Source organism: Neoarius graeffei, chromosome 8 (assembly GCF_027579695.1).
Source record: "Neoarius graeffei isolate fNeoGra1 chromosome 8, fNeoGra1.pri, whole genome shotgun sequence".
Lineage (NCBI taxonomy): Eukaryota > Metazoa > Chordata > Actinopteri > Siluriformes > Ariidae > Neoarius > Neoarius graeffei.
The window spans coordinates 36,532,025-36,604,113 of NC_083576.1; the positions used below are offsets into that span (position 1 = coordinate 36,532,025).

At 40.8% G+C, this 72,089-nt stretch overlaps 1 long non-coding RNA gene across 1 annotated transcript; it reads left to right on the forward strand.

Annotated features, from left to right (window-relative positions):
- Positions 1-21,525: 21,525 nt before the first annotated feature.
- LOC132890104 (uncharacterized) lies at positions 21,526-26,294 on the forward strand. Its single transcript, XR_009655156.1, has 2 exons — positions 21,526-21,777; positions 24,738-26,294. It is a non-coding gene; the product is annotated as an uncharacterized LOC132890104 (long non-coding RNA).
- The last annotated feature ends 45,795 nt before the right edge of the window (positions 26,295-72,089 follow it).

The following is a 72,089-nucleotide window of genomic DNA, read 5'->3' on the forward strand; positions in this document are numbered from 1 at the left end:
CACTAACCAATATAATAGCTGTATTGCTAATGTTAAACACGCCTGCATAATGTGCACTACTGCAACACATACAACACATTTGTCCCGTACTTACACTTTGTTGAATTAATTCAATATCATAGTCGCCACTGAAGTCCACTCTATCCTTGTTTACCGTCAATCGATCGGTCACTCGTCAAACAGTCCGCCAAAATCCAAGTAGGAAATCAAATCAAGTCAAATCAAGTTTATTTGTATTGCGCTTTTAACAATAAACATTGTCGCAAAGCAGCTTTACAGAATTTGAACGACTTAAAACATGAGCTAATTTTATCCCTAATCTATCCCCAATGAGCAAGCCTGTGGTGACGGTGGCAAGGAAAAACTCCCTCAGACGACATGAGGAAGAAACCTCGAGAGGAACCAGACTTAAAAGGGAACCCATCCTCATTTGGGCAACAACAGACAGCCTGATTATAATATTAACAGTTTTAACAGGTATAACCCTCAACTGTCCTCATGGGGCCATCCTTCACAGGAGCGGTGCGATAAAACTCCGACCAGACACAGGGCACCAGGATGGATCAAGCAGGTCCAAGGGGCAGAAGAGGCCAGCATCTCAATCCCAGGATCAACATGTAACTCAGAGGGACAGATTGGGGGGGGGAGGGGAAGAGAGAGAGAAAGAAAACACAGGTTGTTAGGTATGCCCTAAAAATGACAAGTATTAAATCTGTGTGGTAGGCTCGCAGAGACGAGAGTCTTTACATCAGGCATAACACACAACAATGGCATGTTAATATGGTAAAAAATATCATGACCTGCTCTGGCTGGATGCTTGATTGGGTGATGGGAGCACACTCCTCAGCAATGATGAGATGCAGATGGGACCCTTAGGGCTGGCCAAGACAATTCAGTTACATTTCACTGGGTCTGGGACATGCGACAGAATGTCTGACGGCCGATTCCCTGCAGGCTACGATAGCCAGTCGAGGTCTCCACCCTCTCCACCAAAAGATTTCCTGTTGACTCCATGTAACTCAGAGGGACAGATTTGGGGTGGGGGGGAGGGAAAGAAAACACAGGTTGTTAGGTATGCCCAATGTCACCTGAATAAGTAGGAGCAGTATACATATTGCACCGAGTACAAGCAGGGACTCCGGCAACTAACTATGACAGCATAACTAAAAGGAGAAAGCCAGAAGGTAACACAGGCATGAGGGAGCCCCGGGACATAAAGCAGCCAGCCACTACACCGTCAACAAACTCGAGTGAGCAAGCGAGTGGGGACTGACAGCATCCATACATCCCAGTTTACCAAAACACTCTATGTCTGAGGACCCTCCAGATCTACTCCTTTACCTCATAAACACCATTAACAAAAGGCTTGACTAAACAGATATGTTTTCAGCCTAGACTTAAATGCTGAGACTGTGTCTGATTCCCGAACATTACTTGGAAGGCTGTTCCATAACTGTGGGGCTTTGTAAGAAAAGGCTCTGCCCCCTGATGTAGCCTTCACTATATGAGGTACCAGCAGATAGCCTGCACCTTTTGATCCAAGTAGGCGTGGCGGGTCATAGAGGAGCAGAAGTTCACTCAGGTACTGTGGTGCGAGACCATTTAGTGCTTTAAAGGTCAATAGTAGTATTTTATAATCAATACGAAATTTGATTGGGAGCCAATGCAGTGTGGATAAGACAGGCATGATGTGGTCATATTTTCTAGTTCTAGTAAGGACTCTTGCTGCTGCATTTTGAACTAACTGGAGCTTGTTTATGCACTTATTGGAACATCCAGACAGTAAGGCATTACAATAATCCAACCTGGAGGTAATAAAAGCATGGACTAGTTTTTCTGCATCATGCAATGACATTAAATTTCTTATCTTTGCAATATTTCTGAGATGAAAGAAAGCTATCCGGGTGATGTTATCAATGTGAGTTTCGAATGAAAGACTGGGGTCAATAATCACTCCGAGGTCTTTTACTGCTGCACGTGAAGAAACAGAAAGGCCATCCAGAGTCACTGTGTAATCAGAAAACTTACTTCTAGCTGTATGTGGTCCTAGCACAAGTACTTCAGTCTTGTCAGAGTTAAGCAGAAGGAAATTAATAAGCATCCAGTGTCTAATGTCCTTAACACATTCCTCAATTCTATTAAGCTGGTGTCTCTCATCAGGTTTTGCAGAGACATACAACTGTGTGTCATTAGCATAACAGTGGAAACTAATACAATGTTTGTGAATAATATCGCCCAGAGGTAACATATATAGAGAAAAAAGCAGTGGACCCAAGACAGAACCTTGTGGAACACCAAACTTTACCTCGGTACGTCTAGAAATATCACCATTTATATCAACATACTGATAACGATCAGTTAGATAAGACCTGAGCCAGGAGAGGGCCATTCCCTTAACTCCCACAACATTTTCTAGTCTATCCAGAAGAATGGAATGATCAATGGTATCAAATGCTGCACTAAGGTCAAGCAACACAAATAGCGAGACACAGCCCTGATCAGACGCCAACAGTAGGTCATTTACTACTTTAACCAGTGCTGTCTCTGTGCTATGATGAGGTCTAAATCCTGACTGATACATTTCATGGATGTTATTCCTATGTAAATATGAGCATAACTGCTGTGCCACAGCTTTTTCAAGGATCTTGGAGATAAAGGGGAGGTTTGATATTGGCCGATAATTGGACAGCTGACAGGGATCAAGGTCAGGTTTTTTAATCAGGGGTTTGATAACTGCTAGTTTAAAGGATTTGGGTACATAGCCAATCATAAGAGAAGAATTTATTATTTTTAGAAGCGGTTCAATTACTCCAGGCATTATCTGTTTGAATAGATGTGTCGGTAAGGGATCTAGTACGCAAGTTGAGGCTTTTGATGTAGAGATTAATGAAAGTAATTCAGTTTCTTTTAGGGGAGTAAAAAATTCTAACTGATGATCTGATACAGTTATATTGTTAACTACAAGGTCACTTTCATTGTCTAACCTTAAATTAGTAGTTTGAATTTTTTGTCGGATATTCTCAATTTTGTCATTAAAAAAATTCATTAAGTCGTTGCTACTACATACTGCAGGTGTGCATGTGTTGATTGTGGACTTATTCCTGGTTAATTTTGCTACAGTATTAAATAGGAATCTAGGATTATTTTTGTTATCTTCTATTAGGGAGGAGAAATATGTTGATCTCACAGCACTAAGAGCTTTTCTATATTTCAGGAAGCTCTCCTTCCAAGCTAATTTGAACACTACCAATTTTGTTTGACACCATTTACGTTCCAATTTTCGAGTGGTCTGTTTTAATGTGCGAGTGTCATCATTATACCAGGGTGCTAATTTTTTGTTTCTGACCATTTTCCTTTTTAGAGGAGCTACATTATCTAAAGTATGGCGGAATGTTGACTCTAAGCATTCAGTTGCCTGATCAAGTTCTGCAGGGGCTGACAGTGACCCAATCAAAGTTGACAGCTCTGGGAGATCATTTATAAAGCTCTGTGCAGTAGTTGACGTGAAAGTACGTTTAATACAGTAGCGTGGTGAGGTGCATATATTATTACTCAGACATATCTTGAATGAGATGAGACAATGATCTGAGATAACTTCAGACTGTGGAAGTATGACTATATTATCTACGTTTAATCTGAATGTTAGTATTAGATCAAGGGTGTGACCACCATTTTGGGTCGGTCCTATGACATTCTGCTTAATCCCGACTGAGTCTAAGATGGACACAAACGCTGTTTTTAAAGGGTCTTCTGGGTTATCGAAGTGAATATTAAAATCTCCGACAACTAAAGCTTTGTCTAAGGAAATAACCAGATCTGCAAATTCAGAAAGAAACTCAGAATATGGCCCCGGGGGCCTGTAAATAATAAGCAATGGAATTAACTGGCTAGAGTTATTTTTCGAGGCTACATACATTATATGAGTATGAAGAACTTCAAATGTATTAAATTTATAACCAGGTTTTTGTGTTACACCTAGATAATCGTTATAAATAACCACGACGCCTCCTCCTCTGCCAGTTAGACGAGGCTGGTGTATATAACTGTATCCAGGAGGACTCGCTTCATTTAATGCTATATATTCATTTGGCTTAATCCATGTTTCTGTTAAACACAGTACATTAAACTCCTGATCAGTAATGAGTTCATTAACCATTAGCGCTTTAGATGTAAGAGATCTAATATTTAATAGCCCCACCTTTAGATCAAAGGTGCTGGCAGCAGCTGTACAGTCAGTATGATCTAATTTTATATTGATTAGGTTACTGGAACAAACTCTCTGAAAATTTCTACCTTTTTGTTGAGCTCGGGGAACAGACACAGTCTCGATGTAGTGGGCCCTGAGTGACGACTCTGTGCAGCTAGCAGACAGTCGGTTTAGCCTGTTCGTCTGCTCCCTGGCCTTGGCTCTGGATTGTCAGAAATTAACTAGGCCTGTTCTGAGACTATGACCTATGCTGCAGGAAATGAGAGCAGCACCTTCTCGAGTGGGATGGATACCGTCCCGCCCTAACAGGCCAGCAGTGCCCTCAAAATTAGCCCAATTATCTATAAAGCCCACACTGTTTTCAGAGCACCACCTGGACAGCCAGCAGTTCAGCGACCATAACCTGCTGTAAGCTACATTGCCACGCCGCATTGGGATGGGGCCAGAGCATACTACAGCATCGGACATCGCCTTCGCTAACCTCTACAAAGTTACTCCTAGTAACCTCAGACTGACGAAGGCGTATATCATTAGCTCCTGCATGGATAACTATCTTTGAGAACCTGTGCTTGCCTAGGAAATGGGAGTCTCCTAGGAGTAGGAAATGGCCGCAACAGCCTCCAGGGGAATCGCTGAGCATAGCTGTCAGTCAAACACAAGTTACCCAATGGGAATGCATTCCTGGACAGCCCACCCACACGTGAAGTTTGTGCCAAAACTGCAAGCAAAAAGTCAGGGAGCACAAACGAGAAAGCTGGAATCGCAACCAAAATAAATTATGTCAAACAAAACTGAGAAAGACACGGAACAAAAATAAAAGGTTTCTGAAGAGTAATAGACTGACATTTTGCATGATTACATGAATAATTTGTTTGCCAGTCTAAAAAAATTGACTTTTTAAAATTTTTTTTTTTAAATTTTGGTTTATCGTTTTTGTTTGATATTTCAAAAGTATTGTATGAACATTTTGGCACAAAATTGATTCCATAAAAAATTAGAATGTAAATGGCGTCAAACAAAATTGGGAATATTCCAATTAGTTAGAAGGAGAGCCTCTTGAAGTATAGAAAAGCTCTTAGTGCTGCAAGATCAATGTATCTCTCCAGCCTAACAGAGGATAACAAAAATAATCCTAGATTCTTATTTGATACTGTAGCAAAATTAACTTGGAAAATGACCAGCATAGACACATGCACACCTGCAATATGTAGTAGCAACAACTTCATGAATTTTTTCAATGACAAAATTGAAAATATCCAACTAAAAATTCAAACTACTAATTTAAGGCCAGACAATTTAAGTGACCCTTTATTTTTACAATATAACTGTATCAGATCAGCAATTAGAATGTTTTACTCCCCTTACAGAAATTGAACTAGTAGTAGGCATCCTTCCATCTTGAGAGATGATGGTAGCACTCTGGTGTCATGGCCGTGGGCAGTGTCTTGTGTGAATTGTCAGTCCTATCCTTGCAGGGGCGCAGATAGGATTTTTGAACTGGGGGGGACTGAGCTGTCAGCAAATGATTCCATTTTGTGTGTATGTATATATATATATATATATACACACACTACCATTCAAAAGTTTGGGGTCACTTTGAAATGTCCTTATTTTTGAAAGAAAAGCTCTGTTCTTTTCAATGAAGATCACTTTAAACTAATCAGAAATCCACTCTATACATTGCTAATGTGGTAAATGACTATTCTAGCTGCAAATGTCTGGTTTTTGGTGCAATATCTCCATAGGTGTATAGAGGCCCATTTCCAGCAACTATCACTCCAGTGTTCTAATGGTACAATGTGTTTGCTCATTGCCTCAGAAGGCTAATGGATGATTAGAAAACCCTTGTACAATCATGTTAGCACAGCTGAAAACAGTTGAGCTCTTTAGAGAAGCTATAAAACTGACCTTCCTTTGAGCAGATTGAGTTTCTGGAGCATCACATTTGTGGGGTCGATTAAATGCTCAAAATGGCCCGAAAAATGTCTCGACTATATTTTCTATTCATTTTACAACTTATGGTGGGACTTTTCATGGAAAACACAAAATTGTCTGGGTGACCCCAAACTTTTGAACGATAGTGTGTATACATGTTATTTCACCTCCCTCACTGCCATCACCAGGAACTGCAGGCCAGGACAATGATAACATTTTAACATAGCCTATGGAAATCCAAAGTTTACACATTATCATCACGCACAGAAACTGCAAAACTGCAAAACTAGTTTTAAAACCGCTAAGTTCCAACTGTTAAACATAGCGAGAGGCTGGGCTACGTGTGTGTGTGTGTGTGTAAAGTGTAAACCAGTGCATCCTGACTTTCTAACTGTGCCTGTGTGTTGCGTGAGCGGCAGTCAGTCAACAACTCTTCGCAAAGTTTCCTTATGAAACAATATGCTCGCTGAAATTATGGCAGGGAACGCCAGATTAAACATTAAAACTGCCTTCTGAGCACTGTATCTACAGGCTGCCACCGAAAGAAGGAGGCTACCAGAAAGGCATCTCTACTCTGTACGATTTTACTTTCACTATGACATTACTTTGAACAGACTATCAAAAAATTGCAAGGTGATATGATAAAGTATAAGGTACAGTTTACTTACAGTCGTTTTTTTTTTTTTTTTTGAAAAAACGATGCAATCGTTTTCTGCCTTTTGGCACCCTTCATCATGCCGTGTTGGGGTCCTGAACTAGGAGGCGCTGTCCCCGAAATGCCTGTCAAACTTGTGGGTAACCATAGCAACCAAGCTCGAGCTCGCAACCTGTGCAGTCTGCGCAGTTGCAACTGTATACACTGCTGTGCACCTCAATAAACCGAATGGTAATTAGTCTTTTGATTTTTCCGTGAGGTTTGCCTTATGCAAAGAAAGACAGCATAGACGTTTTTTCCTCTCTATAAGTGGGGGGGACCGAACGAGGTGAATTTAAATCTGGGTGGGACGAATCCCCCCCGTCCCCCCCTCTATCTGCGCCCGTGCTTGCATGGCAGTCCCGGCCACAGTTGGGACATATGAAAGTAGAAAGGTTCTGAGGTTGTTGTCTCTCTTTTCATTTCTGTCTCTTTACCTCAAGCTGCTTGTTGCGTTTTGCCAGGCCCGTCGCTAGACCGGCCTTGACTGCATAACACCATCCACTGCGGTCTACTGCAAGCTGTTCCCAACTGGCTGGGTCTATGTTGGTGCACTTCAGGTCATGTTTGCAAACATCCCTGAAGCGCAGTGCTGGGCGTCCTACTGGGCGTTTTCCTGTAGCTAGTTCGCCATACAAGATGTCCTTCGGGATGCACCCATCCTTCATTCTGAATACATGTCCCAGCCAGTGTAGACGTCACTGGCAAAGGAGGAGATGCATACTCAGGGAGCCGGAACACTCCAAAACAGTGATGTTGGGTACCCTGTCCCTCCATGAGATACCAAGGATGCGCCTCAAGCAGTGTAGGTGAAAACATTCAAGGTGGTTTTCTTGTCTAGCATATGTGGTCCAAGACTCACTGCCGTACAGCAGCGTGCTGAGAATGCACGATTGATACACTAAGTTTTGTGTTTAGTGTCAAGTGGTTATTGTTCCACACTCTCTTACCAAGTTGAGTCATCACACCTGCAGCCCTGGCTATCCATCTGTCGATTTCCTTATCTAGAGACAGATTATTAGTGACAGTTGAACCAAGATATGTGAAGTGATCTGTCACTTCAAGCACTTCCGTGCTAATGGTGATGACGGGTGGCTTGGGAATGTCTTGACCCATGATGACAGTTTTCTTAGTGCTGATGGTCAGTGCCAACTCCCTACAAGCATGTACAAACTGGTTGATCATCTGTTGTAGCTTGTGCTCGACATGTGTGGTCAATGCTGCGTCGTCGACAAACAACAGGTCTCTGATCAGGACTGTGCGGACTTTGGTCTTGGCTCTCAGTCGGGCCAGGTTAAACAGTTTCCCATCACTGCAGGTGTGTAAGTGGATGCCTTGTGTGGAGTGACTGAATGCAAAGTTCAGCAGCAGAGAGAAGAAAATTCCGAACAGAGTCGGGGCCAGGACACACCCTTGTTTCACACCAGTCTGAATTGCAAAGGGTTTGGAGGTCTCCCCATCATAGCTGACCACACCTTTCATGTCCTCACGAAAGGAGATGATGATGCTAAACAGCTGTGAGGGACAGCCAGTCTTCAGTAGTTGAAACAGGCCTTTCCTGCTGACAAGGTCAAAAGCCTTCATCAGGTCGATAAAGGCAATGTATAACGGCCTCTGCTGCTCGCGGCACTTCTCTTGGAGCTGATGTACAGAAAAAATCATATCTGTTGTGGATCTATTGGCACGAAACCCACATTGGGATTCCGGGTAAACCCAGTCAGCCAATACTTGAAGCCAGGTAAGGACCACTTTGGCAAAGACTTTTCCCACGATGCTTAGTAGGGAGATGCCCCTATAGCTATTGCAATCACTGCAATCTCCCTTATTCTTGTACAGAATGATGATCTTAGAGTTACGCATTGACTGAGGTACTTTGCCCTCTTTCCAGCAAAGACATAATAGCTCATGTAGTGGTTTTAGCAGGACAGGTTTACCACTCTTAATAATCTCAGTTGGAATATTGTCTTCATCTGGTGCTTTCCAGCTTGGCATAGAGTCAATGGCTTTACTCAACTCTTCTATGGTAGGTTCAGCATCCAGCTCTATAATAACAGGTAAGTCTTCAATGTTGTCTTGTGCATCTTGAGAGACTGAATTTTTTGTTGAGTAAAGATCCAGGTAGCGTTCCACCCAACGTGCCATTTGCTTATCTTTGTCAGTAATGATCTCTCCTGTCTTTGCTTTAAGGGGTGCACCCTTTTTAATTAGTTTGCCAGTTGCTTGTTTGATGCCCTCATACATTTTCCTGATGTTGCCGGTGTCAGATGCAAGTTGGATATGTTCTGACAACAGAAGCCAGTAGTTGTTTGCGCAGCAGCGTGAGGTTTGCTGGGCTTCATGTCGGGCAACTTTTAATGCTTGTAAGTTCTGACTGCTGGGGTTTTGCTTGTAGCTGAGCAGTGCTTTGCGTTTCATATCCATGATAGTTTCCAACACAGAGATGTGTGCTTCGAACCAGTCTGTGTTCTTATGCTCCTTCTTTCCGTAGGTCTGAATGGCTGCGCTATGGATGGTGTTACGGAGTGACTCTCACCTGTGCTCTGCATCCTGCGTTTGATCATTGTTCAGATTTTCTTCAAGGCACTCTAGAAACTCCTGGTTTTTGTCTGGTAAGGAGGTCTTGCTGACATTGATTCTTGGCTGGCCTTCCTTCTTCATGTGGTACAACTTCTTGGGCCTTATTTTTATCCTTGAGGCAACAAGAGAGTGGTCAGTGTCGCAGTCTGTGCTGTGGTATGCTCTTGTGTTGCAGACACTGTTTAAGGAAGTATGTCGTGTGATGACTAGGTCCAGCTGGTGCCAGTGTTGGGATCTGGGGTGTCGCCAGGATGCTTTATGGATAGCTTTGTTCTGGAAGAAGGTATTTGTTACACAAAGGTTGTGGTAACAGCAAAGCTAGGAGCCTTTGCCCATTATCATTCATTTTGACAATCCCATGGTGACCCAGCACATTCTGCCAGGACTTATGGTCTGCGCCCACCCTAGCATTGAAGTCTCCCAGGATGAAAATGTGCTCTGACGCTGGGATTTTCTTTACAGCACTGTCTAGGTGCTCATAAAACTGGTCTTTAACCCTTTGATGCAAAACATGGGTCAAAAGTGACCCGGCTGAGTTTTTATCTTCTATATCTTTGCAATAAATTAATTCCATCATTCAGTATTCAAGGTATTCCTCAACTAACTTGTTTTTGATCATCATACATGCTTATTTTATTTTTTCCTTTCTTACTTTTTGAATAAAAACCCTTTTTGTATCACTACCCTTCTAATCCACAACATGGGTCAAAAACGACCTGCATTCATTTTCCAGGTTATTTCATGTATGGCTGAGTGTTTCTATGATATACTTTTGAAATAAATTCATTTTGTCATTTACTTTTCCAAATATGCAGTAAATATCTTGTTTTTGTTTAGCACAAATCATCATTTTTATTTTTCCTTTCTTAAGTTATGAACAAGCACAGCTTTTGTAATTCTACATCAAATTTACACACATGGGTCAGAAACAACCCGCATGCATTTACTACAGCGTTTGGTGGGAACTGTGAATTGTGCTTGTGTCAGACATTTCACAGCTCAGCACAGCGCCCTTTGCCCATCTAATACATGTAAGTAATGTTTTTCAATTGTTCTAACATTATCTTAGAAAAAAATTGATTATGTTTAGGTTACCTTGAGAGTGAGTAGATTACTTGTCAGAAAGTTACAAGTAATTACTATTAGCTACCTAGCTGTTGACATATTCTACTTTAGTTAGCAAATTTTATTGTAGTTGGCTTAGCTAACTACATAGTTAATAAATACATAACTGGCCCCATTCACTGCTAAAGTAATTACTTGAAACAAATTATTATTATAGTATTAAGACATTTAATTTTAAATCACACGTGGATAACCCATGTGTAGTAATATAAAAAGTATTTTTGTTCATAAAGTCGGAAAGAAAAAATTAAATTAATGATTTGTGGTAATTAAAAACAAGATATTTAAAGAATACTTGGAATATTCAATCATAAAATAAATTGATTTCAAAAGATAGAGCAAAGAAAAACTCAGTCAGCATGAAATAACCTGGAAAATGAATGCGGGTCATTTTTGACCCATGTTGTGCATTAGAAGGGGTGTGCATATGTTTTGCATCAAAGGGTTAACTTCAGATGTGGCCTGTAAAGTCGGCGCGTAAACGCACAAAAGGTTAGCAGGGCCTTCACGCGTGGAAAGGCATAAGGTAATGATTCTTTCTGTGCCACCTGTTGGTGGTTCTATCATGAGCAGCATAGTATTCCTGATGGCAAAGCCGACTCTATGTTCTCTGGTTTCTTCCCTTGCTTTCCCCTGCCAAAAGAAGGTGTAGGAATCCTCCTTAAGGGACCCATTGTCAGGAAGTCGTGTTTCTTGCAGGGCAGCTATGCCAATGTTCAGCCTGAGTAGCTCACGATCAATCCCTGTGGTCTTTCGAATGTCGTCTATGTCCCTTAGGTCATCGGACAGACTGGTGCGCATGGTTTGTATGTTCCAGCTTTCAAAGCGGATGGCTGGAAAAAATTCAAACTACTAATTTAAGGCCAGACAATTTAAGTGACCCTTTAGTTTTACAATATAACTGTATCAGATCAGCAGTTAGAATGTTTTACTCCCTTTACAGAAATTGAACTAACTTCATGAATTTCCACATCAAAATCTTCAACTTATGTAAGTAAGGGATCTAGTACATGACTCTTCAGAAAGATAATACTAGAAGCTATTGAACCTCTTCTAAAAATAATAAATTTTTCCCTTAGAATTGGCTACGTACCCAAATCCTTTAAACTATCAGTTATCAATCCCCTGATTAATAAACCTGACCTCAACACCTGTCAGCTGTCTAATTATAGGCCAATACCAAACCTCCCCTTTATCTCCAAGATCCTAGAAAAAGCTGTGGCACAGCAGTTATGCTCATATCTGCATAGGAATAACATCCATGAAATGTATCAGTCAGGATTTAGACCTCATTATAGCACAGAGACAACACTTGTTAAAGTAGTAAACAACCTACTGTTGGCATCTGATCAGGGTTGTGTCTCCCTGACCTTAGTACAGCCTTCGACACCATTGATAATACCATTCTCCTTGATAGACTAGAAAATGTTGTGGGAGTCAAGGGAACAGCCCTCTCCTGGCTCAGGTCTTATGCCGCTTATCCACTACAAACGCGGCTGAGCCGTGCCGTGCCGAGTCGAGCTGAGTCGGGCTGAGCGGGGCTGTTGGAGTTGCATTTCGCCTACAACCGCGCTGAACCGTGCTGGCTGGAAGTGGGTGGACACATTGGGTGGAGTTAGCGAAAGTGGGTGGACGTCACATGATGTCGTTAAGCAGCGCAAACAGTGACATCAGTGACAGTGGCGGAACAAGTCAGAGCCGAGCCGGGGGCGGGGCAAATGACCGGGCCCTTTATTAAAGCTTATCATAACATCATTTTAGGCTACAAAATGTCCGCAACTGTGGTGTTTACCAATTTCAACACTACCGGGTGCAACTATGTTATTTAGTACATCAAGTCCTTCAAACGAACATGTAACTCAGAAACAAAAAACATTAGGATACTGTACATGGCTCATAATAAAACATCAATAGCCTATACTGCGCACATTATTTGAAGGGCATACGAATGAGCGCTCAGAGTGGTGACGGGAAGAGTCAGAAATAAAAGGAGGGCGGTGCAAACCTCACTGAATGCACTGTGTTTACCAATTTCAACACTACAGGGTGCAACTATGTTATTTAGTACATTAAGTCCTTCAAACGAACATGTAACTCAGAAACAAAAAAAACATTAGGCGACATACTGTACATGGCTCATAATAAAACATCAATAGCCTACTGCGCGCATTATTTGAAGGGCATACGACGAGCCTTGCGCTCCGCGAACTCGTCCACGATGCTCTGTATGTCACTGATTCAGTGATCTTTTCAGCGGTAGTCTCACGACCCGAATAGTAAACAATAAACATGGAGGACATGGAGTTGTTAGTGTTGCTGGGCTTGGTGCTGTGGCTTGTTGTCACCGACAACGCCAACAGATACTGGCAAGAGCGTATAGATGAGGCGAGGCGCATAAGGCTTCAGAAATTCTCGTAATTCATAATTATTCTTCTTCCGGGTTTGCGGTGTTTACAGATCCCAGCGCGCTCGCGGGGCGTGTGTGGGCATGTGAGGACACGCCTCCTCACCAATCAGTGCACAGGGGAGTGTCTGCTCACGCCCCCAACCTCAATCGGCACGGTTTGGCTCGCTTCAGGCCCACTCCAAAACGGTGCGAGTTTTAGGGGCTAAGCAGGGCTGAAACGAGCTGAGTCGTGCTGGTTTTTGGTAGTCGAAACGCGAGCCGTGTCGGGCTGAAGTGAGCTGAAGCGAGCTGAAGTGAGCTGAAAAAGGGTAGTGGAAAAGGGCCATTATTTAACTGATCCTTATCATTTTGTTGATGTAAATGGTGATTTTTCTATGCATACTAAGGTAAAGTTTGATGTTACACAAGGTTCTGTCTTAGGCCCACTGTTTTTTTTTTTCTTGATTTTGTTATCTCTAGGGTGGCACGGTGGTGTAGTGGTTAGCGCTGTCGCCTCACAGCAAGAAGGTCCGGGTTCAAGCCCCATGGCCGGTGAGGGCCTTTCTGTGCGGAGTTTGCATGTTCTCCCCGTGGGTTTCCTTCGGGTGCTCTGGTTTCCCCCACAGTCCAAAGACATGCAGGTTAGGTTAACTGGTGACTCTAAATTGACTGTAGGTGTGAATGTGAGTGTGAATGGTTGTCTGTGTCTATGTGTCAGCCCTGTGATGACCTGGCGACTTGTCCAGGGTGTACCCCGCCTTTCGCCCGTAGTCAGCTGGGATAGGCTCCAGCCAGCTTGCCTGTGACCCTGTAGAACAGGATAAAGCGGCTAGAGATAATGAGAATGAGATGAGATGTCATCTCTAGGTAATATTATTCATAAGCATGGTATTAGCTTCCACTGTTATGCTGATGAGACACCGTTGTATGTTTCAGCAAAGTCAGATGAGACACACCAGCTTAATAAAATTGAGGAATGTGTAAAGGACATTAGACACTGGATGCTTATTAACTTCCTTCCACTTAACCCTGACAAGACAGAAGTACTTGTATACATGCAGCTCAAAGTAGGTTTTCTGATTACATAGTAACTCTGGATGGCCTTTCTGTTTCTTCACATGCAGAAGTAAAAGACCTCGGTATGATCATTGTCTTTCATTTGAAGCTCATATTGATAATCTTGTGAGGATAGCTTTCTTTCATCTCAGAGATATTGCTAAAATAAGAAATATAATATGTTCAAATAAGTGCATAAACAAGCTCCAGTTCATTTAAAATACAGCAGCAAGAGTCCTTACTAGAACTAGAAAATATGACCATATCACCCCATCTTATTCACATTGCACTGGCTCCGAATCAAATTTCACATTGATTATAAAATACTATTATTGAACTATAAAGCACTGAATGGTCTCACACCACATTACCTGAGCAAACTTCTGGTCCTTTCTGTCCCGCTATGCCTACTTAGATCAAAAGCTGCAGGCTATCTGTTGGTACCTCATGTAGTGAAGGCTACATCAGGGGGCAGAGCCTTTTCTTACAAAGCTCCACAGTTATGGAACAGCCTCCCAAGTAGTGTTCAGGTTTCAGATACAGTCTCAGTGTTTAAGTCTCGGCTGAAAACATATCTTTTTCAGTCAAGCCTTCTGTTAATAGCTTTTTATTAGACAAAGGAGTAGATCTGGAGAGTCCTCAGGCATAGAGTGTTTTGGTAAACTGGGATGTATGGATGCTGTCGGCCCCCATTCTCACGTGTTCACTCAAGTTTGTTCATGGTGGAGTGGCTGGCTGCTTTATGTAGGGCTCCCTCATGACTGTGTTACCTTCTCACTGTCCCTTTAAGTTATACTGTCATAGTTAGTCTTGCTGGAGTCCCCGTTTGCACTCAGTGCAAAATGTATATTGTTCTTAATGATTAGAATCAGAATCAAGTTTATTGCCAAATACATTCTCACATACAAGGAATTTATTTTGGTGATTGGTGCTTGAACAGTTAAGGTAGAAGAATTTAGTAAAGACAAAAGTAGTTATATACATAGAATAAAAAAAGTAAAAAGACTATAAAATATTCACATTTGAAAAGTGGACATATTTAAAGGGTATGTGCATGAGTTGTTCTGAAGTCCACGCTGTACAGTTTGTCCCAGAATGTGCAAAAATAGGTCACATGAGGAAGAAGAGTCATGACCTGAATGTGTGAGAAAAAGAGAATATGGGCAATGGGTTAAATAAACAGCCAAGCTGTGCAGCGTGTGCTGGAACATGCAATAAAAGTTCACAGAATGAAGATGTATGACATGACCTTGAAATGTGCAAAACCGCAGTTCAGAGACAAAGTGCACGAATGTCACAGATTGAAGGTGTGAGGTTAGAGTCAGTGGGGGTCTCTGACCTTATTGATGAGGCAGTGGGGAAAAAGTTGGCCTTAGGGCTTTATATGTTGCTTGGAAACATCCATCCATCCATTATCTGCGGCTGCTTATCCTGTTCTACAGGGTCGCAGGCAAGCTGGAGCCCTATCCCAGTTGACTATGGGTGAGAGGCGGGGTACACCCTGGACAAGTCGCCAGGTTAATGCAGGGCTGACACAGAGACAAACCACCATTCACACTCACAATTTAGACTCTACGGTCAATTTAGAGCCACTAATTAACCTAACCTGCATGTGTTTGGACTGTGGGGGAAACCGGAGCACCCAGAGGAAACCTACACAGACACAGGGAGAACATGCAATCTCCACACAGAAAGGCCCTCACCAGCTGCTGGGCTCGAACCCAGCAGAGGTGGAAAGAGTACTAAAATATTATACTCAAGTACAAGTACTGTTACTCTGATGAAATTTTACTTAAGTACAAGTAAAGTTACCAGACAAAAAATCTACTCAAGTAAAAGTAAAAAGTAGATCATTTAAAATGTACTTTGAGTAAAAGTAAAACGTTACTTTTAACAATGGGTGTTTTCTGCCTCCATTGTGTTGTGCAAAAATGAAAAAGAAGAGGAAACAAGGATATATGTACATCTCAACCCAGATGTTTTATTTAAAGGAAGTGTATCAAATTGAATGCTTAGGATAATGCTGCATTAAAACTGAGACAAACAAAAAAGGTCAATACACACAGTCATGTCGTTTACATCGCCCTGACCACACACAAAGCATTGTACACGAAATATGAAAGTGAAATGTTGCACCGAAATCTCGTAGCTTGCCTGTGTGCACTGTGTGTTATTGAACAATTCAATTCAAACATTATTTGTTTTGCTTAGTATTCCTTTCTGGCCTGTTGGATGTAGAATGGTAGGAGGACTGATCACGTCAGGTTGGCGAGCTAACTTGCTTGCATGATTAGCCAACCGAATAACAGACTAGTTACCGTCATGTTACAGTACCAACAGGTTGCTACTTCAACATTAGCAATGCCATCCACTATTTTTGGAATATAACCAGCCTATTGTCGGTTTTACTATGGAAAGGAAACATTATGATCAGGGGCGCAGATACGTTTTTTGAACTGGGAGGGACAAAAAACTGGGGAGGACAAAAAACTGGGGGGACAAAGCTGCCAGCAAACCAACCCCAACCCCGATATGCCTGTCAAACTTGTTGTGAGTAACCATAGCAACCAAGCTCGAGCTCGCAACCTGTGCAGTCTGCGCAGCTCAACCAACCGAATATCAGTCTTTGTTTTGTTTTATGTGAGTTGTTGCAACTATGTATACACTGCTGTGCACCTCAATAAACCGAATGGTAATTAGTCTTTTGATTTTTCCGTGAGGTTTGCCTTATGCAAAGAAAGACAGCATAGACATTTTTTCCTCCCTATAAGTGGGGGGGGACCGAACGAGGTGAATTTAAATCTGGGTGGGACGAATCCCACCCGTCCCACCCTCTATCTGCGCCCGTGATTATGATGCCAATGACAATACTTACCTCAACATGCTTGCGCAGATTAGACGTCGAATTTTTGTATGCCGCAATGGTTGTCTTCTTGGGCACACGTAATCTGCATTGCATAATGAAACTGTCACCCCTTTTCTCTACGAAGCTGAAGTGATCACGTATGTAGGGCCAGGGGTGCACTTCATTACTGGAAGAAATTGCGTTTTCTGCAGGGTCGTCCACCACAGGTTCCTCGGTCTCCTCCATGTCCGCAGGGGCGCTTTATCAACACCCGTGGCCCAGGGGCTAGGCCCCTCATAGGCTATCTGTCAACCCTACCCTTACCGTTGGCCAGGAAAACACTCTTATTTTATTTGCAATACGTGTCAAGCATTTATAGTGTAAGCGCGTAATTAGCCTAGAAGCCTACGATAGGTTACGTTTGGCTCAGTGTAGCTGCGCAAGGCCCACACTCACATCGCTCAACACATCCGACCACAGAGGGAGAGAAGAACGCGCGCATTATCATTACAGAGCCGGTTCTGATTATTACCACGGACAGGACAGTGATACTGCGTAACTTTCACGCAGGGGCATGGCCAGAGATAACCACACAAGCGCGCGTGCGCTAATGTAGACCTATGTGTTGTAAACATAAAACACACACACCTACACACAAGTCCTTTTAAAAAATAAAATACATAAAAATAGCTCGGCGGCATGAAAACAAACATTCACTGCAAGACAAGGTGCCCTAGAATCGCCATCAGTTTTTAATATCTATATGGACTTTGTTGTCAGGATTGCACAGCATGAGATATCAAAACTGTACCCAGATACAGGCTTCAAGTTCAGATATTGCATTCCAAATGAGGTATCCACAAGAGAAATGCGTACGAAAGCACGAGCATCAGGAGAGGGTTGCATAACAGAGATTCTATACCCAGATGATCAGGCCATACTCGCTGGATCCATTGAGGAGCTTCAGAATATTCTTCAGTTGTATGATAAGACCTACACCCACTTTGGTTTACAAATATCATATGTCAAAACAGAAACAATGGCTTTTAACGTCAATGAGGATATCAAATGTAAACCAAGTATCATTTCCCTTGGCGGCACTAATATTAAAAACGTCCGCACCTTTAAATATCTTGGTTATAATGTCAGCAACTGTGATGAATCCTCACACTTCCTGCATGCTAGGATAAGTGCTGCATTCATGAAATGGAATGAACTGAAACACGTTCTTACCGACCACCGAATACTACTAAAAACCCGTATAAAGTTCCTAGTGGCATGCGTTCGATATCGCCTCCTGTACAGCGCACAGACATGGCAACTATCATCCAGTGAAATTCACAAAATTGAGGTAGTGTGGCACGGCTTCCTAAGGAAAATGATTAAAGGTGGATATAAACGAAATTGCCCCTGACCAAAAGAACACTACAAATGAAGATATAGACTGGAGCTACAAGATGTCCAATGCTGACCTCCGGAAACTGACAGGAACCCAGGATATAAAACTATCCTGCTATGTACAACAACTAAAATATATTGATCACATTTGCCGGATGGGCAATAACCAAGTGCAAAAGCAGCTCCTGTTTGACAAAAATGGTTACAAATGGACGAAATGGGAAAATCTGCTGGGCATAGACACCCAACAGATAAGACGTATGATGATGGACAAATCAAACTTTGAGCAACTGCTGCAACTGCTACAGCAGAAGCACCCCTAGAGAATTTAACTTTTGACAGGGGAACATGATGATGATGATGAAGGTACTTGGCTCGGCGGCCACATGAAACGTAAACACTATGGACAGCGGCCAAACTCATAACTCTACAGACTGAAATACACGAAACCAAGTCCTACTAGGGTCTATTTTACCGATCTATGTTCAAGCATCATGCAAGTCTTCCTTCTCCTTGAATAAGACCGTGCATTCAACTGCCTTTTTGACATGACTGCATCGAAATACCACTTGCAACAATATTTCATGCACTCCATCAAGAAAAAAGTTAAACATGATGAACATGGGCATACTGTTTTGAGCATACGATTTTTTAAAAAGAAACTAGCTACATCAAAGTCCTTCAATAAACCCATCCTTTAGCGCAAATGAGCTTAACCTAGTTCAAAGCATGACGCTAGCAGTAGCTGCATAAGGCAAAATCATGTGGGCCTTTCGTCAACAACAAGCCACGGCGGGCAAACATTAATAATCAAGTGTCCTTACCTTAAAACATTGTCTTGACCACAGAACTTCTCAAGTATTTAACTTAAATCCACACGGGTTAACAACACACCCAACACAGCTAGCGAGAAATGTGGATCTGCGCTAGCTTTGTATTGCTATTCCCCTCAGTATGCTTACTCTGTCTGCTGCCCGAACTGTGAACATTATAGGCTACAATCTTTTCATCAATTTCTTCAGTAGATGCCGTTTTAGACATTTTATTATCCCCATCGAAATATGCTATTATACTAACAGGATTATAACTCAAATCACACGACACGTATTCAAATCACAACTGATTTATTTTACTGTTGGACAAATCGTAGCATATCTAGCCTAGCTGCACATAGCCTAGCTGCTGGTACGCTGATAACTGATAAGTAGCTGATATTCTGAACAGATTGGTGATCCTTACCTTAAAAAAGTCTGTGACTTTAGGCAATGATTCTATCATTACCTGCATCTCTCTCTTTTTTTCCTTTTATGCACCCCGCTAACATGTGAACGCTTCATCTTTCAAAGCCTCTAAATTTGTGTCTCTGTGGTCTGCAGTCTTTGGCGCGCTTTCGTGCGTGACGTTACATTTTGTTACATTTTATTCTGGTACAGTTGTGGGTGTTCATTTCGCGAACCACATCCACCATGTCTCTTACAGCAGGCTACTGTGCGATCATTTATTTCTAACCTTATTTCTATCCGTACATTAATGTAGGTCCACGATTCCGACAGTTTATTATTTTATTAATATTACAAGGCCCCTGATTGGCTGTGGCCCAGGGGCTTGAGCCCCCCGAAGCCCCCCCCCCTTAAAGCGCCGGTGCATGTCCGCCATCGTCTGTGTGAGACTTGCGCGCGCGACAACTGTCCTTCCCGTGATTCATTTCCAGAACGCATTTCCCCTTCTCTGTTTTAGCCTTTTATTTATTTATTTATTTTTACTCAGTAATGGTTGTGATGTAAAATGTACCGAAGTACACTACTTAAAAGAAAACATACTTAAGTAAAAGTAAAAGTACACTCTTTAAAAATTACTTGAAAAAGTATAAGTACACAAAAAAGCTACTCAAGTACAGTAACGCGAGTAATGTAATTCGTTACTTTCCACCTCTGGAACCCAGGACCTTCTTGTTGTGAGGTGACAGTGCTAACCACTACACTACCATGCAGCCCCTGCTTGGAAACATATATGTACCTTTTAAGGATCTAAAAGGTACATATATGTCTCATCTCATCTCATTATCTCTAGCCGTTTTATCCTGTTCTATAGCATCACAGACAAGCTGGAGCCTATCCCAGCTGACTACGGGCGAAAGGCGGGGTACACCCTGGACAAGTCGCCAGGTCATCACAGAGCTGACACATACACACAGACAACCATTCACACTCACATTCACACCTACGGTCAATTTAGAGTCACCAGTTAACCTAACCTGCATGTCTTTGGACTGTGGGGGAAACCGGAGCACCCGGAGGAAACCCACGCGGACATGGGGAGAACATGCAAACTCCGCACAGAAAGGCCCTCACCGGCCATGGGGCTTGAACCCAAACCTTCGTGCTGTGAGGCGACAGCGCTAACCAATACACCACCGTGCTGCCCGGTACATATATGTTTCCAAGTAATATCTAAAGGGTACAAATAAGTACCTTTGAGGGTACTGCCCCAGTGACAAGCTGTTTTACCGCTAAAGGTACAATAATACTGTACACTCTCAGAAAATAAAGTACAATATTATACCTTTAGAGGTACAACAGCTTGTCACTGGGGCTGTAACCTCTAAGGTACTTATTTCTACCCTTTATATATTGCTTGGAAACATACATGTACCTTTTAGGCCTTAAAAAGGTACACATAGTTTCTTTGAGGTCCAATAACAAGCCCTATCGGGTACAATAGCGTAGATTGTACCTTGAGCGACAGAAATGGACTCTTCCTGTACTCTATTTCTGACAGTGTAGGTGTCAAATATAAATGTTAGTGGAAAATAAGTAATCAATAAATGACAGTCAATCAGTAAATTGCAGAAAAGCAATAACGAGCAATATATTTGAATTACAGCACTTTGCTGTAATATTTATACACAGTAACTGTACCATAAATAAACATTACTCTGCTGGTGAAACTGCTGCCAGTTAATTACTGTAATTTTACAGGAATTTGTTTGTACAGTATATGTTTCTATACCGAAAGAACTCTGTTAATGTTTTCCATGTGTGCTCACAGTCAGGACTGCCAAGAATCTAGCATGGGCAGAAATCTCCAAATTTAGAAGAAATATGAAAATTGTCAATTGTGCCTTCAATAGCCGGAAAAAACAGACCCACCTCCAGCTTGAGTGCTCCTCCCCAGCAGTAGCCTCCAGATCTTCTCCTACTCGCACACTGTGGGTCACTGCCTGGGGTCATGGAAGCTTACACACATGGAGCCAATCACAGTCATCTGGAGGATTTCCCTTTTTACTTGCTGTTAATGTATGCCTGCCTTTTGCCTCATATAAGGCAAAAGAATTTTTTTTTTGCTTCCCAAGTGATACATCCTTCAAAAGAGAGGTTTTCTTGGGAAACTCCCTCAGTACAGACAGTAGACAATAGGGTCCATTTGAAGTACACAGCTGCCATGGTCTGCTCCACTAATGTCACATTTGTCCAGGCAGCAGCATCCTTCTGCCTAGGCTTTGTGTCGAAGAAAGACTTTTATAAATTCCCTTCTCTGCCATGGAACAGTCTAAGGTAAGTTTTCTCAATCACATCACATTGCTATAACTTTTTTTTTTTTTATTACCCAGCATGATTTATGGTGGTAAATGTATATTTTAAATTTGTCTCTGAGTATGTTAACACCTTTGAATATGTGACCAATATTTTTTTTTCCATCTGGAACTGTGAACCATATCAGGTATGTTAAGCTTGCAAAATCACAAAAAACAAACCATTAATCCACCCGAAGCTGTGATTTAGCACCTCAACTTCAATGTTATGGATCATTAGGTCATTAACGTATGTATAAAACAAATTCATGTAACCAAATATATCAAACAGGTTACATATTGTGCCAAATAGACTGTTCTAAATCTAAATAGTTTTTATTGAAGAAATCAAGGACAAATTCATAATATAAAGAAATGGCATAAATAATATGCATAGAATATTTTGCTTTTTATAATGAAGAACTTATCAAAGTTGCATTGAAGTCTCCTCCATATCTCATCCAGTCCAGGTTCAGAAAGTAAAATAGAGAATGAGGAGGACTAGTAGAGCACAAACAGTGTCAGCTTTCTTCTGTGCAAGCCAAAACTTGTTTCTCTCAAAGAAAAGCAGTATATTTGGAAACACTGCTTAATTAAATGGCTGCTGTAAAATGACAGCTAAGTAGTATAGTGACAATGTTACTACTTGTAATTTAGTGATACAATATGTACTGTTGAATGAATGTGTGTGTGTGTGGGGGGGGGGTGTATATTTGACAGTTTAACGGATTAGACAGTGAGGTGGAGGAAGTTCATGAACTGGAAACTATGAAGGAGCGAAAGGAAGCACATTATTTTCCTAGAAGTCTGGGATCCATCAGAATCAAGTGCTTTCACATGACCCAAAAGCCCCAGTTTTCCCTTATTGTCACTTGCCCCCCTTCTCAAGCCCCTTCAAATCCCTGATCAGGGTCACTTTCACATGAACAGAAAGGGGACTGGGGTTTTCATTTGGGATTTGGGATTGCCCAACATCTTCAAATTACACCAGCCCAAAATTAAACACATAGTTTACGGTTGTTCTCATAGTCAGAAGGTCAGATTAAGTTGTGCGTGTATGTTTTGGAATGTTTCCACACAGCCGGGCACTGCAAATTACTTCAATTTAAGGAATGTACTTAGGATTTATCCTTGTTTACAACAACCTTCTGTCAATCTATCATTGTAGCATTAATTTTTTTGGGAAGCCTTCTTAAAAAGTACAATGTTTATTGTACACTCATAGAAAGAGAAGCAACAGATAAACCCTTAAAATTGTGATTTAAACTGAAAATGAGACGGCCCTTGTCATTAGTATCAATATATAGAACACAGCTTTTAAAAACCCAAGAGACTGGATGCCAAAGAAAGGTAACAGGAACTTCCTGAGCGTCCAGTTAAAGACAACTAAAGATCACACAGAAACAGACATTAAGGGACATAAAGTTGTTATTATTGATCCACAAAAGTATAAGTGAATAAGAGCAGAAAACAGGGAATGTAGCTCTTGCATTATAGTACATATCCCTATGAATGTGATCAAGCAGAAGAAGACGCTTTATAATTTGCAAAAGCTAGCCCATGTTTCTGATTGTGATTATTTGAGGAGATTAGGAGAAATGAAAAATGACCTTAAAAGGCAATGTTTGCATGTGCAAGCGCATTTGCTCTACATTATCAGCAGAGTGTCTCTGACTATGTAAACAGTGTTTCTCTCATGTTGGTGGAGGTGAGCACTTTTCACCAAGCCAAGTCTCTCTCTCTCTCTCTCTCTCTCACACACACACACACACACACACACACACACACACACACACACACACACACACACAAATTGTTTTTATTTTCAGTAGCTGTCTGTATGCAAAGTCTGTAAGAATGTGTGGCAGACACACATCAGTAGTTCAAATTTAGTTGTCTTTGTGCAACACTAGCAACCAGAAGACATTTTATTTTCACCTTCAACCAGCATTTTATATTACAAAATAATTGAAAATAATCTAAATTACCAAATACTGATATATTACATTTTTCAGCATAAGCTGTTATGTAGTATCTTAGTTTTATACAACATTCTTGCATAAAAGAGCCCAAGAATATACTCACTGTAGGAGTCAAAATTATGTATAGGATGTTATGTATATAACAGTAGAAGTTGTCATATATGAGATGTTATGTATATAACAGGGCTTAGTTATTATTTATTATTAATTTATGATTTTATCCAGTATCTTCATATAATCATGAAAAATCATGTGGTTATGTTGAATAAGACTAATATGGCCAGAGTTTCATGTACAATATCAGAATCTTTGCAGTTGTATGCAAGCCAAGGTTTGTTTATACTTCTGGTCAAGTCACAGATGAAACTTAAGGTATAACATTTTTCAGTAATGCCATTATATAATATTTACCCCTTTGGCAATGGTCATGACTTAATTTTTTGGCTTCTCCATCACCTTTGATGGTTTTTGCCTTTTATGTCATACTGGAGCAAACTGTGACTAGAAAAGGGAATGTATGCAGTCAGCACAAGGAGACAGAAGGGGAGGGACAGCTACGCTTAGCAGTGACAAACTATCTGCTTCCACAATCACTAGCCATAAGAGGTTGAAAGAGTGTTTATCACAACCACTGCTACATTTTCCATTATCCCAAAATAAGATTCCTTCAGAATTCCTTATATGGGCTCAAGGAGAATCCAGATGAGGTAGCTGAGGCAATCAAAACCTCCTGTGTCTTGGAGAATGCTCAAAAATAGCCCAGGATTTTTTGTGCTGCCTTTTTTTTTTTTTTTAAATTTAATTATCTACACTTTGGGCAATGTAAATACTCTTCAATTTATACTAGGGGAGATATGTTTCTTACATAATCAAATCTAGTATTTTAGTAGATTACAACACTTAGTTAAAATTTTATTACAAGTGGAGTTATAATTTTATGATGAGTTCTTCTCAAATGCAGGTATGACAAATGTTTTCTTGTGGACCAGTCCAGGCAGTGACAAGTCAAGATGATGGAATAATATGCCACAACTGTACCCATGGTATTACACATACCAGCAGTGAGTCTGGCATGTCAGACTCAATATTTGTTTTTCACCATTATTCTCTCTCTCTCTCTCTCTCTCTCTCTCTCTCTCTCTCTCTCTCTCACTCACTCACTCACTCACTCACTCACTCGAATTAATTAACTGAACTTTATATTGCTTTAGGACTGACTTAAAAGTGACAAAAAAGTATAGACCAGTGGTATTCAGCTAAAGTTTTATGATAAACATGACTATAAATAAACCAATTCAATTTAAACTGTTTATGTTTTGTTTCACAGTGGTGCTTCATGTTACTGCTAGTTAAGGAGCCTTGCTGTTCTGCAGCTTGTTGATTCAACATAAGGCATCCTTAACGCTGTGAAAGTGAATACCCTACATATGGTTGGTTTGTTCTGGGATTCGGTGAAATACAGCTCACAAATTTACTGTGGTTGTGTCACTACAACTGATAAGTATTTTACTGTTAAATGCTCTAGATTTCCACCTTTACAATATTACTGCTTTTGACTAACAAAGCTCAGAGGCCTATCACAGCTCTGAATATCCTACAAGTACAAAAAAAAAATGGAATCAGCGCAGATAAATGGTGCCCTACAATGTGGGAAGGAGGAAGAATGAGAAATCAAACAGATATAGCATGTATTAAGCCTGCGGTTACTGTGCCCATCCTCTCAACATTCTCAAGGATGAAAGTACACTTTACTTGCACATAAAATGAGTGTGAATGAGTCCTCAGGCCCAAGGTGCAGTGCTGCATCTCTGGTCAATTGGGAGTCTGAGATGAAGCACTGTAGCACGGGAAGAGGGACACTGCTACTGTAAACACACATCAGCATTTGTATAAACTTTTTATTAGCCAGATTTAATACGAAAATGTAGATTAAATATATTTGTAGAATGCAACTATTGTAACTTTTTCAACACATGAAAGAAGATCAGTGCCCAGTATAGATAGGCAGTTGTGGCTCAATATTTCAGGACCTGAGTTATGAATCAGATCAAATTGTGAGTTTAAATCCCAGCACTGCCAGTTGCTATTGTTGAGCCCTTTAACAAAGCCCATAACTTTAATCTGTTTGGTTCAGTAATTCACTTGGATAAAAGATTCTGTCAAATGAATAAATGTAAAATGCTTCATAGATAGTATTTACCCTTTTGTGGTTTCCTTTTGTCTAATAAACACTTTCTTCCCTGTCCTCGGGGTCCAGTTTTCCCAGGAATCCCTTGGGAAATTACAAAGGGGATTCCTGGAAATACTGTTCTTGGGGGTGGGGTTAGACATCATGAATGTCAGTTGAATTGTATCATATAACATTGTAATTACTTGGCAAGTTTGTGATTAAAATGAGATAAACAATGTACATACTACTGTAACAAAGTCTTCTTAATATTTTGTATTCAGAATATTGCAATTCAAACACTAACAATGTAACATACTTAATAAAATTGTGCTTGATTCAAACTATAAATGTGTTGAAAGAAAGCTCATCTATTAAATCATCTTAAATAAGCTACTAAATGTTCTCAAATTTAAAGCATATTGCTAAAGATATGGCATGTAAAGCAATACATTTAAAGCGATGCCAGTGACTAACCAGCACCCCACCTATTTGCACCACAACAAGCTGTGAAACAAATTAAAAATTATAGACCCCTTGCGCATGAGGTCACATATCATATGACAATTTCACCTGGGGGTCAAACAGACACTGTCTTTCATATAAGCAAAGCTTAGTCTGTCTTCAATATGGTTCATCTTTGCACTGTTTTTGGTTGTTCAAATCGCTCAAATAGAGAAATAGATAAAAGGTATTACCGTCTCCCCAGTATCAAGAAAAATGTTAAAAAAGAGAAGAAAATGCTCCAAGAACAATGAAGAAATGAGTGGTTAAAGAGAATATGACGAGAGGAGCTAATCCTGAAAACTCCAGAGAAATTCGTGATTGTATTTAAAATGTATTTTTAAAAAATAGAAAGTCAGAAGTGAGTATGGAAGAATTTGCTTAAGAATCTAATTTTATTTCTGCTTGCATTCAAGTTAGCTTCTTCATGAAAGTGTTCAAACAAAATCAACTGACTTTCTTACAGATGAACCAACTTCCTTATTCAACGCAGAAAACCCAGTTTGGGCACCAGACAAATAACACAGGCATTATTAAATCAGTAAAAAACCAACAAGGTGCAACATGCATGATATATCCTGAAGGAACAGAAAAGATTAAGAGCAGAGAGCGCTGAAGCTTTACTTCTGTTATCAGAGGAACCCAGTCTTGTGCAAAATGTTACCATGGAGTCAGAGTATAGTAATGAACCTACAGTTTGAGAGTGTCCGACACACACTGAACTTTACAACAGCTCCATGCATGTGAAATAAATCGACTAGGACAGGAAAAACTATTTTGAATAAAATTGTTTTTGTCCGTTAGACACTTATCAACCTATGTGACTTAGTGGTGCCTTTTGAATAGAGAATAAATGAAGAGGGAACTGAACATTAACCGTTTATTGCAATTATTACAAGGGTGATAATAGTTACTATAGGACTATAGCTACAACTGGAATGTGCTGATTCTGTTAGCATTTGGAATTATTGTACCATCTCATCTCATTATCTGTATCCGCTTTATCCTGTTCTACAGGGTCGCAGGCAAGCTGGAGCCTATCCCAGCTGACTACGGGCGAAAGGCGAGGTACACCCTGGACAAGTCGCCAGGTCATCACAGGGCTGACACATAGACACAGACAGCCATTCACACTCACATTCACACCTACGGTCAATTTAGAGTCACCAGTTAACCTAACCTGCATGTCTTTGGACTGTGGGGGAAACCGGAGCACCCAGAGGAAACCCACGCGGACATGGGGAGAACATGCAAACTCCGCACAGAAAGGCCCTCGCCGGCCACGGGGCTTGAACCCAGACCTTCTTGCTGTGAGGCGACAGTGCTAACCACTACACCACCGTGCCGCCCGCTATTGTACCATATTAGATAAAATTAAAATAAAATCTTACAATAATGTTTGAAAGTCTAGAGCAAGATTTTGCTATTTTACAAATAACACTTCAGGTATTGTTTTAACAATAATAAGTATTAATATAGATAGAGTGCGGTTGTTTGTCTCTATGTGTCAGCCCTGCGATAACCTGGCGACTTGTCCAGGGTGTACCCCGCCTCTCACCCATAGTCAGCTGGGATAAGCTCCAGCTTGCCTGCGACCCTGTAGGACAGGATAAGTAGCTACAGATAATGGATGGATGGATGGATGGATGGATAGATAGATATAGAGTGCAAATAGCCCTGAAACTAGATGTCCTTGGCGTTGTTAAGACATGGAGGGCTGGGAACACCATCTAGCCCACAGTTCAGGTAGGAGTCCTTTGAAAGTAAATGCTTTGGCTTTCGCAGCATTCTGTTCCCAAAAGCTGATGTCGGGAAAAATTCTTTATACAAAGAAGGCTTTCTTGCTTTTGTATTTTTTTTTCCACTGTTCTTCCATGTCAGGACTCTTTGGGGAAAAAGAAGTTATATTCCAACATGTAGCTAATGCTAGGCCACAAATCTGCACCGTTACTCCAGTCATTTCAAGGAATTTTGTACAGATCATAACCACTAATAAACTCTAATTTCCATGTATATCTATCCTTCGCATATTTCTGACTAAAATTATCCAAGTAATACAGTAGTAGAGCTTTTTTTTAGCTGTAGTTTTCTTCGGACAACAGCAACGGATGTCAGACATCTTCGCTTGGCTTCAGTATGTGAACAGTAGGCCTATGTAAACAAAGTTTGCTTGTCCCCCAGGTCTAGGGCAACGATGGTTGCTAACGTAAATGTGACATCAGTGTAAGGGGTCTATATGAAGAGTAAAGCCTAAGAGACTATATTAAAAGTATTACTGATCTTTAGACAAATATAAAATAAGGTGATAAAATTTGAAATTCACATTCACATCAGGGCGGCACGGTGGTGTAGTGGTTAGCACTGTTGCCTCACAGCAAGAAGGTTCTGGGTTCGAGCCCAGTGGCCGACGGGGACCTTTCTGTGTGGAGTTTGCATGTTCTCCCCATGTCTGCATGGGTTTCCTCTGGGTGCTCTGGTTTCCCCCACAGTCCAAAGATATGCAGGTTAGGCTAATTGGTGGCTCTAAATTGACTGTAGGTGTGAATGGCTGTTTGTCTATGTGTCAGGCCTGCGCTGATCTGGCGACTTGTCCAGGGTGTACCCTGCCTCTCGCCCAAAATCAGCTGGTATAGGTTCTAGCTTGCCCGTGACCCTGAACAGGATAAGCGGTCACAGATAATGGATGGATGGATATTCACATCATTGTGACATGCAGTAATTACATTTGAGATCTTCTGGGCAACAGTATTTTTTAACAAAATAAGATAGGGATTTTGAACTGACGACGTAAAATCCACCAAACCAATACATTTATTTCCTTAAACATTCCTATTTGGATTCGATGACATGATATCCTTGAAATGGAACCTTCAAAGGATCCTTCTTTGACATTGAGAAACATGCTGGGTTTTTCATACTGTCAAGAAATGATTCTTAACAGCTCCATTTCAAGGATTTCACATCACTGAATCCTCCCAAGATACTGTTCTGATGTCTTGGATCCCTCGAATTCTAGGGAACTGAGAATTCTCCTTCATTCAGAGAAATTTCAAGGATGCATGTGTATCTTCAGCATTCTTAAAGCACCCACAATTCTCCGTGCATTTACAAGAGGGGACCTTTTCAATTACCTACACCTACCTAGCCTGAAAGACCCAACTACAGCATTCATGACTTTGAAAAATACCCACTGGGATGGACAGAGGTTTTTTTTAAAGCCATCTTCCATCTAGTCCTTTTTATTTTCAACTTCTCATCACAACACTTATCTTTTCAGGTACATTAAAAGATGTTTCATGCATTCTAATATAAAGCTCATTCAAACATGAGAATCTATCAGCCAAATAGCTCAATTTTGTGAGCCATACATGCCCGTCAAATAGAATTGCTGGTCCTGGGGAATAGGATTTGTGACAAAATAATAATGAAATTAAAAAAAAAAAACCTCCAAAATAGCAAACAAAATGAAGAATTTATGAGTTTAAAAAAAAAAAAAAAACTCACTGAAGCCAACACAAGCTAGACAGACTTTTGATTTCATAAAATCAGTGAAATTTAGTCCCCTCTGAAATTTGGCCATTGTGATATATGTTATTTCTGTAATATCTCACAAAATATCAGGCCATTCTGTGGCTGGGAAGTTATTTAATTTGAGGGGATTCCCTAGCAAATAATGTGCATGAAATCGCACACTTTGTGCAGTAAAGCAGACAGAGGAAGTCCGTGTGCACATGCGTGGGTTAACCTTCTTCTTCTTTTGGGTTTTACGGCAGCTGGCATCCACAGTGTTGCATTACTGCCATCTACAGGTTTACCTTGACTGTGTACTGACAGTTACATCATTCTGTCACTAAACGAACAGCTGATCACACTGAGGTGCTCACTGACCACCGATATTTATTAGTTTAGTCCTGGGTTTCCTTTCCTTCACAACATAACGTCTTTTCTTCTCGCTTTCCGTTACTGTAGTTGGTTTTCACATTTCATTCACACACTCACGTCCTCCATTTTTCTCTCCTGTTTCAAATTTGTATCCTACAATGCCTTGTGTGAATGGGGAAAGTCCACCACGTGATGCATGACATAGTATTTTGAATTGGGTCATGTTGAGGCAGGAAAAAAATAGAGGAGAATTTAGGGCCATGTGGTGGGCCACGTAAATTGTTCTATTAAATTTTTTTTAAACAAACAAACAAAGAAATAAAATTGGAAGCCTGTGATTCGAATTCAGTAGCTTTCAGTCCCCTAAACAAAAATAATTGAGTTTTAGGGAAAATTCTTTTTGTGACCTACACTTAAAAAATCTGACAGGCAGTTAACCTTTAATTATTTGCAAACAAATTACTTATGTCCTTTTGTGTACTCTCTGCTTATTCTCACTGATCAGATTTTTGTCATCACTATCAGTTTTTATGCTGCCAGGTCTATCGTTTGCACTGCCTGACTTTGCAGTTACATTGCCAGCGCTTTCATTTATGCCACCTGACTTATTGTTTGCAACTCTGGCACAAAACACTTGTGTGGGTGCATCCCCAATTGGCTAATGAGTTTTTGAGTGCTGGACTTTAAGTACAGCAAGCATGCAGTTAAGTTGGTTTCATATCGGATATTCACTGTACATTCAAGATTCTCTGTTCTATTTCTCAAAAAATAAACACAAAAATAGACAAAATGTGTATTTTATTACTCTGTAGTGGAGTAGAGAACCAAGTACAATGAAATATATTTTTTAAAATTTTCTCCCATTAAAGCTCACTGAAAATATCCAGCGCTTTATAGTATGCAAGATTCTACCAAGAGTACCATCGTCTACTTTGACAACTAAAGATTCACAAGTGCAATATTAGACAGGCAGACGTTCAGTGTGTGTGTGTGTGTATGTGTGTATACAAACACGCATATATATATATATATATATATATATATATATATATATATATATATATATATATATATATACACTGTATATTCTATCCACATTCACTGGATATGAGCTATCGCATGCTCTGATCGCATGCTCTGATTGGCTACTCTACTATGAGGATATCAGGATACCATGAGCAGAGAAAAACAAAATGGCGGAGCATATCAAGTCAGATATATCACTTTATCATCAAGTATTTAAAAGAAACAGAAATAGCGAAAAGAATATAGTCGTCCCCGTCCCCCCCATATCTCCTGTTCCACACTCCAGCCTAGTCGCCAAACTGCCAAAAACCTGAAAGAAGATGAAGGAAATGTTGGACTGTGTTACTGAACCAACTGAGGATGAAATAAAAACTCTACTCAAAAACAACCCCCCCCCCAAAAAAAAGCAACAAAATATTGAATAAAAGTATTGGATAGTAAGAACATTTTTACTTTTCAATAATTATTATTATAGCATTTTTCACAAACTGCTACTGTCGTTTTGCCAGTTTGTTTACATTCTATTCGGAAATGATTTTGTCAGACATTTTGTATCAAGTTTTTATTTATTGATTTTGCAAAATAATTATTTCTCAAAATCCAGTGAATGTGGATAGAATAAAACAGTTGGAGTTGGCTATAAGCCATATACGACAAAATTTAGTGGAATATACACTATAGATATACACACACATACAAAAATAGTGCCCTAATTTTTTTTTAAACAAAAAACATTCCATGTTTTAGTGAAGTAGCTTCATCAGACACTGAAAAAAAATGAGTAAAATCCATCTTTTAATTGAAATAAATTTATTCACACAAGCTGACAAATGCCTCATCAAAAAAAAAAAAACTTTCAGTAAAAGCACATCAGACCATTATTGGCACCCCTGGAAATTACAGTGAACACAATGCAACTGAAGCATGTTTCCCATTTAAATTGTATATTTTTTTAGTTGACTGGAGTGTGCAGGAACTTTCAAGCTGACTTCCTGATGAACTGGGGGACAAATATGAGGTGATGCAGAGGCCAAATTCCTTTAAGGGTGTGTCCGAAATCACTCTCATTCACTACTCCCTACTCACTATCTAGGGAATTCTATGTAGAGGACTATATAGTGAGCTCATTGGTAAAATGAAAAAACACTTTCAGACACTACTCCACCACACCGTTATTTACGTTATTACTGTTGCGCAATTAAAACTAAAAGGTCAGAGGTCGATGATAGACTTTGTTGTCATTTCATCTGATCTCCGGCCCTATGTCTTGGACACTCTGGTGAAGAGAGGGGCTGAGCTGTCAACTGATCACCACCTGGTGGTGAGTTGGATCCGCTGGCGGAGGAGGAAGCCGGACAGACCTGGCAGGCCCAAACGTATGGTGAGAGTCTGCTGGGAATGTCTAGCCGAGCACTCTGTCGGGGGGGGTCTTTAACTCCCACCTCCGGGAGAGCTTTTCCCAGCTTCCGAGGGAGGCAGGGGACATTGAGTCTGAGTGGACCATGTTCTCTACCTCCACTGTGGATGTAGCTGTTTGGAGCTGTGGCCACAAGGTCTCCGGTGCCTGTCGTGGCGGCAATCCCCGAACCCGGTGGTGGACACCAGAAGGTAAGGGATGCCGTCAAGCTGAAGAAGGAGTCTTATCGAGCCATGTTGACCTCTGGGACTCCTGAGGCAGCTGACTGGTATCAGCAGGCCAGGCGTGCTGCAGCTTGGGCAGTTGCAGAGGCAAAAACTCGGAACTGGGAGGAGTTCTGGGAGGCCATGGAGAAGGACTATCAGTCAGCCTCGAAGAAATTCTGGCAAACTGTCCGGCGCCTCAGGAGGGGGAAGCAGTACTCTGCCAACACTGTTTACAGTGCGGGTGGGGAGCTGTTGACCTCGACTGGGGACATTGTCGGGCAGTGGAAGGAATACTTTGAGGATCTTCTCAATCCCACCGTCATGTCTTCCATTGAGGAGACTGAGGCTGATGACTCAGAGGTGGACTCATCCATTACCCAAGCTGAAGTCACTGAGGTGGTTTGCAAGCTCCTCGGTGGCAAGGCACCAGGGGTGGATGAGATCCGCCCTGAGTATCTCAAGTCTCTGGATGTTGTGGGGCTGTCTTGGTTGACACGCCTCTGCAACATCACGTGGCGGTCAGGGACAGTGCCTCTGGAGTGGCAGACTAGGGTGGTGGCCCCTCTTTTTAAGAAAGGGGACCGGAGAGTGTGCTCCAATTATAGGGGAATCACACTTCTCAGCCTCCCAGTGAAGGTTTACTCCAGGGTACTGGAGAGGAGAATTCGACCAATAGTCGAACCTCGGATCCAGAAGGAACAATGCGGTTTTCGTCCTGGTCGTGGAACACTGGACCAGCTCTATACCCTTCATAGGGTGCTCGAGGGTTCATGGGAGTTTGCCCAACCAGTCCACATGTGCTTTGTGGATCTGGAGAAGGCATTCGACCGTGTCCCTCGTGGTATTCTGTGGGGGGTGCTTCGGGAGTATGGGGTTCGGGGCTCTTTGCTAAGGGCTGTCCGGTCCCTGTATGAATGGAGCAGGAGTCTGGTTCGCGTTGCCGTCAGTAAGTCAGACCTGTTCCCAGGGCTCGAAATTAACTTTTTTTCTTTGTGTCCCCCAGTGGTCCCGAATTCTGTGTTGTATTGTCCCAAATGGAAGCAATAGTGTCCCCATTTTTTTCCTCTCTGAAATAACCAGTGGTTAAGGCAGCTGGGCCATAGAAGGTTCACGCTGCACGCTGCATGCTGCACGCTACACGCGTGTAAAGAAAAGTGGACAAACGTAGCATGACTTGCTCTGGGCCATAGAACGGCGTTCACGTTGCACGCTGCACGCTGCACACTTCACGCGTGAAGCGAGAAATGAACATGCACACTTTTTTCTAGGCGTGAAGATGGAAATTCCAGTCAATGCATGCGGTCACCGCCGCGCCAGCCAATCAGAACGGGTCTAGGGAGATAACTCTATGCTTTCAGGGGAAAACTTCAGAAAAAATATAATTGAATGGTATAATTGAAAAATAGTTCTTCATCGGGATTGTCAAGCAGATTATAGAATGTTCGGTGAAATTCACCACGGGTTTCTCTCAGAAGGAAGTGTTCTCGGCTCCAAATTCTGTTCCTTTTTCTCTTCCTCTGTCTCAGTAAAAGCAGAATGAGGCAATCGTCGTCATCCGAAGAGTCCATATTGTTGGTTACTCGGTCAAAGTAGAACAGACGCAACACGTGAACATCCAAGCATGAAGTTTAATGGCCCAGGGTCCGGTTCTTCACGTGAACGTGTAGCGTGTAGCGTGCAGCATGCAGCGTGAACCTTCTATGGCCCAGCTGCCTAATATTATCATATGAAGTTACTATTATATTTGTAACTATGCGGTTTTGAACCCTTTATATCATTTTTACAATAAGTCACAAAACACAAGTGACACATGTCCTATACATCATCTACTTCAAAATTACAGTTATTGCATTTTCAGTTTATTAAACTTTGGCGATCTCACTGTATGAATAGATACCCGTTTATTTAAAGGGGCCAACTAGCTCATTCAGAAAATGTTTCAACTCCCTACATCTGCAGTACACTTTAGTTGAAAATAAGACCCCTTTTATGTTCATTTCATCTACTTATACCTTGAATATCTGTTGGCATATATAAGGCCAACTTATCATTTTCACCATTACCGTTATCCATTTTTATGTAATATACCTGTTGCCCCATTCAAAGATGTTTTGAAAGCCATCAGCCATACCATCAATAGATGAAACGCCCTTGAGCAAGGCACCTACCCCAACATTGCTACAAGGACTGTAACACTGTAAAAAACCGTAAAGTCACTTTGGATAAAAGTGTCATATCATATAAGTGCAAACAAAGCAATGTAATGCAAGGTTTTTTTTATTGTAACCTTTAGTCATAGAAATCATTTACATTATTTCCAGTGCTTAATTTCATTTTCTTTGACCTAGATAAATTTCCCATTCATTTCTATGGAATTATTTGAAAAACTACACACATTTTCAAACATCCGCTGCTCTGGCATGCTTTCACCTAGAGACATGATTCAAACTTTAAAATGTAGAGAAACTTCTCCTCTGTGGATCTGGCATTCAACTTTTTGCTAGGTTCTATACTTTTGGCTCAGACCCGGCTCAAACACCATGTGGGTTCCTGGAGAAATTCCGGCTTTATAATGGGTGTCTATTGCGTTACACACCAGTGCAGCTCGTTAAGTTAGAGTGTAGAGAGCTTGGAAAAATAGCTCAAACTTTCTCATTTAAACTGTGTTTTCAGCCCCAATTTTCACTCTACACACATAATTTTCTCAAAAGTAGTAGCCACACTTGTCCTGATTCACACAATGTGTCTACCTACACGATAGGACTTGCAGTTTTTGAATGAGAAGCCTGAAAGTGAGGAGAGGGCAGGCGCGCAGCCCCATAGACTGCTATTATAAACGTGGCTGCGCTTTGACTGTTAAATCAGAAAAGTCACTCGTTTTTAACTCGCTCTAGTGTCCTCAATTTTTACACTACAGACAAAAAAGTACATCAGTGTGTTCAGGAGACCCTTGTGGCACTCGTTGTTTGGAGGGAGCGCTCTGACGGAAAGCTGCCCTTTTTGTGTGCCCCCCCCCCCCACCCGCGCGCTGAGCAGAGAGAGACAAAAATACAGTCCAGCTCAGCTCCGGCAACTGTGACTGCTACGCGCACTGCATCACTCTCACGATTTCCCCCGGGGGAACTGTCGTCTCTAGATCTATTTTTTCCATTGTCCCGGGATTGTCCCAGATATGATAATTTTGTGTCCCGATGACATTTTTTATGGTCCCCGGGACGTCGGGACACCGTTAGTTTCGAGCGCTGCCTGTTCCCAGTGCATGTTGGACTCGGCAGGGCTGCCCTTTGTCACCGGTTCTGTTCATAATTTTTATGGACAGAATTTCTAGGTGCAGCCAGGGGCTGGAAGGAATCCTGTTTGGGAACCACAGGATTTCATCTCTGCTTTTTGCAGATGATGTTGTCCTGTTGGCTTCTTCAAACCAGGACCTTCAGCATGCACTGGGGCGGTTTGCAGTCGAGTGTGAAGCGGCTGGGATGAGAATCAGCACCTCCAAGTCTGAGGCCATGGTTCTCAACCGGAAAAGGGTGGCTTGCCCTCTCCCGGTTGGTGGAGAAGTCCTGCCTCAAGTGGAGGAGTTTAAGTATCTCGGGATCTTGTTCACGAGTGAGGGAAGGATGGAGCATGAGATCGACAGGCGGATCGGTGCAGCCTCTGCAGTGATGCGGTCGCTTTACTGGTCCGTCGTGGTGAAGAAGGAGCTGAGCCAAAAGGCAAAGCTCTCAATTTACCGGTCGATCTACGTTCCGACTCTCACCTATGGTCATGAGCTTTGGGTAATGACCGAAAGAACAAGATCAGGGATACAAGCGGCCGAAATGAGTTTCCTTTGCAGGGTGGCTGGGCGCTCACTTAGAGAGAGGGTGAGAAGCACAGTCACTCGGGAGGAGCTCGGAGTAGAGCCGCTGCTCCTCCACATCGAGAGGAATCAGCTGAGGTGGCTCGGGCATCTTTTTCGGATGCCTCCTGGACGCCTCCCTGGGGAGGTGTTCCAGGCATGTCCCTCCGGGAGGAGGCCCCGGGGAAGACCCAGGACACGCTGGAGGGACTATGTCTCTCGGCTGGCCTGGGAACGCCTTGGTGTTCTTCCCGAGGAGCTGGCCAAGGTGTCTGGGGAAAGGGAAGTTTGGGCTTCCATGCTCAGACTGCTGCCTCCGCGACCCGGCCCCGGATAAAGCGGAAGAAGACGAGACGAGACAATTAAAACGTGCCAGATCAGTCAGTTGGTGGGTTTTCAAAATAATAAATACATGCATGTACTTTTGTGATAAATACATATTATACTGAGCATATTTCCCACATTAATAAATACAAACTACTTTGTATCTGCTGCATCTTTCAGTTCTTTTAAGCCAAGGCTGAATACTTTTTTTTTTGCTGCTTCCTTTTATTATTAAATAAAATTTGAGGCTTTTGATTAATTTTTGCTCTGTATAGTAACTTTTATTCTTGTATTTTATCTGTCTTATTCTATTTTAGCTTTTTTTCTGTTCTCTTACTATTTTTAATTGTACTTGAATGTCCGTTTATAATGTGTTTATTCCTCCATCCATTCAGCCCAACACACTTCTTTTTCTTTCAGCGCGACTGCAATGCATGATGGTATATATATATTGCCTGGTTAGTGACCACTGGTTGTACACTACTTTTCATGGTTAATTGTGGGATACTATGAGTCCAACTATACAGGGTGTAATAATTCTCACTTTACATTCGGACAGCACTACAAAATGGTGAACTCATTATAGTGAGTGATTTTGGACACAGGGTTAGTAATCCATCAACATCAGAAAGAAATAAGAAAACATAAGCCAAAAGAGGGAGAAGTGTGTTGACCTTCATAAGTGAGGGAATGGTAATAAAAAATAGCTACTTACAGTACATGAAAATGCCAATTTCTACTGTTCGTGCAATAATAAAAAAATGGACACCAACTGGAACTGTTACAAACTTGCCAGGAAAAGGACCCAAGTTTATTTTGCTCCCATGTACAGTGAGGAGGATGGTAAGAGAGGCATAAAAAGGATCACTGTTGGTGAATTACAAGAAAAAGTAAAACCTCTGGGATTCCAAGTCTCCAAAATTACCATCGTCTGCCACCTTCATGCCAATAGATTTTTGGAAGGTATGCCAGCAAAAAACAAACAAACAAAAAACCCTTTGTAAACTGTGTTATGTGGTTTGATGTAACAAAAATGGAACGCTTTGGCAATAAACAGTCAAGTTGGGTTTGACATAAAAAGAAGGATGGCTATAATGAAAAGAACCCTATCCCAACTGTAAAGTTGCCTAAAGAAGCAGCTTTGGGACCAAAAGGTCACTGGTTCGAGTCCCTGGACTAGCAAGAATGGCTGAAGTGCCCTTGAGCAAGGTACGAAACACCCAACTGCTCCCCAGGCTGCTCTGGGTATGTTGTATGTCACTCTGGACAAGAGTGTCTGCGAAATGCCTGTAATGTAATGTAACATATGGTGGAAATTCTGGGGCTGCTTTTCCTCTAAAGGCTCTGGAAACATTGTTAGTGTACACAGCATCATGGACTCCCTACAATACCAGGACATTTTAAATCAAAAGCTGGCTGCCTCTGCCAGAAAACTAAAACTGCATCATCAATGGGTCTTCCAGCAGGACTATGATCCGGAGCATATGTACAAATCAACATAAAAATGGTTAGCTGACCACAGAATCAAGTTTCAGCTATGGCCATCTTAGTCCCCTGACCTGAACCCCATTGAAAATCTGTGGGGTGAGCTGAAGAGGAGAGAGCACAAGAGAAGACCTAGGATCCTGGATGATCTGGAGGGATTCTGTAAAGAGGAATGGTCTCAGATTCCCTGCTCTGTATTCTCCAACCTTAAAAAATGTTATAGGAGAAAACTTGGTGCTGTTTTACCGGCAAAGGGAGGTTGTACAACATATTAAGTGCATCTGTGTCAACAATAGTGGCACATGTGTTTTGTTGATTTCTTGATGAGGAATTTGTTTTCCTCTGAATAAATTTATTTCAATTAAAAGTCAGATTTTTCTCAGTGTGAGATGAAGCTATTTCGAAAGGTGGATTTTTTAAAACCTTTTTTATATGAATCTTTACAAGGGGTGCCAATAACTGGGGCAGGCACTCTCTCTCATATATATATATATATATATATATATATATATATATATATATAAATAAAAGTGTGTGTTCGTCCTGTCAATCGATTAAAATATTTAATTGTGATTAATCACATTATTGTCCAGAGGTAACTCATGATTAATCACAAATTAATTGCACATTTTTTATTTATCTGTTCTAAAGAAACCTTAAAGGGATAATTTTCAAGTTTTTGTGGATTGGGAGTAGACAAATATGCTTGCTTTATGCAAATGTATATGGCCAGTTCAGGAAGAATAAGGATAAAATTATTTTTGTGAGCATTTTATTCTGCCACTGCATTTACAAAATAAAGCAGAATTAAAAGAAAAGAAAACCCATTTTTAAAATACAGTTATGAAGATAGATTATGATATAAACTAACGATTCATGTGAATAATTGAAAATAAGGAGCTCACACAACTAAGATATCCATCTCTGAAAGTCACTTTCTATGCAGAATGGATGATTTCATGGAGGCCACCATTGAAAATATTTTAACCAATCAGAAAAATCCTCACCGATTGTTTCCGGCAATGCTCTGTTGTCATTTGGGCGCAAGATGCAGAAGCTCTGCATAGCAAGTAAGACTTGAAGCATCCCCTAGCTGGAGATTATTTCATTAAAAGTTTATATGAAAAAAAAATGAATTCCATTTCTCTAACAAAAAAGTGGAGCGGGAAAGATAATACTGATGTTGCTGATAAACAGCCAGGGAATAGTGAACAGCTGATCTACTCCTATCTGACTGAATGGGGGAAGTAACTTTTCATATTTATATCCCTGATACAAGTAGTGCTGCCGTGACAGCCTCATTCTGCTGACTGTAACCTTGCTAGACTACCTACAAACAGATCTGCATACAATCTGACTTACCTAAATCTGTTGAAGAGGCAAATGCACAAGTTTTTACACGTTCCTGGCAGCATAAGCACTCGTTAGCATGCTCTCGACTCATTCATGAAAAACTTCCTCAACAAGACGTCACCAGGCTAGTCTACCATAATTACCGTAGTAGACAGTCCAACCCCTGCAGCAACGCAGAAAGAGGGTAAACAAACACTGCTTTACGCAGCTTGTGTGCTTGGAACATTTTGAAGAAAATTGTTTCACTCAAACAACTTGGATGCAATGGGCATTTGGAATACCATACAAGCCAGCGCTGAATCCAGATGCGGTTCCCACAATCTTCGGCCAAAAAGTGGACAAGACAAACGAGACAACACGGTCAGTAGTCCGCAAAAGAGAAGTTCAAAGGGTAAGAAAACACTTTTTATGGCTTCCCTAACTTTTTTATTAAGCGTGATATGTTAGTTTGAGTTCCTTTGGACATAAACGTAATAATTGCTGATGCAGCTAAGCAGCCTGATGTTTGTTGGGTGTCTTGCTTTAATTTAGTGTTGTCAAAAAAGCCTCGGTAATGACTAAAACAACTCTATACAGTTAGGTCCATAAATATTTGGACAGAGGCAACATTTTTCTAATTTTGGTTCTGTACATTACCACAATGAATTGTGAACAAAACAATTCAGATGCAGTTGAAGTTCAGACTTTCAGCTTTAATTCAGTGGGTTGAACAAAATGATTGCATAAAAATGTGAGGAACTAAAGCATTTTTTAAACACAATCCCTTCATTTCAGGGGCTCAAAAGTAATTGGGCAAATTAAATAATTGTAAATAAAATGTTCATTTCTAATACTTGGTTGAAAACCCTTTGTTGGCAATGACTGCCTGAAGTCTTGAACTCATGGACATCACCAGACGCTGTGTTTCCTCCTTTTTAATGCTCTGCCAGGCCTTTACTGCAGCGGTTTTCAGTTGCTGTTTGTTTGTGGGCCTTTCTGTCTGAAGTTTAGTCTTTAACAAGTGAAATGCATGCTCAATTGGGTTGAGATCAGGTGACTGACTTGGCCATTCATGAATATTCCACTTCTTTGCTTTAATAAACTCCTGGGTTGCTTTAGCTTTATGTTTTGGGTCATTGTCCATCTGTATTATGAAACGCCGACCAATCAGTTTGGCTGGATTTGAGCACACAGTATGTCTCTGAATACCTCAGAATTCATCCGGCTGCTTCTGTCCTGTGTCACATCATCAATAAACACTAGTGACCCAGTGCCACTGGCAGCCATGCATGCCCAAGCCATCACACTGCCTCTGCCGTGTTTTACAGTATGCTTTGGATCATGAGCTGTACCACGCCTTCGCCATACTTTTTTCTTTCCATCATTCTGGTAGAGGTTGATCTTGGTTTCATCTGTCCAAAGAATGTTCTTCCAGAACTGTGCTGGCTTTTTTAGATGTTTTTTAGCAAAGTCCAATCTAGCCTTTTTATTCTTGAGGCTTATGAGTGGCTTGCACCATGCAGTGAACCCTCTGTATTTACTTTCATGCAGTCTTCTCTTTATGGTAGATTTGGATATTGATACGCCTACCTCCTGGAGAGTGTTGTTCACTTGATTGGCTGTTGTGAAGGGGTTTCTCTTCACCATGGAAATTATTCTGCGATCATCCACCACTGTTGACTTCTGTGGGCGTTCAGGTCTTTTTGCATTGATGAGTTCACCAGTGCTTTCTTTCTTTCTCAGGATGTACCAAACTGTAGATTTTGCCACTCCTAATATTGTAGCAATTTCTCGGATGTTTTTTTTCTGTTTTCACAGCTTAAGGATGGCTTGTTTCACCTGCATGGAGAGCTCCTTTGACCACATGTTTTCTTCACAGCAAAATCTTCCAAATGCAAGCACCACACCTCAAATCAACTCCAGGCCTTTTATCTGCTTAATTGAGAATGACATAACGAAGGAATTGCCCACACCTGCCCATGAAATAGCCTTTGAGTCAATTGTCCAATTACTTTTGGTCCCTTTAAAAACAGGGTGGCACATGTTAAGGAGCTGAAACTCCTAAACCCTTCATCCAATTTTAATGTGGATACACTCAAATGAAAGCTGAAAGTCTGGACTTTATGTCCATGTCCATTATATAACTATAACTTGAATATGTTTCAGTAAACGGGTAAAAAAACAAACTTTGTGTCAGTGCCCAAATATATATGGACCTAACTGTAAATATTGTTCACTTGTGTGTACCCAATTGATATGGTAATACTTGTTTTTCATGATCGTCATTGTTATTCATGTCCTTTTCCGAAATACTCGAGGAAATCAGTGAAGAAATGTCGCTGGCACTATGATCCATTTTGTCGAATATGGCCGTGTATTGTAAGTGATGTCACACTTTACAGAAACCATTCTGAGTTCTTTTACGTATACAGGAATTTGTGGAATAGCGACCTCAATCACCGCAATCTAGTCAAACACGTGATAATGTTAAGAAACAGGTGAAACAGTTTTTATGGAGTAAATTCCAAATCAAGTTTTATGTGTATATAACTAATTTTTAATCATTTTGGTGCCATTTCTGTAATCTAGTTATACTCTGTGATAATTACAGTTAATATATATTTTTTGTTTATAACTTTTTCATTATTGTTTATACAATTTTGTCAATTTACTATTGTCCCTTATATTTTATTGTTTCCTGCTGTCATCAAGAGGACCGCAATGGAAATAAATGTATTTTATACTTTGTGTTGTCCTCTGTGCTATTTATACTGTATCTTTTACATGTATGAATTTTACCAAATAAATCCATACCATACCAGCAGCTCGGGTGTTTCTAGCAATATTTCCGCCTTTTTCCATACAAGTGCATCCTCCTGTAATGCTCATATGAATCCTGTATAGTAAAGCAGTGTTTGTTTACCCTCTTTCTTTGTTGCCCTGCCTACTACAGTAATTACAGTAGGCTAGCCTGGTGACGTCTTGATGAAGTTTTGCATGAATGAGTGGAGAGCATGCTAACGAGTAGTATAACGCATAGTTCCAGCCTCATTTTACAGGTAAAGAGTTCAGGTTTGCCCATAAGTCAGTGTTGCAGCTCATTAATACACTATTTCAGATGTATAGTGAAAAAACTGACATTGTCACCTTAGTAGACCTTTCGCTTTGCCCCTTCAGTACTGAAGTATACACTCAGCCTTGTGCCCAAATGACGTCATGCATCACCCTTCCAACAGGCAACATGGCAGCCTCCTGGTGGCATTAGAGTAGTGATACAAAAACGCTCACAACTTTCTTATAACTGGTCAAACATGCCTGAAACTTTTCTTATAGGCTCTCAGTATTACAAGCTACCAACCCATGCATGTATTTATTTTACATTTTCTATTCCTTTAACTTTATATAATTTTGACAGTGTAGCACAATTCAGTGTGAACAAAACAATATAATATTTTCCTCTAGTTCCGTACTTAATTTCCAGCCTCAAACTATGCAACAAAATAAACTTAAACTCGGTGATGTGGACCCTGGACAACAGTAGACTGTTGTCCAGGGTCCACATCACCGAGTTTAAGTTTATTTTGTTGCATAGTTTGAGGCTGGAAATTAAGTACATTTAAGTTCTTTAAATAAAGGGGGGAAAACCCAATAAATACATTTGTTAAGCCGCACAGCTCATAAAGATTGTTTTTCAGTAAAATGCAATAATTCACTGGTAAATATACAGTACATTCATGAGCAAAAATTGCACTCAAACACTTTTACATACACATTTCTGAGAATAAATCAAACTCTCACTCCCATGTGCAGCTGCGTGCTTCGAGGCACGCTTGCGTGCGCACACACACAGACAGACACCCCTGGACCTTAACACGTCCTCTAGACCATGTAAAGCACATAAAAATAGGCTAAATACATTTTATGTAAACAGTCAGAATGCAACAATATAAGTTGATTCTGTACATAGGAACACTGTATCACGACTTACGCCGACCAGCTACTCGCAACATCACTCGCTCACGCTACATAATTTCCTGATTTCCCAAACTACGGGTGAGAGTAACTGAGCTCTATATAAAATCTGGAGAGCTCATAGCCTATTCCCCGCTGGAGAGACGAGTAAAGCCGTCTGGCTGCCATCTTACCACTCGCATTGCATGTATTTGGCTTATGTGTTAAACCATCGTATCTGATCAAACTTCTCATCTCATCTCATTATCTCTAGTCGCTTTATCCTTCTACAGGGTCGCAGGCAAGCTGGAGCCTATCCCAGCTGACTACGGGCGAAAGGCGGGGTACACCCTGGACAAGTCGCCAGGTCATCACAGGGCTGACACATAGACACAGACAACCATTCACACTCACATTCACACCTACGGTCAATTTAGAGTCACCAGTTAACCTAACCTGCATGTCTTTGGACTGTGGGGGAAACCGGAGCACCCGGAGGAAACCCACGCGGACATGGGGAGAACATGCAAACTCCACACAGAAAGGCCCTCGCCGGCCCCGGGGCTCGAACCCAGGACCTTCTTGCTGTAAGGCGACAGCGCTAACCACTACACCACCGTGCCGCCCCTGATCAAACTTGCCTCAAGAAAAGTATCTCCTGACCCCCCCCATTACCTTCTCTTGTTTTCTCATCTTTACCCCCAATCCTTACATATCTTTATAGCGCTCTACTTCACTGTTATTGGGTTTTTTTTTCCAGTCTAGTCCCTTATCATTTTTTAATGGCTCTTACGACTATAATTATTTCAACGGAGATTATTTCAGTTTTTCTCTTATATAGTGTATCATTCTCTTTAGTATCTATCTATCTATCTATCTATCTATCTATCTATCTATCTATCTATCTATCTATCTATCTATCTATCTATCTAAAGGCTGTACAATACTTCTAGGACAGTTGTTGAAACAGGATTATTTTCTCATGTTGTTTGTCATTTTCACTTCTCACAGTCATGTCTTAACAGTATTTATTGTTCATATTGGTTGCAAGCTGCATGAATATTGTGACAGTGAATAATGTGACCAGTAAACACAGTTAAGACATGACTGTGAGAATGAAGTGAAAATGGCAAATAACATGAGAAAATAATCCTGTTTCAACAACTGTCCTAAATAGAAAGGAAGTATTGTACAGCCTTTGTGCTGGTATAAATAAATAAATAAAGAGAGAGAGAGAGAGAGAGAGAGAGAGAGAGAGAGAGAGAGAAGGAAGAACTATACAAAAGAGAAACATACACTGTATAAGAGAAAAACTGAAATAATCTCCCTAAAAATAATTATAGTAGAGCGATGGCTACAATTATCGACACCTTTTCAGATTTACCAATAAAAAACAATTTTACAAAGGTGAGTTTACAACAGTTATTACTGGTTAATTAATCAACCGGAAGACACACACACACACCCCTCGCCCTTTGATCTTGTCGTCTGATGACACAGCTCATTACCTGAGATGGAATTATTTTTAGCACAATCAGCAATTTGAGGAAAACCTGGATGTTATCATCGCAGGTAAGCATGGTGGAAAGATCATGGACATGTTTTTACTTATCAAATTCACAGATATTTCATGATATCCTTGTCGAAACCTACTTTGTTTCTTACTCTTTCATTTGACACTCACCATTTTGTATCTAAACGCGCCTTTGAGAAGTCACGTGAAGTGCCAATAATAGTGAGCACTTTCACCGGTGTCCACCATTATCGACACCCTTTGGAATTAAGTGACATTTACAACTGTTATGTATCGATCTTTGTGTAACACTGCTGGAGTAGATGAAGTACTTGAAAAAAAAATAAAAGTGCTGTGATTTATAATATTTTTTTTCTGATGCATAACAGAATAGGATGCTTATAGAGTATTTGGAATCCTATTGCAATAAATAGAATTAGACCAGAATTAAATTCCTAGCATATAAAAAACTACATGCTTGAAATATTCATATTTTTCTATTCCATTCAGAAAATATGTTTTGCAGTATGTTGTAAATATCTACCACATATTACAATATCAGTAGACATTTTATATTTTGGTTCAAGGAATGACATGCGACCTTTGACCTGGATTTTCATGTGGTTACAATGTCAATTGCCTGTTGACATTTATTGGTAAACTACAAAACTAGAAATTAATATAAACCACAAGGAATGATTTAACAAAATGTGATCTACAAAATACTTAGAAAGTGGAACAAAAATATTTTCTGACAGGTTAAACATTATCAGTTCATTTGTTTACAAACATTAATTACTTCCTCATTTACATAAGCACTAACGTTGATATATTTATATAAAATATATTTTGTACTAAATATAAGTATATGTAAAACAAATTTTAAATAAAAACTATGTTTTGTTAACTTAATACCGCATACCGATAATTTTTTTAATAAATAATCATCTGCGTGTCGATAATTGTGGAACGGTGTCAATAACTGTGGACAAAAGGTGTCAATATTTGAGGAACGGTGTCACGTGAAATGATCCGCTAAGTAATCAGGAACCAACTAATTTTTTTTTCCAGTGGAAGTTTGAATAACTATTCATGCACAATTTACATATTGAAAGTCTTTTCTACTTTTGCAATGGCCAAAAGATTATTAAGGTGTCGATAACTGTAGCTGCCACTCTAGTAAAAGAGCCGTTCAAAAAATGATTAGAGACTGGACTGGAAAAGGAAAAAAAATCAATAAAAATGAAAGGGAGCATTATAAAGATAAGTAAGGAATGGGGGTAAAGGTGAGAAAATAAGAGGAGGTAATGAAAGGAAAAAAGTCAGGAGATACTTTTCTTGGGGCAAGTTTGATCGGATATGATAGTTTAATGCTACGTTCATGTGCTATGGGAAGATGATATTTTCCATTTGGGAAGTGGTATTTACCAGTGTGTTTTGTTCACTTGCTTTTGTTGTTGTTGACAAATTAAAGATGGCGGACCAGATTCAAGTTAGCAATAGTTAGTTAGCTATCGTTAGCAATAGCGTCTGCTCTGGATAGGTAAAAACAAACCATAACAACACATTTTTAAAGGAAACGGATTTCTAACGTATTATATTACACTTGTTAATGACGCAACATTGCATAGACACAAAAAACTACCCACTAGTACTAATAAAAAAAAACTTTAGTAGCGTACAATGCTTAACATTCAAGTGTCTTGTACCGCTCGCCGCCATGTTGAAAAGGTTAAAGTTCATCTCATCTCGGCAACTCGTGTATCAAAATTTTCTACGAGTTGCCCAGTGGAAAATACCACAAGAGGGGGCGTTCATGTGTGCTTTCCATGTCGGCGTTTGGTATTTACCATAATTCCCATAGCACATGAACGCAGCATAACATACAAACCAAATACACGCGATGCGAGTGGTAAGATGGTGGCCAGATGGCTTCACTCTGACGAGCCTATGAGCTCTCCAGATTTTAGGGTGTTTTCACACTTGGTCCCTTTCAGCCATCTAACCGAACTCAGATTGATGACTCAGCATTTTTTGCGCGTATGTGAACACTCCAACCGTACCCAGACCCCTTTAAAGCGAACCGAACTGAGACCACCTCAGGAGGTGGTCTCAGTACGGTTCGCTAAAAATCAACGGTACGGTTCGCCTAATCTGCGCATTGTGAACAAAAAGCGCACCGGGTTCACGTCGCCTTTTTCACTGTAGTTTAACCTTCTTCGTTTGCCGTAGTTGGTCACGTGACTGTAGCAGGGAAACTCAACTTCCTTTTGGAACTTACCAGCCGTGTTTTGTGCTCATAGATAGCTGGAATAAATTTATTTTCCTTAATCCGCACTATTTTGATCAAAGAATACAGCAGGGCAAGCATGGCAGCAGACATTTTGATTCAAGAGAAAATTACCCAGAATTTCGTGCACTGGGGGTCTGAGGGCTCTAGAGGACCTGGTGTGAACAGAAAGAGGACTGAGGCCCATCAAAGCTTAACTGGACCAGAAAGAGAACCCAGTCCTCTTTGTAATAAATTCACAGTGTGAACACAAAAAGAACTGAGTTCTTTTTCTGTTGGTCCACTTTTTGGTCCACTTAAAGAGGACTGAGTCTGGTTCCTTTAGGGTGTTTTCACACCTGGTCCCCTTTAAAGGAACCAGACTCAGTCCTCTTTAAGTGGACCAAAAAGTGGACCAACAGAAAAATAACTCAGTTCTTTTTGTGTTCACACTGTGAATTTATTACAAAGAGGACTGGGTTCTCTTTCTGGTCCAGTTAAGCTTTGATGGGGCCTCAGTCCTCTTTCTGTTCACACCAGGTCCTCTAGAGCCCTCAGACCCCCAGTGCATGGAATTCTGGGTAATTTTCTCTTGAATCAAAATGTCTGCTGCCATGCTTGCCCTGCTGTATTCTTTGATCAAAATAGTGTGGATTAAGGAAAATAAATGTATTATTTATTTATTTATTTATTTATTTATTTATTTATAATATAGTTATATTATTGTGGCCGACTCATCAGTCAGTAAGTTCAGAGAACTGTAAAGCGGCTGTGGTAAGTTCCAAAAGGAAGTTGAGTTTCCCTGCTACAGTCACGTGACCAACTACGGCAAACGAAGAAGGTTAAACTACAGTGAAAAAGGCGACGTGAACCCGGTGCGCTTTTTGTTCACAATGCACAGATTAGGCGAACCGTACCGTTGATTTTTAGCGAACCGTACTGAGACCACCTCCTGAGGTGGTCTCAGTTCGGTTCGCTTTAAAGGGGTCTGGGTACGGTTGGAGTGTTCACATATGCGCAAAAAATGCTGAGTCATCGATCTGAGTTCGGTTAGATGGCTGAAAGGGACCAAGTGTGAAAACACCCTTAAAGGGGACCAGGTGTGAAAACACCTTTATACAGAGCTCAGTGGGGAGGGGGCACAGAACGTGCATGCGTTAATCGCACATCAAAAAAATTAGTGCCGTTAAAAGGAATTTGCGTTAACATGTTATCGCATTAATTTTGACAACACACACATACACACATATATGGGTTGTTGACGTTAATGCGATAACACATTAACACAAATTCCTTTTAACGGCACTGATTTTTTTGACGCGCAATTAACGCATGCACTTTCTTTTATATACTACGTATATCCCTTTTCCAGCAGGACTTAGCACCTACCCACAGTGCCAAAACTACTACCACTACTACCAAATGGTTTGCTGACCATGATATTACTGTGCTTGTTTGGTCAGCCAACTCGCCTGACCTCAACCCCATAGAGAATCTATGGGTATTGTCAAGAGGAAGATGAGAAATACCCAACCCAAAAATACAGACGAGCTGAAGGCTGCTATCAAACCAACCTCGGCTTTAGTAACACCTCAGCAGTGCCACAGGCTGATCGCCACCATGCCACATTGCATTGATGCAGTAATTCATGGTAAAGGAGCCCCAATGTACAAATTAACTGTGATATAAATTAATGTTTATTTGTCTTGAGTGTACAAATGAACATTATTTTCAGAAGTTGGACAGTTCTGTATTGTAAATCCTTTTTTGATTAATCTTAGGAAATATTCTAATAATCTGAGATACTGGATTTCTGATTTTCATGAGCTATAAGCCATAATCATCAAAATTAAAACAAACACACAAAAAGGCTCGAAATATTTCAGTTTGCGTAACATGCATCAGGGCCTTCTAGGCCTTCAGAGAAGGCCCAAACATGTCAACATTTTAAATGTTATATTTAATTTCTTTCATTCTTTATTTTTTTTCATAATTTCATTATAATTATTCTCTTCTAATTCCAATTTGTCCTTATTTTCTGTCAAATTTGGTTCAGAAATGAAAGGGTTACTGTCCTGAAAACATTAAAATAGAGTTATCCAATGAGATTTTTTTGTTTGTTGTCTCTAGGCAGAGCAGGGTTTAGAGCTGGCTCACTCATTGATCAGGACTTCATTGCCAGGACAAAAGGCAATGGCAGTGTATGTTTATGTAGGAAGTGACAGATGAATTAACCAATCAGATTTTGATTTATAGTGGGAGGGACCAAAAATTTATTGCCCTTAGTTTTCTCGAAGGCCAACGCGAGTTTAACCGTGAGTCGGTGCCATCAGCGCTGCAGTGACGTAACCTTCCAAGCAGTGTAGCGTTCATCAGTGGTGTTAGCAAATGTTAATAAAGCAGTCAAGCCAGTGCTATCGAGAGCAAGCAGCACAGGCTAATGACCGAGAAACTAAGATTTCTGTTTCCAGACTCATCTTCCATGCACATGTAGCAATGTCATAATTTCATATGAATAAAGTTTGTTCATTTGTTCGGTTCCGTTAATGGTTTCAGTATTGTTTCTGATTGGGCGTTAATTAGTGTAACACATCTGTGGACATTATCATGCTTGGGATGTCTGGAAAGGGGTAAGCTGGCTTCGTGAATCCTGCATGGACAATATTCATTAATACAGTGTATTTTTTATTTTTCCTAATATATGATGTTTGTTTGTTTTTTTAATGTAAGAATGTTTTAACACACATCTGCTGTTTGTATCAGATCAAATATGGAAATTAGCATCGTAAAATTCTGTGTGAAACATCAAGTGTTTATCTGAGAATGCCAGAATTCTTTCTCCTGTGTCTCTGTGTTGATAGCCCTGTCATTCATTGCTTTCCAGAATAAATGCTGACAGATCAACTCTTCGCCTCCTCTGCATCATCTATTAGCCATACAGAGACTTTTAGTTATTATTAGAGTAACTGACTGGTTATAGTCAATTACACACTCGCCCTAGTATTTTTCACTCAGACTTAAGTATTCATTTCCCTATGTAATTTACTGAGTTACTTTTAAAATCAACATTAACAACCATACAGAATGGAGCTACCTGGCAGCCTGCCACTAATCCTTTGCCCTGTTGCTTTTTTGGTGTGTCTGGCTAAGTTTTTGCTGAGCTGAAGTCCCAGCTCTAATAGTAATGGTTTGCCACTGGTGTAATGAATATAGAATATATGAAAGTTTACCTTTTTGAGTTAAATTACAAAAAATATTTTTTTTCACGATATTCTAATTGTTTGAGATGCACTAGTGTGTGTGTGTGTGTGTGTGTGTGTGTGTGTGTGTATGTGTGTGTGTATAAAATTAGTGTGTGTGTGTGTGTGTGTATGTGTGTGTGTATAAAATTTGTGTGTGTGTGTGTGTGTGTGTGTGTGTGTGTGTGTGTGTGTGTGTGTGTGTGAATGAAGACTTTGGTTCCAAAACGTGATCAGCGCCATTTAAAAAAAAAATCACATTACCACCAAAAAAAGTGTGGCATTTGATCGCTATTTAAAGTTCCAAAGTCACTTTTATGCAAAACACGATATCTGTCACATTTCTCTGCAATTTATATCCCCTTTCTATCCAAAATGTGAAAAACACCACTACTGATTTTCAATATGATGAATGCTTTGTGTGTAAAATCAATTGGGGTTTGTCAATGGCAAGATGAATGTAATTTGGGAAAATATGTGGCCCAATATAAACGATGGTCCAAGTTCAGAGGCTAGAATATGAGTCGATGGACTTTACTTTTTGTTTCTAGTTAGGTTTTCATTAGAACATGATTTCTCTTCTCGATCAATCACATTGCATCATTCAAATACGGAAACCGTAATAGCAGCTCCCACTGACTGTCAACACTGCAGAGAATCCTCATCTTTTCATGAGATTTTGAATGAAATAAATGAATAACATTGATCTGCATGTGGAGGGACTCTTTCTTATCTTGATATTATAATTCCAGCAGAGAATGTGGTCCAATGTTATTTTCTGCTTTGAGTGCACCTGATTCCTCCTGGGATCTAGATATGCCACTTTTAAGTAAAAGTAAAATATATATCTAGGCACTGCCTAAAAGCAGAGTTCCCGATGGGTGTAAAATGTGTTAGTAAATAATCCCATGTTATTTTTTCAAAAGGAAATTACAAATGAGTGCTGGATAAAATCACATCTGTCTTATGTTAATAAACATACAAATTTCATTGTCCGGTGATTGTGTTTATGAGATTTTTCCTTGCACTTACAATTTGGTATCCTACAGTCACAAAAGCCATTGAAAATCAGCTTCACGCCCGAGGAGCTGCACTATGAAATTAACTCTACATGCCATACAAAGTGTCCAAACTTTTAAATTTATTACTCAGAATAAAAAGTTTGTCATTTTTTAAAAAGAAGTTTCCATGTAAACATCTGACTGAGTCTATTAACATTCCGCAGAGATTTGTGTGTAAAATAGATTGGGACTTGGTGACAACAACATGAATGTCATTTGGGAAAATCTGTGGTTGTCCGAGTACAGGCACTTATGGATGTAAATGCAGAGGAGAGTGGGGAAGCAGACTGTTGACAAAGCCAAAACGATAGAGAAGAAGCGAGGTCAGGAAACAAGCGAGGGTCTGTCGATCAGTAAACAACGTAGAGTAGATGAGACAAAGAGCGTAAACGAAATAAGGCTTGCAAAGGTCAGAAAATTGAGAGGCAGATAGAAAAATGCAAGGCTTGGTATGAACTGGGTGAATACAGAATGATACTTCACGTTGGAGTGGAGTGTGAGAGCGGTTTAAGTAGGAGAAGGGCCAATTGAGGAGATGAGTGTCAGCTGTAGTTAATATTCAGGAGACAGAGGGCGCTGTGAGTCTTGGGGATTGTAGTCTTGAATGTCCATGTTTGTAGTTTGAGTATCTACAGCAGGTTTACTGACAGAGCCCCCCCCCCGAGGGGCTCCCTCTGGGAGCTGAATTTTTTCTAGGGCACCCTCTAGGGCGCCTAGCCTTGGAGGAGTCCATGCTAACTCCTTCTGTGCTTATAATGTATCCTAGGAAGGAGATTCGAACCTGATGAAATTCGCATTTCTTGACATTGATGTAGAGGTGATTTTCAAGTAGGCATTTCAGGACAGCTCCTGATGTGCGTCTTGTGACTTTCTTCATCTGTGGAGTAGATCAAGATGTCATCAGTGTATGCGACGGTGAATCTGCCTAGCATGTCCCATAGCACGTCATTGATTTGGCATTGGAACACGCTAGGCACCGAAGAAAGACCATACGGCATCACCCAGTACTCAAAATAACCGGTGGTTGTGCTAAAGGCAATCTTCCATTCATCACCCTTTTTGATCCTGATCAAGTTATATGCACTTCTTAGATCCAACTTAAATATCTTAGCCAATCAAAGCTGTTCTAGTGCTGCAGGAACTAAAGGAAGGGCATAAGGGTATTTTACTGATACCTGGTTCAACCCTTAGTAATCAATGCATGGTCGGAGTCCGCCGCCTCGTTTCTCCACGACAAAAAACCCTGCAGATCTGGGAGACTTGGACGGGTGGATATATCCTTGCTTCAGGGCCTCTTGGATGTACTCCTCCATGGCGGCATGTTCTTTCTGGGAAAGGGGGTAGGTGTGCCCCCATGGAGGTGACATGTCTGGCAGAAGGTCAATAGCGCAGTCATAGGGCTGATGTGGTGGTAGCCCACTTGCCTTTCCCTTGCTAAAGACCTCCTGCAAATCCATGGAGCACTCTGGGACACCTTCCAAGGAGTCAGGTTGAGGAGACTCTACTGTGGTGGATGAGAGCTTAACTTGAAGATGAGAGATGCAATTATTGAAACAACTTGGAGACCACTGAAGAATTCCCTTGCTCTGCCATGAAATCAAGGGATCATGAAGCTGTAGCCATGGATAGCCAAGAATAAGATTGTGACTTACTGTATTAGTGACATATAGCGAAATTTGTTCTGAATGTAGAATGCCCACTTGGAGGTGAAGCGGTGTGGTCTGTGAAGTGATGAGGCCATCTCCTACTGGTTCTCCGTCAATGGTCCTAATGCTGAGCGCACTTTACAAGGGGACCGTGAGCAGGTTGAGTTTCTGCATGATGGAACAGTTGATAAAGTTTCCTTCCACCCCTGAATCAATAAAAGTACACAGGAGTTGTGTGGAATCAGTCAACTTCAATAATACTGGAATTTTAAAAGACTTGGATGTAAATCTTTGCACCAGACTCACAGAGCATGTAGAACCTTCTGCTGGAACTGTACGGGAAAGATGAATGGGACAGTGGTTGAGCTGATGCTCAGAGCTCCCACAGTAGAGGGACAACCCCTCCCTCCTCCGTCTCTCGCGCTCAGAGCATGACAGCCTGGTGCGTGAAACGTCCATGGGAGAGTTGTCTTCAGCAGCTGTGATAGGCTTAATGTTTTCCTGACTGGAGGGGCGGTGTGCCAGCAGATGATCAAGTTGGATGGCCAAATCAATCGGCGAGTCCAGCGTGAGTTGTTCGTCCCAGCATGCTAGCTCGCTGAGAATAGTGGGACGTAGACTTTGACAGAAGATGGTCTTCAAAAGCGGGCTCGTTCCATCCGCTGGCTGCTGCCAGGGTTCTGAAGTCGAGAGCATATTCCTTCACACTTCGAGAACCTTGTGAAATAGTAAGCAGATTTTCACCAATTTCAATACCTTTCGGTTCATGGTCGAATACCCTCTTGAACAGAAAGAGAAATTGCTCATATGATGTGGTTTGTTTGTGGTCTTTGCTCCATACTGCACTTGCCCAGCATAGTGCTTTTCCAGAGAGGAAAGAAAGGAATTTAGTGATCTTATGCTTATTGGAGAGATTCAACATGGTGATGAAATACATAGAGCATTGAAGCAAGAAACCCTTACAAGCGAGGGCATTTCCAGCAAACTTCTCGGGTGCAGTAAGTTGTAGCGGGGGGCTAGGAAGAGACGCAGGGCGCGATAGGAGGGCCTGCGACATCACGGTGGTCAGCTACATTAGATGAGTGTTGAGATCCGCTAGCATCTGTTGATGTTCTCCCAGCAAGCAACCCCGAGTATTCAAAGCAGTCTGCTTTGCCTCTTCCGCTACATCCATAATGGCGAAGTATCCTGTTAGAGTGTACACTTAGAGCGTAAATGCAGAGGAGAGCAGGGAAGCAGAATCCAAACGATAGACAACAAGCAAGGTCAGGAAACAAGTGAGGGTCGGTCGATCGGCAAACAACTTAGAGTAGACAAGACAAAGAGCGTAAACGAAATAAGGCTAGCAAAGGTCAGACAATCGAGAGGCAGATAGAGAAATGCAAGGCTTGGTATGAACTGGGTGATTACAGAAGGATACTTCCCATTGGAGTGGAGTGTGAGGCCATTATTAAAAAATGTTCTGTTTCCGGTCCACCGGCCGGGTGAGTGCCGTTTGTGCGGGTGAAATTTTTTTTTTTAACGCCGGTTTTCCGACATTTTTTTCGGGTTCGTAAATCTAAAATCGAACTTGACATTTCCGCATTCCCAGGGCTTTCCACTAAGGCTCATACTAGCCAGCCATGACAAATAAGTAGCCGCCGGGGGGGGGGGGGGGGGGGGGGGAGTGTGTGTGTGTTTGAGAGCGAGAGCAGCCCCTCCCCTCTCTGCTCCCTGAGTGGAGCTTGTCGCCTTGGTAACAGTGCTCAGGCGCAGGGAAGAGATACAATATGACAAGCAAAAAGCGCTTTTTCTCAGAGTTCCCTCTCCTCGAACAACGCTGATTTACACGGAAACAAAAGGAGGTACTCACAAAATTATTTCACATTGAGTGCTACAAGGCTCCCATGAACACATAGATGTAATTTTTTTGTCCCTAGTGTAAAAAATGTGGACAATAGAGCGAGTTAAAAACAAGTGACTTTTCTGATTTTGCAGTCACAGCGCTCCCACGTTTATAATGGGAGTCTATGGGGCAGCGCGCCTGTCCTCTCCTTACTTTCAGGCTTCTCATTCAAAAACTGTAAATCCTATCGCTCAGTTAGACACATTGTGTGAATCAAGACAAGTGTGACTACTACTTTTGAGAAAATTATGTGTGTAGAGTGAAAATTGTGGCTGAAAACACAGTTTAAATGAGAAAGTTAGAGCTTTTTTTTCAGGCTGCCTACACTCTAAATTTCTGAGCCCCGCTGGTGTGTAATGCAATAGACACCCATTATAAAGTCTGAATTTCTCCAGAATTGATCCACACAGGAGAAGTTTGTCTACGTTTTAAAGTTTGAATCATGTCTCTAGGTGAAAGCATGCCAGAGCAGAGGATGTTTGAAAAACATTGAAAATGTGTGATTTTTTTCAATTAATTCCATAGAAAATGAATGGGAAATTTTGTGATTTTTTCGCAACTACATCGCGAAAAAAATCGTAGAATGCTGAACAAAGTAATAGCATAGCGAGTCCGATCAAGCCGCACTTTTTGATGTATTGTTTGTCTGTGTGCGATGTACGGTTATTGGGTTATTCGAAATCGAAATTTGTACGGAAGATGAAAAACGGAAGAACAAGAGTTTGCTGTGCTTTGCACTGCAAACTATTGACTCCCTATATGGGAGTCAATAGTTTGCAATGCATAGCACTGCATCACTAATAATAAACTCCTGTGCACGCAGTTCCCAGGATTAAATGTATTTTCCACAGACCATTTATTTATTCACTTTACTCAAATACAAAGTAAAATGGCAGTAAATCATCTTTCTTTTCTTGTGTATTGCATCATGAGGCATTCCTGGCTTGTAAATCTCTTATTTTCAGTGCATGATACATTCACGCAACTGAGCATGCTATAAATTAACAACGACAACGGTCTGCAGTGGGGCTACACAATTAAACACTCAGCGAACATTTCTCCATTTGTGTATGCAAATACATTCCAACCACTCAGTTTGGTTTCATTTACAACCAACGGTGTCTTTTGATGCCAGCACATAATTGAACGAGAGAAGACTGGTTTACCGGAGACAAAATAAGTGTTATCTCTGCTTCTGTTCCCTCCGATGTCACCTCCGACAGCCCCGACACACTACTACCTCTGCCGAGTGCGTGCGCGCGTGCACACACCGCATGTAGGGGCCGCGGATGAGTTACTCTCCCTTGATCAACGAAGTCGGCGGGGAATTTGTGGTTATTATCGGTACAAACAGCGCGAATCACAACTTAAATGAGTGCGGTTCAGTTTGACATTATTGTCAGTCTGTTAGATAAACATTTAATTTTATTAAAATCGAAAATTAATATTTAGAGCCTGTGGGCTACAAAAATAATAGTCATTAAAGTAGCCGGCTGGACTTAATTGTGTAGTCGGCTGTATGGCCGGCAGCCGGCGCTTGTGGAAAGCCCTGTCGAATCAGCTCTGCGCATGCGCCATGCGGCACAAAAAAATGGCAGCCACCATGAAGGAAGGAGATCCGGAGTTTTCAAACATTTGCTTAAGTGTGAAATCGCAAAATGGTATTCTAGCAAACAACAAAATAGTAAAGATTCAGAAAAACAAATCATTCAGTGATCATTTTAATAGTGTAATTTCATCCGAACTAGGCCTAACGGTCGATTTAGAACTACAAAAAGTCCGTGTGTCGGACATTTTAAGTACCTATGTAAAAGTTTTGAAAATGTTGCAGTCAGCATTTAAAATGCTAACTTAAAGTTGTTGTACAAGTTTCAGTTGATTAAACTGTCATTTTATTAAATGTGTCTGCTTTTGTAATAAAAAGTACCGAAAAAAAGCAAACACAGCATTGAGATTTCTTACCCATCCATTAAAAAAAAAAAAAAAAAAATCCCTCCCTCCCTACTGAAAATTGTTTTGCTCACCCGGTGTACAGGAAACTGATTTTTTTTTTAAGGATGGCCTGAGAGTGATTTAAGTAGGAGAAGGGCTAATTGAGGAGATGAATGTCAGCTGTAGTTAATATTCGGGAGACAGAGGGCGCTGTGAGTCTTGGGGATTGTAGTCTTGAATGTCCGTGTTTGAGTATCTACAGCAGGTTTACTGACAGTGGTCCAATATTATGCCGCTTTTCCACTACAAACGCGGCTGAGTCGGGCTGAGCCGTGCCGTGCTGAGTCGGGCTGAGCGGGGCTGTTGGAGTTGCATTTCGACTACAACCGCGCTGAACCGTGCTGGCTGGAAGTGGGTGGACACATTGGGTGGAGTTAGCGAAAGTGGGTGGACGTCAGGTGATGTCGTTAAGCAGCGCAAACAGTGACATCAGTGAGCTTTTAAGCGGTAGTCTCACGACCCGAATAGCAGGGGCGTGTTTAGCCTATTTTTGGGGGTGCTCAAGCACCCCCAAAAACGAGCTCAGCACCCCCTAGCTCAGCACCCTCAAAAACACTGCTTTTGGATGTAATTTTCAGAAATAAGTGCCCTTGCGCACTGCGCAATGAATGTGTGCGTGGGCGTGTGTGTGTTCTTGAATTCACCTGTTACGTGATAGTTCTATGACCAGTAAAATACCTCTCCTCCTTGCCTCCCCTCTGATTGGGTTGCCTGTCCGCGCGAGTGCTTGCTACGACATGGTGGTTTTTTTAACTGAATTCCATGCCGATGAGGAACTCGAAGTAGCACCTGAGTATTACTGGCATAGCGAGATGTGAAGGTACGGACTGGAGTTACAATTGTTAAACACAACACAATAATATGCATAATGCAGTATTGATGTTCCCTGGTCTATGAACAGAATGATTAAAACGACATTTATCATCCATATCGAGATACTTTCGTGCAGAGCTGTACAAGTACTATGGTGCTAGACCACCGTGTGTTACTCAATTTTATTTAATGTAACATAGCGTTTAAGTCTAGTCTAAATGTGGAATAAACGTCGAAACACTGTCGTTCAAGCCAGGTGCCTCTGTCAGCTCTGGGGGCTAAGCACCCCCAAAGATCAGATGCTAGAATCGCCCCTGCCGAATAGTAAACAATAAACATGGAGGACATGGAGTCGTTAGTGTTGCTGGTCTTGGTGCTGTGGCTTGTTGTCACTGACAACGCGGACAGATACTGGCAAGAGCGTATAGATGAGGCGAGGCGCATAAGGCTTCAGAAATTCTCGTAATTCGTAATTCTTCTCCTTCCGGGTTTGCAGTGTTTACAGATCCCAGCGCGCTCGCGGGGCATGTGTGGGCATGTGAGGACACTCCTCCTCACCAATCAGTGCACAGGGGAGTGTCTGCTCACGCCCCCAGCCTCACTCGGCTCGCTTTGGCTCGCTTCAGCCCCCCTCCAAAACAGTGCGAGTTTTAGGGGCTAAGCAGGGCTGAAGCGAGCTGAGTCGTGCTGGTTTTTGGTAGTCGAAACGCGAGCTGTGTCGGGCTGAAGTGAGCTGAAGCGAGCTGAAGTGAGCTGAAAAAGGGTAGTGGAAAAGGGCCTTTAGAGATGATCCAAATTCAGAGGTTGTCATATGTGTAGATCAACTTTACATCGAGTTTCGAGTTATGTTTAAAAAACAAAAACAAACAAAAAAATTTAATCAATGTACTGGATGTATCACATTTTGCGGGAAAAATATGTCATGGATATTTCACATTTTGGAAAAAAAATTATAAAATTTTTAAAATAAACTTTTAAAAATCAAAATCAAGATTTGGATTTCTAATGTTATTAAAACCTCAGTGTTATATCAAAAGTTTCAAACAGAAAATAGTGGTGTTCATGCTACAAATATTTTGGTAAAGAAAATACATATTTTTCTCAAGTTTATCACAGTGTAATTATCACATTTTGGAACCAAACCTCATACACACACACATATATATACACAGTGAAACCTCATGTTATGACCACTTCAAAATTACGACCACCTCAAAATTATGAACAGTTTTTCACGGTCCCGATTGCTTTCTTATATATTTCATTGGTTGCGGCCTTCAATAATGCGACCACCTCAATATTGCGTATTACGACCATTAATTTCAGTCCCACCCGTCGAAAATCAATGTAATTAAACCTCGAAAATACGGGTGCCCCCCGTCGTGTCAAAACACAGGGCACAAGAGCTTTCACGACATCCGTTTGACGTCATGCCGCAAAACTTTTTATGTCATGCCACAAAATTAAGATCGACTTATACAATTGATCTGATTAATGAAAGTACGGGTAAAAGTCAGCGTCAGCTAGCAGAAAAGTTTGGAATTGGCAAAACGCAGGTAATCTATGCAATGAGGTGTGAAGTGAGCTTTAGTAGATCGATTTAAATAGAAAAAGTTCAAGTTGTTAAAAGTGTCATAAGGCCACACCAATTTAATTAGTTGGTTCTCTTATTTTTTCAGGAAAAATATGAAGCGAGCGGGTGAAATAAAAATAAAATTTAAAAAATGCTCTGATGGTAAAATTAGCGGTGGAAATAGACCAAACAATACAGGCAAACCAGTAAACAGAATTTCAACATACCTGTCAAAGATTTTACGCTTCTGTTCGCTGAATATCCTAACAATCACAAACACAGGCTTTGTAGGATTCCCCTCCACAGGCATGTTTCTTCCACAAGTCTTTATCTAAAGTGAAAGGGGCGATTTGATTGGTTTTCGGCATCATGTGACATTTTCTGTTGGCGGGAGTTTGATTTCGATTTTATTTTTTTTTTATTTTGCATTTTTTTCAAGCGGCGATTCCGAGAACCAACTAATTAAATTGGTGTGGCCTAATTATGAAAGAGTATTCAGAATGAGATTTCAATTTCTTGTTTCAATGACTTGTGTAAGTTTGCTGTATGGCTTACATTTAAAAAATGGTATGGTTTTAATTATGATTAATTCTATTACAAGTTTATTAAAAGTTTAAATGAAAACTTAGTTATATTGTTTTTTACATGTATTACATGTACATTTGTACTTGCTAGACACACAAACCACACACATGCTATACTTTTGTTTAAATTTAGCTTGTTGATTTAATCATTTATCAATGAAATACAATAAACTAGTTCATAAATTTATTACATGTAATACAACAGTATTAAGAACCAGTGGTGGAATGTAACGAAGTATTTTTACTTCGTTACTGTACTTAAGTATTTTTTTTTACTTTTTTACTTTACTTAAGTAAAAAAAAATAATCATACTTTTACTTTTACTTCGTTACATTTTGTGACAATTACTTGTACTTTCTACTCCTTACATATCGGAAAACGGACGTCGTTACTCGTTACATTTAGTGTTTTGTGAAAATATTGCATTAAAAGGTTTTCCTATTGTGTTACATAGATATTTCTGCTGTAAATTTCAACCAATGAGGTAGGTGCGTGACGGTCAGAATCCGCCCACTCAAGCGCCCATAGAACGCATTCGTTATTATATCTTAGTGAAAAAAGCACTGCATGAATATTCAGAAGGCAGAACAATGGACATGGAGACTGGACGTGAACACCCGGCCCCCGGGTCGTCATCAAATCCCAATCCTTCCAATCCTTGGCCATATCTGGCAAAACTTTTTGAGTTTCGGGGCTTAAAAAACCACTCCATCATTTATAGATGTTGCTCATGTAGACCAAAGGTGAAGGAGGTGATGGCCTTCAAAAACTCGCCGTCAAATTTGAAGAAGCATATTGAGGTAAGGTTGACAGCATGTTTCGTCGTTGTTATGTTAAATGTTATGTGTATGCTATAACTTGATACTGATATTTCTCGCACTACATGTCGACATACAGTAAGTGCAATTTCACAGCCGTGTAGATTAGTATTTGGGTATGGAGGCTACTGGTTATTAGCTAGCTAGCTTATGATAAATGGCGCATAATTAGGCTACAACAGGCTTAGCAGGTGCCGTAAAGTAGGCAGCCCAATTTAAAATAGCATTATGATTTGTTTTTGGAAAGGCAAAATTTGTTTCAACTACATTAAGTCATACAGGCTTGGCTTGTAGCTGAACCCCAAATTCTGTTACATTTTTAATATTACCTCAGTCCCTTTTTGTGGAACTGTATCCCATTCACGTTACCTCAGCCATTTGGAATCATCCTGCAAGCATGTTTAAGCACCGCTGTGCCCACATCCCATCCATTATCTTCCTCGCCAACCAAATGCGTATGGGCATGGGGGAATACCCTACCGAGCCCACATGTGTGGCTAAGCAAAGTATGCATATGCATAACAATGATTGTTCGGATTTTCTGCAAAATTGTCGGGTCTAGCTAGCTTCTGTAGGCTATATTCTGTCTTCCCTAGCAATTCTTGGATGTCCTAAGTTGCTTCCCCTTCCATCCACCTTCGCTGCATAGCAGCGCCGAAACCTTTAATGCCTATGGCGGTTATTAACATTTTCCAATGATGGGCATCATGCATCTTTAATAGTACTTTGAACACTTCCAAAATGGCACCGCGTTTGGGTATTTTATGTCAAAGTGTAAAGCAGATGGGGGGACGGAACAACACTCATGCTGCTGCGTGCGGGTCACACAGCTACACTTTACACATGGCACCATTAGTGGCTTCTAGCCAGTGAGAGTATAAAGGACCATGCTTCTAGCTCTCTCACTTGCCCGCTACGCTAGTGGAACGTTCGTTAAAACCTCCTTGCGGCTTTAACCGTCAATGCAAAAGCCAGAGGTTGACAGTCAATAATTCGAACTCTGCATTCCAATAACTTTGCGGGATGCGAGTGAGTAACCAAATGGAATGCAGAGTGAACGTGGCGACTCGAGTGACAGCAGAGATTGGGGGCAGTTGCAACAGCAGGTTCATGATGTTTCACATTTCGTTTTTCTCCCATTATACAAGCTAGAATGATTACTACATGAACGCGGAAAATGCACGCTCGCGAACTGCTTGCCCGCTTTTTGTATATGCTTAACTGAACTCCCCATCTTGTAAAAAGACAGCAAACATATTGCATCAGGATTTTATTTTATTAAAAAAAACCCGTTTCTTTATATTATTAGTCATGCTATGTTTTGTCAGTAGTATCAAATTACTGATAATGTTATTTTCTTTTATAGAGAAAACACAGATCCTTAATCCAGGATTACATGGAGGCCACCAAAAAAAGGAACGCAGCACCCTCAGGGCCAGGGGTTGAGGGCCCCATCAAACAGAGGAGGCTGGAGGAGACAAAAGCCTCCCAGAAGTCGATGGACCTGGCTGTGGTTAACTTCATAGTGGATGGCTTGCACTCTTTTGGAGTCGTAGAACACCCAGCATTCATTAAGCTATTGCAAAATCCTTCTTCCAACTACAGTGTCATGTCGAGAACAACACTACGCAATCAAATCGAAAAACATGCCAAAATGATGAAGGAATCTGTGAAGAATACAATGCAACAGATTGAGTACATAGCCACGACTACGGACTGTTGGACAGCCCACAGACAGAGTTTTCTGGGCGTCACTGCCCACTGGCTTGACCCAGAAAGTCTTCAGAGGCAGTCTGCTGCGCTAGCGTGCAGAAGACTTAAAGGCTCTCACACCCATGACTTGTTAGCAAGTTCCCTAGATGAGATACATACAGAGTATAGCATTCGAGGGAAGATTGTGAGGACCACTACAGATAATGCCTCAAACTTTGTAAAGGCCTTCAGAGTTTTTGCGTCTGAGAATGAAAATGCTGTCGACAGTGAGGAAGATGATGAGGATCCAGAGGAGGACACCGAAGCTGTAGACGTTGAGGCACTGTTGGAGGAAGAAGATGATTCCTTCCAATATCAACTTCCCAAGCATCACCGCTGCGCCTGTCATCTAATTAATTTGATCGCCACGGTTGATGCAGAAACGAATATTGGGTACCAAAATATCTGCCGTTCAGCGTTTGCCAAATGCTTTGGCTTATGGAACAAGAGTGCCCGTTCAGCTACTGCTGCAGAAATCATCGAAAAGGAGTGCAAACTCCAACTGATTCGTCCTGTGGAGACAAGGTGGAACTCCTACTTCTTAGCTGTGGAGAGGGTTCTGAGAATCGTCAGAGAAAGTGGTGAAGGTGCCATCAGAGCCGTTACCATCGCTCTTAAAGTCCCCATGTAAGTATTACTGGAATCGGACACATTTACAGACACAAAACATTTACATTTACAAAAAAAATATATATATATCATTTATCTCCAGTATAATTTAACAAGTAAATACAGCAATAGGCCATCTTCCGTGGCCTAAATGGTAGGGCACTCGTATACCATGCTGGTGACCCGGGTTTGATTCCCAGCCCTGGTCAGTTTGCCGATCCTCTCCTGTCTCTCCGTCCCACTCCCTTCCTGTCTTCTCTCAGACTGTCCTATCAAATAAAGGCATAAAAGCCCTAAAATATTTTTTTGAAAAAATATAGCAATAGAATCGAAATACCATGTTTTTAATGAGTTGTGTAACAACACAGTATATCTTGTTTTGCGTTCAGTATATCTGTTTTGTGTTACTCATGTATTGCTTTCCATTGTGCTGTGTATTACAGGTTCAGCCCTGCCGAGCTTGAATTCCTTGCCAAGTATGCTGCCGTCATGAGCCCAGTCTCTAAGGCATTAAACATCCTTCAGGGAGAGGTGAATATAGATATTCAAATTAGTTCCTAATTCAAACTATATGAATTAATCTATATATTGCTTTATTTTAAAGGTGCAGTGTGTAATATTTTTAGTAGTTTATTTCCAGAATTCATGTAACCTGACTCACGTCATCTGGCTGCGTTTCACCAAACTACACACTAGAGGGCGTTGCGATTTCCTCAGGCAATCTGAGGCTTGTGAGAGTCAGTGTTACTTCAAAATAATCAGAGCCAATCAGTATCGCTGGGTGGGATTTTTGCTAGATGGGCGGGTGTTATGGCTCATTTTCTGACTGTTGTTTTTGGCTGCCCATTCACAAATTTTACCTTTTTCATGAATACCTACCACCACCATCAAATTCTATGTAGTCATTATGACTGGGAAAACATGAAAAATGGGATCCTCTCCATTGCCTGCCATTTTGAATTCCAGAAATAGGCATTTTTATCTGGAAAACTTACTGTATTTTGGTCATACTAGTAAATATTAGTTGATTACTTAGTAAATATTCATGAAAAGATCAAATGTGGCAATAAGCATAACATATTCAGTGAACAAAGTGGTTGCAATACCTACTTTGGCCACAATCTTACACACTGCACCTTTAAGTAAGTTTGTCATACTATATATGGGGATATACAGTATTTCCTAATGTAAATCCTTGTATTGCAACATACATTTATTTCATAAGGCTTTCCACATGGGATGGCTGGTGCCAACCATAACGATTCTGACTGAGAAATTGAACAGACTTCAAGCTTCAAGCAAGTTCTGTCAACCACTGGTCGTGGCCCTGCAAGACGGAATACAGCGGAGATTCAGTGATATGCTTGCTGACCCTGAGCTCATTGCAGCTTCAATCCTGCTTCCAAAGTTTCGCAGTTCATGGACCAGAAATGAGGACTTGCTGAAGTTGGGTAAATAACTTACTCAATTACCTACCTACCTACCAGAGTTGCATAAAGTAGAAGTCGAAGTACTCTGACAGATGTAATTACTACACTAGTGGTATGATATTACATGGTTTCAACTTTGTAATATCATACCACTAGTGTTGTAATTACATATTTTAGAGTACTTCTACTTCTACTTCATAGAACTCTGCTACCAACCGCAAGCCTACCGCAAAAAAGGGTACTGTCAGTAAGAGACAACACGTTCAATGTGTGTCAAATCGAGTAAAATACAGTTGTAAAAATATTCAATCAATGATTAACATGTGCTAATGACTTGTCATAGTCCATGTTTGTGTAATTTGTATAGCCCGAAATATTCCAAATCCAAGTCTGTTTTCCAATAATATTGGTGTCTGATTTTTTCTGTGAATGCAGTTATGGGGTTTTATGTTGTCCCTAAACAGGCAAACTTTGTACCTTGTAATTGTAATTCAGTATTCTTCACATGTATAAGCTCAATGGTTCTTGTATTCTGTGTATCGGTTGTTCTTGTGCAGGCAAGGACTACATAAAGACACACATGGAGAGTTACACAGCTACATCCACACCTAACCTTTCGGGGTCAGATGAGGACGACTTCTTCTGTTTTTCGATGGGAAATGCATCAGAGACAACTCATCAGCTCGATGTTTATATGGCCAGCTCGGTTACATCAATGGACATTCTGAAGTCAGTGCCTGCACTTCTTAAGTTATCACTCAAACTTAACACACCCTTGCCTGCATCTGCAGCCTGCGAGCGACTTTTTAGTACTGCAGGACACATTTTCTTTGCAAAGAGAGGCAGGCTTAGCTCAAAGAATTTTGAGAACCAACTGCTGTTAAAATTAAACAAAACACACTGGTAAAGTAGGCAGCATTTTGGTATTTGGTATTTCGGCTTCAATCTTCATGAATTTTATCTGTAATATGTAATTGAAAATATGTAATTTGATTGTACGATACACTTGTGGCTTCAATCTTTTTTTTTTTTTGAAATGTTAAAATGTAATGTAATGTTAAAATGTATTGCAAAAAATGATTTTGTGCTCCTTTTCAATACAGTCATTGATAACTCTGCATGTGTATGGTCTTTACTTTTACTCTTGCACCTTATAAGACACAAACATACAGTTGAAACCGTATATTTACATACACTGTATGTCAAAAACACAATTATTTTTTTCTTATTCTCTGACTTAAAATCGGACAAAACCTGTCCAATTTTAAGTGGTTTAGTGGTCTCCCATCTGTTATGAATATTTGAGCAAGACTTTTGGCCAATTCCTGTGGACAAAACTGTAATAGCTGGGCCATATGTGCGGGCGTCAGTACACACACATGTTGTGTCAGCTCTGCCCATGAAGGCTCAATAGGATTTAAGTCAGGGCTTTGTGATGGGTGGACATAACTGAAATTAATGCATCATATGAACATTAATGTAAACATCTTGTCATTCACAGAATTTGAAGTAGGAATAATATGCACTGTATTGCCAAATACAGTTTGCCAAATACAGTTTATTGCCTGTGACCATTTAGAAGTGTCATTTGCAAGTCTGCATGTATGTAATCATCAAGTATCATAATGGCAAAGCACAGGCAGTGAGACGGACAGCCCATTATGCACGTACTTGTACTTTTGTACTTTAAAGTAAATTTAAAAGTTAGTACTTAGTACTTTTACTTAAGTAAAAATGTTGGTATATACTTTTACTTTTGTAAATATTTCGCAGGGTACTTGTACTTTTACTTAAGTACAAACCATCAGTACTTCTTCCACCTCTGTTAAGAACATCATGCATGCACGTTGCTATGCAACAGCTCAGCAACTGTCAGTATATCTTGCCAACTCAATATTAACCCTTTGATGCAAAACATATGCACACCCCTTCTAATGCACAACATGGGTCAAAAATGACCCGCATTCATTTTCCAGGTTATTTCATGCTGACTGAGTTTTTCTTTGCTCTATCTTTTGAAATCAATTTATTTTATGATTGAATATTCCAAGTATTCTTTAAATATCTTGTTTTTAATGACCACAAATCATTAATTAAATTTTTTCTTTCCTACTTTATGAACAAAAATACTTTTTATATTACTACACATGGGTCATCCAAGTGTGATTTAAAATTAAATGTCTTAATACTATAATAATAATTTGTTTCAAGTAATCACTTTAGCAGTGAATGGGGCCAGTTATTTATTTATTAACTATGTAGTTAGCTAAGCCAACTACAATAAAATTTGCTAACTAAAGTAGAATATGTCAACAGCTAGGTAGCTAATATTAATTACTTGGAACTTTCTGACAAGTAATCTACTCACTCTCAAGGTAACCTAAACATAATCAATTTTTTTTCTAAGGTAATGTTAGAATAATTGAAAAACATTACTTACATGTATTAGGTGGGCAAAGGGCGCTGTGCTGAGCTGTGAAATGTCTGACACAAGCACAATTCACAGTTCCCACCAAACGCTGTAGTAAATGCATGCGAGTCGTTTCTGACCCATGTGTGTAAACTTGATGTAGAATTACAAAAGCTGTGCTTGTTCATGACTTAAGAAAGGAAAAATAAAAATGATGATTTGTGCTAAACAAAAACAAGATATTTACTGCATATTTGGAAAAATGACAATATGAATTTATTTCAAAAGTATATCATAGAAACACTCAGCCATACATGAAATAACCTGGAAAATGAATGCAGGTCGTTTTTGACCCATGTTGTGCATTAGAAGGGTAGTGATACAAAAAGGGTTTTTATTCAAAAAGTAAGAAAGGAAAAAATAAAATAAGGATGTATGATGATCAAAAACAAGTTAATTGAGGAATACCTTGAATACTGAATGATATAATTAATTTATTGCAAAGATATAGAAGATAAAAACTCAGCCGGGTCACTTTTGACCCATGTTTTGCATCAAAGGGTTAAGACCACATCAATATTAAGACCACTTCGACCTGGTCCCAATGGTGGTCTTAATATCGAGGTTTCACTGTATATATACATATATAAGTGTGCGTGTGTATGTGTGTGTGTATATATATATATATATATATATATATATATATATATATATATATATATATATATATATTAGTGTAGGTACAGTCCCTTTTAAGAAACTACATTTCCCATCAGCCAACTTCCGCGTTGACCTACGTCATGCGTGGGCAGGATCACCAACGTCACATCCTCCATGAAAGCATAAGAAACCCGGGAACTCCTAGCTCCTCCTCTTTTGGCGCCGTGAATCCAACACGGACACAAGGAGGAATCGCTCGCTTCACCCGAGCAAACCAGAAAAAGACCTCTTTCTTGCAAGAGCCACAATTTAGCGCGAGTTCTTTCTTACCCTTGGCCAAGGTAGACTCCAGAGTCGCACGATCTTTAACTCAATCGAGTTACAACCGGTTTTATTCGTATTAGAAGTGATGTCACGACTGCTGCCCAAGCAGTTTTAATTCAAAGTTACAGTAAGAGAGCGGCTGGACCCTTTCTTTTTTCTTAACAAAGCGCTGTGCACCTTGTTCTACAAAGATTTCCTTCCCACGAGCTACGAAGCGTCGGACCAATAATTCTTTGTTTTTCTACAGAAGTCTCTACGGGCTCCTGTGAACTCAGCCTCTCCCAAGAAATTTCCTGTGCTTCACGGAGATCTCCACACCGGTGAAAACTCCAAAAGTCTCAGGACATCTTCTCATAATCTCGCGTAAGACTGGCATTTTTGGGCATAATCAAAAAACCTAGTCTTAGGAATTAGCTTTTATTGAAGTAGTGTGAATTTAACCTCAGGAACAGTTTGTTACACTGTAAACACGCAGCGTGTTGAATTGATTATTGTTTTTGTTTTAATCTCTCAGTTGTTTTAATAGATAGGCTGTGCATGCTTCTCTTTATTCCTGACTAACACTTTAATTTCCTTATCACACATTTTGACCTTATCAAGGTTTCAGTGGATTCAGTACTGTTATAAGCTAGTGAAATTAGCCTACGGCTAATTTCTTTTGTCCCATTAGCATCCAAAGCTAAGTGTATTGTCTTAGAAACACGTGGCGGTCCTCCCCCACACACACCAACACACCTTAGCTAGCATTCCTTTACCTTAGCTAGCATTCCTTTGTCTTAGTTAAACACAAGGCTAATCTAGGCCTCCACACGTGGCTACATGCCTCACAAACCCACCTTAGCTAGCTTCCCTTTGTCTTAGCTTAGCCACACAAAGCTAATCTAGGCCTACACAAACACATGGTCTCCAGGTCTCACCAGGCCTTTCACACACAAACACATGCTAGCTAGCATTCCTTTGTCTTAGTTAGCTACCAAAGCTAATTTTCCTTGCTTTACTTAGAAACACATGGTCACAAGGCCTCACACACAAACACATCTTAATTAGCACACAAAGCTATTCTTTTTCTTCACACACACACACACACACACACACACACACACACACACACACACACACACCTCACTGTTTGTATATATTTCAACTGCCATTATCCATTTTTTATCTTTGTTATAATAAATTCATTTATTATTGAAACTGTGTGTTTATTTGTGTTCCAATATCTTTGAAGTCCCCAATGTCCAAGAATTCAAAGGTGCATATAAGTTATGTAATATGATAAGTGATCATAATAATTTGGAATATACCATAATTTAGCTGTTTGGTAATTTTATTATTAAGCACCAAAATGAATGGTATTAATTAATGAGACTGATTTAATGAGACTGATTCCATGAGTGATTTAATGATAAGAGACTGATTCAATGAAAATGATTCACTGAAAATGATTCAAATGAGACTGATTCAATTTTAATTATTAACCTTCAGATTTAATGAGATTGATCACTCAATTACCCAAATGCACCTACATTAAATTGGTGCCCCGTGTGAGGCGATTGGTTTGTTGACTTCTTGAATATTGTTGCAACAACAGATAAGCCATCAGTTTGTTTAGGCAACTGCTAAGGTATATTCCCAGGTGTGTTAAAACGGTTAACAGTAGCGTGATAACCATATCACAAATACTCATAACCTATTCGTAACTTAGGATAAGAGATAGCATTTCCAAACAGACAAACCTTTTTAATTAATTACATAGTTAATATTAATTAATAAAAATTAATTAATAAATTAACTAATAAATTAACTCATTGATTAATTGATCATCCAATATCCAACCTAAGTAAAATGGCATCCTCTCGTGTCTCAGAAACTGAAGACAATGCTCAAGACGTGTCTCTCTTTGACGTCATCGCAGACCTCATTCACTGCTCTGCCTCCGAAAGAGCAAACATTAGGGACATGAGTAGGCGTGAATGCCAAATTAACATAGATAACTCAATAAAATATATGAGAGATCCAAAGAGAACAACTATTAGTGTCCAAGAGGCACTAGGTAAGCTATTCCTGTTACACTTCCAGGATACTGATCTAGAGATCAGATCCCTCCGCGGAGAGGTTGACAGGCTGACCACCAGCAACGCCGAGCTGGCAGCCGATGTCAATGATTTATATAGGGAGCGTAGTCTCTTGAAGAACTCCCTTGATTGCACCGAAAGGCTAGAGAAAGCCGGAAAGGCCGCCAAAAGGGCTGCCAAGGAGCAGACCCCCCAAGAAGGGCATGTGGGGTGTGAAAGACCCCCAACAATGCGCCTAAGCTCAGAGCGGGAGGCGGCATCCGAAGCAGACACCGTGGATTACCTGGTCGAGAACCAGACATCCCGCCAAACTCCATCAACTCGCTACTCGACTTCGTCATTTAGCCAAGATGGAGCCGTCCTGCGCTCATCCCGAGCCCAGGCCCGTAGCACACCCAGGTCAGTGTGCTACAGTATCCCTGATCCATCTTCGGATGAATCAGACTACGCATCTCGTGCGAAACGGGAGTGATTCCAGAGTAGCTCAGATAGTGAGTACTCAGGAGAGCGAAGGAGGCTGTACAAGGACGTGCACAAAGCCCTCCGCATACGGCAAATTGACCTACTTGCCCAAGATGTCGAGCGATTCGACCCCGACAATAAAAGAACAAATGTAAATGATTATTTGCGAGAAATTGACCGATGCCTGATGGACCTGCCGAACGCCACAACACGAGAAAAACTTAAACTGATCTGGAAGACCTCCAGTAGCAGCGTTCGTGCCTTTTTAGAGACTCTACCCCCAAACGTTCGCGATAGTTATTCGAAACTTCGCAATTACATGAGGGAAGAATATGCGCCATACACGGATGAAACCTCCGTGACATTGTGTGCTATGCAAATCAAATAAAAACAGTCTGAGGCGCCTCGTGAATATTATAGACGGCTACGTACTGCCTATTTCCAAGGTAGTAGCGCACCAGGCTTGGAAGAAGATAGAGGCTTTAAATCCCTCTTCTTATATAACCTCCACCCAAGCGTGTGGACTCAAGTCACACTGACGTGTCGACGAGGTTGCTACTCGATGAGGGAAATTAGGCAACTAGCACAAATGACCTGGGAGACCATCGTCAAAACTGCAAACGGAAACGATGATGAACCCAGAGTCCTTAGTTTCCAGGGTGAGGACAAGCCCCCGCTAACCTTAGAAGGAGGTGAAGCTCCAAAAGGGGGACCCACCTGGAGAAACTACGGTCCAAACCGCCCCTTGCTGAGCCATCACCAGGTTGAGTGGGAGAATCGGCAAGGTAAGGCCAGGAGAGACCAATGGCAAGGCCATAGTGACCATGGCAACCGTTCCTCAAATGAGAATGATCATAAAGAACAAAATGGTTGGCAGCAAGATAGTCATCCCCGCTCTGGCCGGAAATGGCAGGAGCGCTCCAACCGTAGCTCTCCACGCAGGGGTAGTGGTGACCGAGACAGTGACTCAGACTAACCTGGTGAGTTCCGCTCAGAGCTGGACTCTTTGAAAGCCCAGTTGGCTGAGACTAAAGAACTGTTACAACAGAGGTCAGACCCCTC